The 71,875-nt window shown below is 50.9% G+C and overlaps 1 protein-coding gene across 1 annotated transcript; it reads left to right on the top strand.

Annotated features, from left to right (window-relative positions):
* Positions 1 to 24,739: 24,739 nt before the first annotated feature.
* ca7 (carbonic anhydrase VII) lies at positions 24,740 to 69,619 on the top strand. Its single transcript, XM_038806216.1, is given in 8 exon segments — positions 24,740 to 25,316; positions 31,954 to 32,096; positions 32,098 to 32,164; positions 43,841 to 43,959; positions 46,824 to 46,919; positions 48,916 to 48,978; positions 59,889 to 60,044; positions 66,480 to 69,619. Coding segments are annotated over 8 exon segments (810 nt in total). The 5' UTR covers positions 24,740 to 25,276; the 3' UTR covers positions 66,606 to 69,619.
* The last annotated feature ends 2,256 nt before the right edge of the window (positions 69,620 to 71,875 follow it).

Raw genomic sequence — 71,875 nt, 5'->3', positions numbered from 1 at the left:
ACCGGGGAAAAATTCCGCATCGTTGTCGACTATAGTCAGACCATAAATAGATTTACCCTCCTTGACGCGTATCCCCTCCCCAGGATTGCAGATATGGTAAACCAGATCGCCCAGTATCGGTTCTTTTCCACGGTGGATCTGAAGTCTGCATACCAGCAGCTCCCAATCCGCCCGGAGGACCGGCACTACACGGCATTCGAGGCCGATGGCCGCCTCTTCCATTTCCTCCGGGTCCCTTTCGGCGTCACTAATGGGGTCTCGGTGTTCCAACAAGCAATGGACCGAATGGTGGACCAGTACGGGCTGCGGGCCACGTTTCCGTATCTGGACAATGTCACCATCTGCGGCTATGACCAGCAGGACCACGATGCCAACCTCCACCGTTTTCTCCAGACGGCACAGAAATTAAACCTCACCTACAAAAGGAGAAATGCGTTTTCCACGCAAACAGACTGGCCATCCTCGGCTACGTCGTGGAAAAGGGAGTCCTGGGCCCAGACCCGGAACTCCCCCTCCTCCATTGCCCCAAAACCCTCAAACGGTGCCTGGGCTTCTTCTCCTACTACGCCCAGTGGGTCCCTCAATATGCGGACAAAGCCCGCCCACTCTTTAAGGCCACACAATTTCCCCTGTCAGCTGAGGCGCGCCAGGCCTTCAACTGCATCAAGGAGGACATCGCCAAAGCGGCCATGCGGGCGGTGGATGAATCCACTCCATTCCAGGTTGAGAGCGACGCCTCAGAGGTAGCTCTAGCAGCCACTTTAAATCAGGCAGGGAGACCAGTCGCATTTTTCTCCCGTACCCTCTCCGCTTCAGAACTCCGACACTCCTCAGTCGAGAGAGAAGCACAAGCCATTGTGGAGGCTATTCGTTACTGGAGGCACTACCTCGCAGGTAGGAGGTTCACCCTCATCACCGACCAAAGATCGGTCGCCTTTATGTTTGATAACTCGCAAAGGGGCAAAATAAAAAATGATAAAATTCTTCGGTGGAGGATCGAACTCTCCACCTATAGTTACGATATCAAATATCGACCGGGGAAGCTCAACGAGCCTCCGGATGCCCTATCCCGCGGGACATGCGCCAGCGCACAGATTGACCGACTGAAAGTCATCCACAAAGACCTCTGCCACCCGGGGGTCACCCGGCTCGCCCACCACATCAGAGCCCGAAACCTGCCTTTCTCCAATGAGGAGGTAAAAGCGGTCACCAGGGACTGCCCGATCTGTGCAGGGTGCAAACCGCACTTCTACAGACCAGACAGGGCCCACCTGGTCAAGGCTTCTAGGCCTTTTGAACGCCTCGCGATTGATTTCAAAGGGCCACTCCACTCAACTAACAAGAGTGTTTACTTTCTAAACGTAGTAGACGAGTTCTCCCGTTTCCCATTTGCTATCCCATGCCCCGACATGACCTCCCACACAGTCATTAGGGCCCTGCATAGCATCTTCACCCTGTTTGGTTTCCCCAGCTACGTACACAGCGACTGGGGTTCGTCCTTCATGAGCGACGAGCTGCATCAGTACCTGCTCGACAAGGGCATTGCCTCGAGCAGGACTACCAGCTACAACCCCAGGGGGAACGGGCAGGTGGAGAGGGAGAACGCGATGGTCTGGAAGACCGTCCTACTGACCCTCCGGTCTGGAAAGCTCCAAGTCTCCCAGTGGCAGGAAGTCCTCCCAGACTGCTCCACGCTATTAGGTCCCTCTTATGCACAGCGACAATCAGACCCCTCACGAGAGGCTTTTCATTTTTCCAGGGGCACTACCACAGGGGTCTCACTTCCGGCATGGCTGAGGACACCGGGCCCGGTACTCCTGAGGAAACACGTCAGGGCACACAAAACCGACCCCCTTGTTGAAAAGGTGCGCCTGCTCCACTCCAACCCCCAGTACGCCTTCGTCGAGTTCCCTGCGGCTGTCAGGACACAGTATCCCTCCGGGATCTGGCACCCGCCGGATCCAGCGCCCCCTCTACCCCCACAGAAGGACCCCTCACCCTACACCCCATGCTGCCGCCCCCTCGCGCTCCCGAGCCCACGAGCTCGCTCCCCCAGTTCCGTGCACCCGCGCCGGCCAGCCCCCAGTGCCCCCAGTCCCCGGTCAAACCAGAAGAGTATGAAGCTCGGACACAACCCTCCCTGGAGTCCGCCATCGTACCCCAGCACACAACACCCATCCAGCCACCGCAAGAGGCTGCAACCCCGGTGCTCCGCAGATCACAGCGGACAGTTCGACCACCGGACAGACTTACCTTGTAGACCACCACCCCCGCCGGACTTGATTGTTTTGCAGGGGGTGAATGTGGTGAATGTAACTCAGTAATTCACACTGTATTTACCAATACCATTGTAAGCACAGTAGCGTTATCCGACCACTAGGGGGAGTAGCTCTGGGAATGCTCAGGGGTTTGTACAGGGCGCCACACTTGGCTCCGCCCATGACTCCTCCCCCTGGACTGCTGTATAAATACCCTTGTCCAGAGCCAGCCTGCCAGTTCATCGAGAGTTCAACGGGTAACAGGCTGGCTCTGTAGTAAGTAGATTAAAAACACTGTTCATATCTTAAAGCACGTATCTAGTGAATTGATGGTTCCATCAGGCTGCAGAGAAAAAGGACAAAGGAAACACAGACAGAGGCTGCAGGTAAATTACTGAGTGAGTGAAAATGGCTGCAATACATTTTCCAATCCAATCACCAGTCCAACTAGAAAATGATGCGTGGCAAAACTGGCAGCTTTTCTGCTGAGGTGTGAGAGACCCCCTCGGTGAGAGCAAGTTTACTACAAGATGAGACACTGACGCTAAAGGAAGCAATAGGTGCGTGTCGAAATGAGAAAGTTATGAAACGTCAGGTAAAGCATATGGCAGAGCAAAAGAGCAGATACATTATGCTGCAAAGCTGAGAAACACAGAATCATAGAATCTACAGTGCAGAAGGAGGCCATTCGGCCCATCGAGTCTGCACCGGTCCTTGGAAAGAGCACCCCACTTAAGCCGGAGGAAACCGGAGCACCCGGAGGCAACCCACGCAGACACAGGGAGAACGTGCAGACTCCGCAGAGCCAGTGAGCCAAGCCAGGAATCAAACCTGGGGCCCTGGAGCTGTGAAGCAACAGTGCTAACCACTGTGCTACCGTGCTGCCCCACACCCAAGCTGAAAGAGTGGAGCAACTGCAGGGAAAGAATCGGATGGAAATACTGCAGAGCACAGCAATCACAGGAGGAGGAGAACTTCTCAACATGGGAAAAGCAGGGTTTTAACGACAAGAATAAATATCATTCCGCACACAATTGTTTGACCAGAAAAATGCAAAACAAACCTATTCAGGTGAGATATCTGCAAAGCAGTCTGATGAAGAACTAAACACATAAAGCAGTTTGGTTCAGTGAAGTCTATAGGCGACGAATGGTTTGTGATTGTTACCATGATGACCACAGAGAGAAAGTATCAAGCGAACAAGAAGTGCCAACTAGACATGGGTGCGTCATTTCACATAATGCCCTTCACAGATCTGTATGAAGTGGCTCAGCATTGCAATCTCAAAATCATTCTCTTGAAAACAAGCTTGAGGTTAGCTCGATGCCCATACTGAAAGGGCAAATGAGTCTGACAACCCCATGCAAAGGCTAGTAGGGCGGCACAGTAGCACAGTGGTTAGCACTGTTGCTTCACAGCTCCAGGGTCCCAGGTTCGATTCCCAGCTTGGGTCACTGTCTGTGGGGAGCCTGCACGTTCTCCCCGTGTCTGCGTGGGTTTCCTCCGGGCGCTCCGGTTTCCTCCCACAAGTCCCGAAAGATGTGCTGTTAGGTGAATTGGACATTCTGAATTCTCCCTCTGTGTACCCGAACAGGCACTGGAATATGGCAACTAGGGGATTTTCACAGTAACTTCATTGCAGTGTTAATGTAAGCCCATTTGTGGCACTAATAAAGATTATGATTATGAAGAAGAAAGAGTTCCAGGTTAGAGATGGGACGCGGGCAGCACTTTGGCGTAGTGGTTAGCACTGCTTCCTCACGGCGCCGAGTTCCCAGGTTCGATCCCGGCTCTGGGTCACTGTCTGTGTGGAGTTTGCACATTCTCCCCGTGTCTGCGTGGGTTTCGCCCCCCACAACCCAAAGATGTGCAGGGTAGGTGGATTGGCCATGCTAAATTGCTCCTTAATTGGCAAAAAAATGAATTGGGTACTCTAAATCTGTAAAAAGAAAGGAGACGGGATGCAACGGCCACTCACTTCAGCTGAAGCAAGTCTAACGCCTGGACGGAACGTGCCAACGGAGATTCACAATGCCTCACAACACACACAACGGCCAAACAGGCCCGAGAGCAGTACAAAGATGTGTTTACAGGGTTGGGATGTCTGCAAGGAGAATATCATCTAGAAGTAGGGCAGCACGGTAGCATGAAAAATGAAATGAAAATCGCTTATTGTCACGAGTAGGCTTCAATTAAGTTACTGTGAAAAGCCCCTAGTTGCCACATTCCAGCGCCTGTCCGGGGATCGAACCGTGCTGCTGGCCTGCTTGGTCTGCTTTAAAAGCCAGCGATTTAGCCCGGTGAGCTAAACCAGCCCCTATTGCACCATTGTGGAGAGCACAATTGCTTCACAGCTCCAGGGTCCCAGGTTCGATTCCGGCTTGGGTCACTGTCTGTGCGGAGTCTGCACATCCTCCCCGTGTGTGCGTGGGTTTCCTCCGGGTGCTCCGGTTTCCTCCTACAGTCCAAAGATGTGCAGGTTAGGTGGATTGGCCATGATAAATTGCCCTTAGTGTCCAAAATTGCCCTTATTGTTGGGTGGGGTTACTGGGTTATGGGGATAGGGTGGAGGTGTTAACCTTGGGTGGGGTGCTCTTTCCAAGAGCCGGTGCAGACTTGAAGGGCCGAATGGCCTCCTTCTGCACTGTAAATTCTATCTATGATAAAGTAGATGAGAGTTCAAGACCAATTCAGCATCTGGTGAGCAGAGTTCCAGCTGCCCTCAAGTAAAGCCGAAAGGAGCAGAATGAAAAGCTGGAAAAGAGGGAAGTTAATCAAAAACGTGACATTTTCTACATACTGGATTAGCAGCATGGTATCAGTGAAACGACCTGGAAAGCTGCGAGTACATTTAGACCTAGAGGATCTAAATAAAGCGCTGAAGAGATCTCACTACCCCATGCCAACCATCAAAGGAATGATGCTGGAACTTGCCAAGGCAATGATATTCACGACCCGAGATAAGAAAGATGGTTACTGGCAAGGGAAGCTGGATGAAAGCATTTGTTTTCTGACTACATTTTGGATGCAGCTTGGGAGATGCAGGTGGTCGCACTCACCAGATGAATCTTAAGCTGAACAAGAAACAAATTGCACCTGAAGATGCCGGAAGTCAGGTGCCCAGGCCACGTGTTGAAAGCAAAAGATACTCTCCCAGATCCTGACAAGGTGACATCTGCAGCAACGGTGCTGCAAAGGGCAGCACTGTAACCATTTGTTGGACCTGTGAACTATTTCGCTAAATGTTTACCGAACTTGGCGTCAGAGTGTGGAGCATTCTGCAAGCTCACTGTCAAGGAGGTTCTGCGACATTGGGGGACAGGACAAGAAGCAACTTTCACTGAAATCAAACAGCTAGTGATGACAACGCCTGTGCTGCAGTGCTGTGATGTCAATGGTGAAGTCACCTTGCAGTGTGACACCAGCGAGACAGCTCTTGGAGCAACTCTGATGCAGCGAGGACAACCTGTCGCATTTGAAACCAGAGCATTAACACAAACTGAACGATACTACACTCAGATTGAGAGAGAGTGTCTGGTTACTGTTTCTGCCAGAGAGCATTTTCATCAGTATCTGCTTGGGAGAAAGAGGGTGGATTCCAGCCACAAACCCATTCAAAACATTTCTCTCAAAGCGCTACTATCTGATTCAAAGTTGTGAAATTCTCTGTTGGGTCTATCAGGATGCTTTGGGAACATAGAACATAGAGAAATACAGCACAGAACAGGCCCTTCGGCCCACGATGTTGTGCCGAAATTTTGTCCTACTTTAACCATAGTGTCCAAAATTCTATGATAATCTACGGGCAATTTAGCATGGCCAATCCACCCAACCTGCACATCTTTGGACTGTGGGAGGAAACCGGAGCACCCGGAGGAAACCCACGCAGACACGGGGAGAACGTGCAGACTCCGCACAGACAGTGACCCAAGCCGGAATCGAACCTGGGACCCTGGAGCTGTGAAGCAATTGTGCTATCCACAATGCTACCGTGCTGCCCTTAAGAACAAATTAATCTACACTCCATTATTCTACAATAATCCATGTACCTATCCAATAGCTGCTTGAAGGTCCCTAACAGTTTCGACTCAACTACTTCCACAGGCAGTGCATTCCATGCCCCCACTACTCTCTGGGTAAAGAACCTACCTCTGACATCACCCCTTCATCTTCCACCATTCACCGTAAATTTATGTCCCCTTGTAATGCTTTGTTCCACCCAGGGGAAAAGTCTCCGACTGTCTATCTATTTCCCTGATCATCTTATAAACCTCTATCAAGTCGCCCCTCATCCTTCTCCGTTCTAATGAGAAAAGGCCTCGCACCCTCAACCATTCCTCGTAAGACCTACTCTCCATTCCAGGCAAAATCCTGGTAAATCTCCTTTGCACCTTTTCCAAAGCTTCCACATCCTTCCTAAAGCAGCACGGTAGCATGGTGGTTAGCATAAATGCTTCACAGCTCCAGGATCCCAGGTTCGGTTCCTGGCTGGGTCACTGTCTGTGCGGAGTCTGTACGTCCTCCCCCTGTGTGCGTGGGTTTCCTCCGGGTGCTCCGGTTTCCTCCCACAGTCCAAAGATGTGCGGGTTAGGTGGATTGGCCATGCTAAATTGTCCGTAGTGTCCTAAAAGTAAGGTTAAGGGGGTGGGGGTTGTTGGGTAACGGGTATAGGGTGGATACGTGGGCTTGAGTAGGGTGATCATTGCTCGGCACAACATCGAGGGCCGAAGGGCCTGTTCTGTGCTGTACTGTTCTATGTTCTATGTTCTAAAATGAGGTGACCAGAACTGCACACAGTACTCCAAATGTGAAATTTACGGTGAATGGTGGAAGATGACGGGGTGATGTCAGAGGTAGGTTCTTTACCCAGAGAGTAGTGGGGGCATGGAATGCACTGCCTGTGGAAGTAGTTGAGTCGGAAATGTTAGGGACCTTCAAGCGGCTATTGGATAGGTACATGGATTATTGTAGAATAATGGAGTGTAGATTAATTTGTTCTTAAGGGCAGCACGGTAGCATAACTGCACACAGTACTCCAAATGTGGCCTTACCAAGGTTTTGTACAGCTGCATCATCATCTCACGGCTCTTAAATTCAATCCCTCTGTTAATGAACGCTAGCACACCATAGGCCTTCTTCATAGCTCTATCCACTTGAGTGGCAACTTTCAAAGATCTATGAACATAGATTCCAAGATCTCTCGGCTCCTTCACATTGCCTAGAACCCTACCATTAACCCTGTATTCCGCATTCATATTTGTCCTTCCAAAATGGACAACCTCACACTTGTCAGGGTTAAACTCCATCTGCCACTTCTCAGCCCAGCTATGTATCCTATCTATGTCTCTTTGCAGCCGACAACAGCCCTCCTTACTATCCACAACTCCACCAATCTTCGTATCATCTGCAAATTTACTGACCCACCCTTCAACTCCCTCATCCAAGTCATTAATGAAAATCACAAACAGCAGAGGAACCAGAACTGATCCCTGCAGTACACCACTGGTAACTGGGCTCCAAGCTGAATATTTTCCATCCACCACCACTCTCTGACTTCTATTGGTTAGCCAGTTCGTTATCCAACTGGCCAAATTTCCCACTATCCCATGCCTCCTTACTTCCTGCATAAGCCTACCATGGGGAACCTTATCAAATGCTTTACTAAAATCCATGTCCACTACATCCACTGCTTTACCTTCATCCACATGCTTGGTCACCTCCTCAAAGAAGTCAATAAGACTTGTAAGACAAGACCTACCCCTCACAAATCCGTGCTGACTATCCCTAATCAAGCAGTGGCTTTCCAGATGCTCAGAAATCCTATCCCTCAGTATCCTTTCCATTACTTTGCCTACCACAGAAGTAAGACTAACTGGCCTGTAATTCCCAGGGTTATCCCTATTCCCTTTTTTGAACAGGGGCACGACATTCGCCACTCTCCAATCCTCTGGTACCACCCCTGTTGACAGCGAGGACAAAAAGATCATTGCCAACGGCTCTGCAATTTTCATTTCTTGCTTCCCATAGAATCCTTGGATATATCCCGTCAGGCCCGGGGGACTTGTCTATCCTCAAGTTTTTCAAAATGCCCAACACATCTTCCTTCCGAACAAGTATCTCGATTGAAGGATTGAATTTAAGAGCTTACCAGTCTGTTTCACACTGTCCTCTCCAACAATATGGCTCCACTCGTTTGTAAATACTGAAGAACCGTACTCGTTCAAGACCTCTCCTATCTCTTCAGATTCAATACACAATCTCCCGCTACTGTCCTTGATCGGCCTTACCCTCGCTCTAGTCATTCTCATATTTCTCACATATGTGTAAAAGGGTTTTCCTTGATCCTACCTGCCAAAGATTTTTCATGCCCTCTCTTAGCTCTCCTAATCCCTTTCTTCAGTTCCCTCCTGGCTATCTTGTATCCCTCCAGCGCCCTGTCTGAATCTTGTTTCCTCAGCCTTACATAAGTCTCCTTCTTCCTCTTAACAAGACATTCAACCTCTCTTGTCAACCATGGTTCTCTCACTTGACCATCTCTTCCCTGTCTGACAGGGACATACATATCAAAGACACGTAGTACCTGTTCCTTGAACAAGTTCCACATTTCACTTGTGTCCTTCCCTGACAGCCTATGTTCTTAATTTATGCAATTCAATTCCTGTCTGACAGCATTATATTTACCTGAAGTTAAAACTCACCACTATTCTTAGAATTCCCCCTATACCAAAAAAAGGTTGATATTCTAAATGGTGAACAGGGATTCTCACTCCCTGACTCCAGTGCAGGCTTCTGTGGGTGCTATTCAGGTCAAACTATCTTTTCAAGTTATCCCCCGGTATAACCCATACCTTCACCGAAGAATTTTACCTACTTACCCCTTAATAGCATTGATGTCCTGGGTCCTGCGTTATTAAGGAAGTGAAGTAAGCTAATAACCACTTTTTCAGGTTAAGTTATTTTTATTATTATATTTTTTCTTTTAAAAGCTGCAAACACTTTCTTTACAGAAAGGAAAAAAGATCTTGCTTCTGGCTGCTTCAGGCCCACCTTGGCAATCGATCTTCTTAAAATCTGGTCTTCTTGAGTTGTATTCGCTGGTGAACTCGGTTGCTGTGTCCTGTTCTTCCCATGCACCGAGCTGTGAGAGCTGGCTCTGCTAGCTATCTCTAAGCTGACTCTGACTCCTGTTTAAATTCTAGTCTTCCTTAGATGTATAACTGTTTAAACTCGGCTGCTTGCCTTGTCTTTCCCATGACCGAGCTCTCTCTCTCTCTCTCTCTCTGAGTTCTCCTCCCCTTCTCTCCTGTTGCTGGTGCCTCCTGTCCTCTGTCCTCTGTTCCCTGGGTTTATATTCTCTTTCTGAGAGTTATTAAGTTTTAACGACTTTATTGTAAATGGGCTTGTTTCACTTTGATAGTTTAAAAGTATCTTTGATGTAAACATCTTACTACAACTAATTATTCATTTTGGGCATATCGTCTCCTCTCAGATCTGATTAAAAAATGCTTTGGTTTCAATAGTTAACTTTTATTTCTGTGATTTCGAATCGTTTAATTTTCCAATTGTCCCCAGCTCATAACTTTGCCTTTGATTTTGACTTACATGATGTTTCTCGTAGACAGGTCGTCTCCAATTTTCTTTTAATTGTCTTGATGTTCATAGAATTTTACACTTTAAAATTGACACCAAATTCGACTGGGCATCTTCCACCCTTTCCAGCTGTTTACTAAGAGAGTTTATTTCAATTAAGGTGTGAAACTTTGCTTTTAGCGGTATGCTAAAATTTAACTTGGTTATGACTTGAAAGACTTGCCTGTTTTAAACATTCGTCACTTAATGCAATTGAAACTCTCATCCATGCTTTTTCAGATGCTTCCTGAGATAGTTACATTCCATGAAGGTGTGAGCCATTGTTTTAGCTTACCACATGAGACTGGTGTGTTTGATTAGCCTGCTTGTGAGCAAGAATCTGCATTTTACAACCCTGCTCTTTGAAGCTGCTATGAAACTTTTGTGGGATCTTTCCCTGTACCCTCTCAAACCAGATATTGCCAGACTTCCATGTTTCAAATGACACATTTTTCTGTATTTTCAAGAACACCCCGTCTTGACATTTGAAACATAACTATATAATTTGGTTAATTGTCCCCCCATCCAATTGTACTAACATATATCCCCGATCTTTGTCATTTGTATGCATGTGTTGGAATTTCAAATTGTGCACCAAAATCAACACGTAAATGCATCCATATCTCAGACCAGTGTCGATAAGAGTCTTTTCTTTTCCTCAAGTCCAATTACCGTGAACCATAGCAGTTGTTGCTCAGGAAGGTAACATAATCGCTTTCCGTGTGTTCCACTACCTCCAAAGCATTTTACTTCCTTGGGATAGCAGCACCGTAGAAGCTTCCTCATGTCCCTTAGAAACAGCACACAACTCAGTCCATCAGTAACCACAAAGGTCTTTTGTCCATCACTGGCTGTTACGTGTCTCATTTCTCCGTCATCCAAATTGCTTTTCCATTTCTGATTGGAATGGTAAATTATGATATCATGTACCACCCACTGATTCCCTTGTTTCATTAATTTAAAAGGTTCAATTGATCCTGCTTGTATTCCTAACTTCCCCATTAATGTCTAACATTGTCGTGAACCATGTATGTCTGCCAACCCCTGGTTTACATGAGAGAATATCTTTCTGACAAATTTCCTTCAAATCCCTTTCATCTGTCATTGTTTCCCTTACAACATGAAAGTGTATATTTTCCATTACAGCATTTGTAAACCCACATTGAACTGTCACTTTTCCAAATAAATTCTTCCTATTGTTAAATACACAGTAAAAAAAAAATTAAGTCTTATCTTAACATATTACTCATTACCTAACCACACAAATAGACTGTGTGCTACAACTTTACATATTTGCAACTGTTATCACAATTTAAATACTAGTAATAAATTACAATATCGAAACATCCCTTCTTGGCTTTGGGACCAATAGTCATTACATACTAAATATGGCATATAAACAACATCAATATTATTTGTAATGTTCTATGTAGTTAAATCAAGAAAACACACTAAACTACCCCTCTATTAAAACATTCACACAGTTTAGAAATGCGGATCAAGTTCTTTAATGGCACACCTACCCCCCTTATATATATATATATATATATATATATAGCAGTCCCTATCAATTTACATTTTTTTTTTTTTTTTTAATAACAATTACAGCTCTTCAATGCAATATTGTTTTGCCGCATTGATAACAATTTTCCCGCCGTGGTATCAAGCTACAAAAATTCTTAAATGATTGTCATTTATCATGTTGGGGTTCCTCGTCAGTCGCTGCTGTCTGCCGAGACCCTTAATAACTCCACCGTGTAGTACATACCCCGTGGAAACCACAGATCATCCATCAGCTAATGTCCAGTTAGAGATGTCTGACCGGAGGTTTCACTGTCCAGTTATAATTTGATATTTTGATTTGTTTCTAACCCGTAACGTTTTCCTCCGGGTTCTGTCATTTAATTCTCTCAAATATGTAGCCAATTCTATCATTAGTTTCCCCCAATCCTGTCTAAAAGATTCTTCTCTGGAGCGTAGTTCTCTTCCTTCTTGTGAACTGGTTTGTTATTTATTTTTTCCATCTGAAAAATCAAATGAACAGATCAAGGGTGGAGAGGGCCCTATTCTTTAATTTGTACTTTCTATTTTCATTTGGATTATCCCAGAAGTGCCCTCGCCAGGACTTCCGGATTTCATTTGCCACCATTTCTTTTTGAACTGGTTTATTTTCCTTATCATTGATGTACATCATACGATTAAAGCCTGTTAAGCCTCCTTCTGTCATTGTCAATTGGTTTTAATATTTTAATTTTTCTGCATCAATTTGTATTAAATCTTTTCCTGCAATCAGATTCTCATTTTCTGATACTGCAATTAATTCTCCAAACTAACTTCTGGTCCAATATTTTTATTCTCTAAAGCTCCTTCTTCAATGTATTTAACATTCTAAACATCATTATCTCTGCTGGTGACTGTATGTGATGCGCAGGCACTAGGACCCTGCGGAGTCATGCAGTGTCAATTTCAACGCAGCAATTTCAAAGTCTGGAGCAGCTGACTGCTGCCCAGCACAAACTCTTTATCTGTTTATTCTGAGACCAATTTAGTTCTGAACATACCGATTCACTATCCCATAATACTGATCACATTTCTTCCTGCCATTTATAACTTCCAATTTATGTGAAAATCGGCTTTGTAAAACACAACATTTTTTAAAAGTACAAACATTTAAAGAAATTCACAATTCCTTATTAGACATACACACACTCATTCATCCACTCAGATCTTGGATCTTTACTCTGCAGGATTTCACAAATCCTTATTAAACACACATTTATCCACTGAGATCTTGGACCTCTATTCTGCAGGGTTTTAGTTACTCTTAACCAAAATTGAGACCCCTCCATGCTGACAAGTTTAACTTATGCAGGAGTTTTTTTTGCCGCTGTTAAGCTTTTCTACTCTTGTTTCATTGTTTCAACTCTCTTGACCATGTTTCAGAGCAAGAGGATTATTCTCATTGCCATTTTTCGGAATTCAAGTTCTGTTCCTGGTTGTCCCTTTCAGGTGCACTCTGAAATTAAGGATAAGTACCCTTTCTGGGCCCTGTCCAAGGCTGACTAAGGCACTATCTTCCTGTTTTAGTTAAGGGTCGATTGGTTATTGGTTTCTGAAGATTCTAAGCGTCCCTATTTTCCAGAAAATGTCCGCACAATCTGCCTTACTCTGAGGATGATTTATTCTTTGGCCTCTTTTACCAGTAATGGATGCAAGATTTTAGTGCTATCACCAAAATGTCTTGCAGACTTTTTCTCAGGGTCAGTATCTTCTAGTCTACTGATTTTCACACCCAACCTGAGCTTCAGTCCCCTCGATCCACAGAATATCCTTACAAAAGCCAATCACACATGACTTTCCAGACTAAACTCGGCAGGTAAAGTCTGACTCACACATAGACTAGAAACTTCTAATATTCTAGCCTTTGTGCCGGTTAGAAACTTCTAATATTCCAACCGTTTCTTGGGAACTAGAAACTTCTAATATTCTAGCCCCTACTCTGCTTAACTAGAAACTTCTAATATTCTAGCCTCGCTTTACCTAGAAACTTCTAATATTCTAGGCTCACTTGACCTAGAAACGTCTAATATTCTAGGCCTCCACGCTGGGCGCCATGAAGTTAAAACTCACCACTATTCTTAGAATTCCCCCTATACCAAAAAAAGGTTGATATTCTAAATGGTGAACAGGGATTCTCACTCCCTGACTCCAGTGCAGGCTTCTGTGGGTGCTATTCAGGTCAAACTATCTTTTCAAGTTATCCCCCGGTATAACCCATACCTTCACCGAAGAATTTTACCTACTTACCCCTTAATAGCATTGATGTCCTGGGTCCTGCGTTATTAAGGAAGTGAAGTAAGCTAATAACCACTTTTTCAGGTTAAGTTATTTTTATTATTATATTTTTTCTTTTAAAAGCTGCAAACACTTTCTTTACAGAAAGGAAAAAAGATCTTGCTTCTGGCTGCTTCAGGCCCACCTTGGCAATCGATCTTCTTAAAATCTGGTCTTCTTGAGTTGTATTCGCTGGTGAACTCGGTTGCTGTGTCCTGTTCTTCCCATGCACCGAGCTGTGAGAGCTGGCTCTGCTAGCTATCTCTAAGCTGACTCTGACTCCTGTTTAAATTCTAGTCTTCCTTAGATGTATAACTGTTTAAACTCGGCTGCTTGCCTTGTCTTTCCCATGACCGAGCTCTCTCTCTCTCTCTCTCTCTCTCTCTCTCTCTCTCTGAGTTCTCCTCCCCTTCTCTCCTGTTGCTGGTGCCTCCTGTCCTCTGTCCTCTGTTCCCTGGGTTTATATTCTCTTTCTGAGAGTTATTAAGTTTTAACGACTTTATTGTAAATGGGCTTGTTTCACTTTGATAGTTTAAAAGTATCTTTGATGTAAACATCTTACTACAACTAATTATTCATTTTGGGCATATCGTCTCCTCTCAGATCTGATTAAAAATGCTTTGGTTTCAATAGTTAACTTTTATTTCTGTGATTTCGAATCGTTTAATTTTCCAATTGTCCCCAGCTCATAACTTTGCCTTTGATTTTGACTTACATGATGTTTCTCGTAGACAGGTCGTCTCCAATTTTCTTTTAATTGTCTTGATGTTCATAGAATTTTACACTTTAAAATTGACACCAAATTCGACTGGGCATCTTCCACCCTTTCCAGCTGTTTACTAAGAGAGTTTATTTCAATTAAGGTGTGAAACTTTGCTTTTAGCGGTATGCTAAAATTTAACTTGGTTATGACTTGAAAGACTTGCCTGTTTTAAACATTCGTCACTTAATGCAATTGAAACTCTCATCCATGCTTTTTCAGATGCTTCCTGAGATAGTTACATTCCATGAAGGTGTGAGCCATTGTTTTAGCTTACCACATGAGACTGGTGTGTTTGATTAGCCTGCTTGTGAGCAAGAATCTGCATTTTACAACCCTGCTCTTTGAAGCTGCTATGAAACTTTTGTGGGATCTTTCCCTGTACCCTCTCAAACCAGATATTGCCAGACTTCCATGTTTCAAATGACACATTTTTCTGTATTTTCAAGAACATACCCTTCCCCCAATTGTAAACCTTACCCTGTTGCACGCACCTATCCCTCTCCATTACTAAAGTGAAAGTCACAGAATTGTGGTCACTACCTCCAAAATGCTCCCAATCTAATGTTAACAAAGAACATCAAGCTGTGTTATTGATCAAAGCTGATTTATCTACACTACTAAATTAAAGATTCTAACCAGTCAACAAGGAATAAGTTATTAAATAAAACAATACAATATCGCTTGGAGCAGAACTCAATGCTATGCACTTAATCTCTCTGGCACCTTACAACCTTCTCCCATAATCTCAAAAGTCACATGATATTTATATCACTGCTCTTTATCTCCATCTGGTGGCGAGAAGTATTATTATTTGATGGCTAACCCCTTGTATCCCTTAGAGTACACATATTGTTACAAAAGTGACTGCAAAGAAACTTCACCTAGAAAGATATCATCTTGACCTGACATACGAGCAAGGGAAACAGATGTACATTGCAGACATGCTGTCGAGAGCAGAGCTCCTCGTGAAGAAAGTTGAGGATGCGTCAACAGAATATGAAATATTCCAGGTTCAATGTGAAGTAGCAGCTAAACATGATCAGGAAGTCATCAACCCAGCAGAGATATTGAATGTGGTAGGCAAGCGCCGTGCTCAAATCAAGGGAACTTCTCCGACAAGATGCAACTCTCCAAGTTCTGCAGGAATTATTGGGGTTTTTTTTCAAATTTAGAACATAGAACATAGAACATAGAACATAGAACAGTACAGCACAGAACAGGCCCTTCGGCCCTCAATGTTGTGCCGAGCCATGATCACCCTACTCAAACCCACATATCCACCCTATACCCGTAACCCAACAACCCCCCCCCCCCTTAACCTTACATTTATTAGGACACTACGGGCAATTTAGCATGGCCAATCCACCTAACCCGCACATTTTTGGACTGTGGGAGGAAACCGGAGCACCCGGAGGAAACCCACGCACACAGGGGGAGGACGTGCAGACTCCACACAGACAGTGACCCAGCCGGGAATCGAACCTGGGACCCTGGAGCTGTGAAGCATTTATGCTAACCACCATGCTACCCTGCTGCCCCATTTAGAGTACCCAATTCATTTTTTTTTCCAATTAAGGGGCAATTTAGTGTATTCAATCCACCTACCCTGCACATCTTTTGGGTTGTGGGGGCGAAACCCACGCAGACACGGGGAGAATGTGCAAACTCCACACGGACAGTGACCCAGAGCCAGGATCGAACCTGGGACCTCGGCGCCGTGAGGCAGAAGGGCTAACCCACTGTGCCACTGTGCTGCCCTGTTCTGCAGGAATTATTGATCCCCAATTAGAAAGGCTGAAGCAGCAGTAAAAATTGCCAAAGGACTCAGTAAGAAATCGAGCAAATCTAGAACAGACATCCACAAGGCGATCCATGAGTAGAGTGGAGAAACACATTGCTGAAGGCATGGAAAGTGGCTCTGTCCAAAGATTAATGTCATGCTACATCAAAACTACTTTGGCAATTGCAAAAAAGCTACTGAAACCAGACGTAGTAACAGGTGTGAGTGAAAAGATTGAGGTGATACCACAGAAAGCCAAATTTCAGTTTGACAAGACTGCAAATCTGAGCATCGGAGAGCCAGTCAGGGTGAAAACCTTCAACACTTTCAACAGCCCATGTGGAAACGTAACACATACATGGAGAAATTGGCATCTCGATCATACGCAGTGGAAGTGATCAACCAAATATACCGAAGCAACCGCAGGTATATCAAAACAACCAGCGAACTGTTCCTTCACAACAATCGGAGGTCAGAGGGACGAGATCTCCCCAGCTGCACCGAGTACAGAACCGCCATCAACCCCAGAGGCCCACGAGTCCCCAACAGCTGCAATGGAACAACAACAGTCACCAAGGCAACAAGGGCCATGGGAACAATACTCTCCAAACAAGGAACATCCCTCAGATGAACAGTCAATGTCAACTCGCATGCATTCCATTAAGAGATCTGCATGGTTTAAAGACTATGTGTGAAATGCACGTGCCATGACTGACTGGTAGAACAAACATCATGAGGCACCCTCAATTACGACGCAAGAGCGAGGTCGGTAATCAAAAGGCTGTAATCTACAGAGAACTGAACAGCATCCGAGAGAAGTGTGCTCAGCACATGGAGCCTTATCCTATATACCGTTTCCTGGGGGCGTAGCCAGAGGCGGAGTCCCCCAGGGTTCCAAGCATCTTAAAGGGGCAAGGTATTAAAGGTCAGGTACCGTTTACGGCAGTTATTAATACCGTTCATCACATTCACCCCCTGTTTAAAAAAAAACACATAGTCCGTCGGAGGTGAAGTGGAGCTACAAGTTCAGTCTTTGTGGTGGTCTGATCGTCCGTGCTGACTTTCGCTGCTCCGGTGGTGATGCCATGGATATGGTTGGTTTTGATGGTGGTATATCCGGGAGCACGGTTGACTGAGCCTTTGCCCGCCTTGGAGGGGGGGGGGGTATCAGGGGTGATTAGGGTGATCGGTGCCGGCGCCGGCTGGGGGGCAGGGGGCACTATGGGGGGGGGGTGCTGTCGGAGTCGGCGGTCGGTGCAGGGCGGGGAGCGTCGGTAGAGGGGGGGGGGGTGGGTCGGTGGGGAAAACGTCGGGGTCGGTGGGAGAGTCGGTGGGGTCGGTGGGAGAGCCAACGGGTGCCAGGTCTCGCAGGAGACGGTATCCTGCCTGCCGTCGGGGTGCTCGACGTAGGCGTATTGAGGGTTTGCGTGCAGCAGGTGGACCCTCTCGACTATTGGATCTGTTTATGGCTCCTCACGTGCCTCCGGAGTAGGACTGGACCCGGAGTCGTCAGCCAGGGTGGAAGCGAGACCCCAGAGGTGGACTTCCTGGGGAAGACAAGCAAACGATTGTGAGGGGTCTCGTTCGTGGCCGTACAGAGGAGCGACCTAATGGAGTGCAGGGCATCAGGTAGGACCTCCTGCCAGCGGGCGATAGGGAGACTCCTTGACCGTAGGGCTAGGAGGACAGCCTTCCAAACTGTTTCGTTCTCCCTCTCCACCTGCCCGTTTCCCCGTGGGTTATAGCTCGTCATTCTGCTCGAGGCAATGCCCTTGCTGAGCAGATATCGACGCAGCTCATCGCTCATGAACGATGTACCCCGGTCGCTGTGGATATAAGCGGGGAAACCAAACAGAGCAAAGATGCTGCGCAGTGCCTTGATCACGGAGGCCAAGGTCATATCGGGGCAGGGGACAGCAAAAGGGAAGCGGGAGAATTCGTCGATCACGGTGAGGAAATAGATGTTGCGGTTGGTGGACGGGAGGGGCCCTTTGAAGTCCACGCTTAGTCGCTCAAAGGGCCCAGAGGCTTTTATCAGGCGGGCCTTGTCTGATTGATAGAACTGCGGTTTGCATTCTGCACAGATCTGGCATGCCTTAGTCATGGCCTTGACCTCCCCTGTGGAGTAGGGCAGGTTGCGGGACTTGATGAAGTGGGCAAGCCGGGTGACCCCCGGGTGGCAGAGATCATCGTGGATGGATCTCAGACGGTCCACGTTGGCGCACGTGCCGCGAGACAGGGCATCTGGGGACTCGTTGAGCTTCCCCGGGCGATATTTAATATCGTACGTATAGGTGGAGAGCTCTATCCTCCACCTCAGAATCTTGTCGTTCTTTATTTTGCCCCGTTGTGTGTTATCGAACATAAAGGCGACCGACCGTTGGTCGGTGATGAGGGTGAACCTCCTACCGGCTAGGTAGTGCCTCCAGTGTCGCACGGCTTCCACAATGGCTTGTGCCTCCTTCTCGACTGCAGAGTGTCGAATTTCCGAGGCGTTGAGGGTTCGGGAGAAGAACGCTACTGGCCTGCCCGCCTGGTTGAGGCAGCCAGGGCGACGTCTGATGCGTCGCTTTCTATTTGGAAGGGAATGGCTTCGTCCACCGCGTGCATGGCGGCCTTGATGATGCCGGCCTTGATACGGTTGAAAGCCAACTGGGCCTCAGCCGTCAGAGGAAAAACCGTGGTCTTAATGAATGGCCGGGCTTTGTCCGCATATCTGGGGACCCACTGGGCGTAATAGGAGAAAAGCCCCAAGCACCGTTTGAGTTCCTTGAGGCTACGGGGGAGGGGGAGTTCCTTAAGGGGACGCATGCAGTCAGGGTCTGGGCCTAGGACCCCGTTCTCCACGACGTAGCCGAGGATGGCGAGCCGGGTTGTGTGGAACACGCATTTCTCTTTGTTGTACGTGAGGTTGAGGGATTGGGCAGTCTGGAGGAACTTCCTCAGGTTTGCGTCGTGGTCCTGCTGGTCATGGCCGCAGATGGTGACATTGTCCAAGTACGGGAAGGTCGCCCGTAAGCCATACTGGTCCACCATTTGATCCATCGCCCTCTGGAAAACGGAGACTCCGTTTATGACACCAAAAGGGACCTTGAGGAAGTGAAACAGCCGACCGGCTGCTTCAAAAGCCGTGTCGGGGTGGTCCTCTGAGCGAATAGGGAGTTGGTGGTAGGCCGATTTAAGGTCGACCATGGAGAATACCTGATACTGGGCGATTTGAGTCACCATTTCAGCTATGCGGGGAAGTGGGTACGCATCGAGTTGTGTGAAGCGGTTTATTGTCTGGCTATAATCCACGACCATTCGCTGCTTTTCCCCGGAGCGGACTACTAATACCTGGGCCCTCCAAGGGCTGTTGCTGGCCTCTATGACCCCCTCTTTTAGTAGCCGCTGAACCTCTGACTTGATGAAGGTCATGTCTTGGGTACTGTACCGGCGACTCTTGGTGGCGACGGGCTTACAGTCGGGAGTGAGGTAGGCGAAGAGGCGGGGTGGCGCAACTTTGAGTGTCACCAGGCTGCAGACCGTGAGTGGGGGTAGGGGCCCGCCGAACTTCAGTGTCAGGCTCCAGTGGCTGCACTGAAAGTCCAGACCGAGCAGCAGGGGGGGCGCAGGGGCGAGGGAGGATGGAGAGTTTAAATCGGGTGTATTCAGCGCCTTGAATTGCGAGGTCAGCGACACAATACCCCGTGATTTGTACCGAGTGGGACCTTGAAGCGAGGGCGATAGTTTGGGAGTCAGGATGGGTGCGCAGGGAGCAGCTCCTTACCGTGTCTGGATGGATAAAGCTCTCCGTGCTCCCAGAGTCGAATATGCAGGGAGTGTCGTGTCCGTTGACTTGAACCCGCATCATCGAGTTCCGCAGGTGCTTTGGCCGCGATTGAACGAATGTGATCGCTCCTAGGTGCGGGCCGTCAGAGTCGAACTCACAAAATGGCCGCCCGGAGTCACAAGATGGCCGCCGCCGCTGGTCGAACACGTCGGGTTTCGAAGATGGCCACCGCCAAGGTGGCCGCTCCCATGACTCGCACGAGGTCGATGACGCATCGGAAGTGGGCGTGTCCTGCCACAGTGCGGCCGCGTTGCGGGGTCTGTGAGACCGGGAACTTCATTTCTGGGCCTGGTGAGGGTTTCGTTTGTGGCCTTTGGGCCCAGCCAGGCAGACTTTCGCGAAGTGCCCTTTCTTCCTGCAGTCGCTGCAGGTCGCGGATCGGGCCGGGCAACGCTGACGTGGGTGCTGGCCTTGCCCACAGAAATAGCATGGGGAACCCCCGGAGTGAGCGGATCACCGCACGGCGCAGGCCTGTAGCGTGGCCGAGTCTGGAGGGGATCGAGAGTGGTTCGCAAGGTGCGCGGAGTACGTACGGAGGTTATGGTGGGCCGTTTCGAGAGAAGAGGCGAGCGTTACCGTGCCCTGGAGATCCTTTGCCCCGTCTTCTAGGAGCCGCTGCCGGATGTACGAGGACTTGACACCGGACACAAGGGCGTCGCGAATATGCAAGTTCCTGTGGTCTTCTGCCATCACTGCTTTGTGGTCACAGTTCCTCGCGAGCGCAGTGAGTCTTTCCACAAACTCGTCCAGCGTTTCCCCGGAACGCTGGCTGCAGGTTGAGGGCAAATGTCTGGTGTGTACCTCGTTAGTAGGTTTTATGAAGCATTTCTTCAGTATTTCGACCGCCGCATCATAGGTCGTAGCGTTCTTGATCACGGTGGAGAGTCGGTGGCCCACCCGGCCATGTAGTAAATGCAGCTTGCGAGTGCTGTCGACATCAGTTGTTGAGGAGTCCAGATAATCCTCGAAACACCGGAGCCAATATTAAAAAAGTTCCGGGGCTTCTGGCGACCTGGCGTCCAGGTTGAGTTTCTCCGGTTTTAGAGCGCTGTCCATCTTGATGTGTCTGTATATTAAATTGAGGCACCCTCAATTATGACGCGAGAGCGAGGTCGGTAATCAAAAGGCTGTAATCTACAGAGAACTGAACAGCATCCGAGAGAAGTGTGCTCAGCACATGGAGCCTTATCCTATATACCGTTTCCTGTGGGCGGAGCCAGAGGCAGAGTCCCCCAGGGTTCCAAGCATCTTAAAGGGGCAAGGTATTAAAGGTCAGGTACCGTTTACGGCAGTTATTAATACCGTTCATCACACATCATTAACACTGAAAACTGTAGGGATATAGTGGGAAACTTGGGTAACTCACAACCACACAGGATCAAGCATGCAAATGTATATTTTGTTTGTTAAGTAAAGGGGATGTTTGTATCTTTAGTTTGAGATGAAAAGGAAGATGTTGGGTTTTAAAATGTAACCAGCCTGATTGACACCTCTTCTTTTTCTGTAGTCATGTGTCTCTGCCATGAGGGTGCCTGTGGAGGCAGACATCTTGAGATCAGTTCAGTAAAGCCCCTGATAGAAACAGACACTGACCAAGATGATGGTCCTTATACCTGAAACAGTCAGTAATGCTGAGAATTGGGAACATTTTAGAAACTAGCAAAGAGCCACAAAAGGTTTATAAAAAGGGAAGAAATAGAATGTTGGAGTACATTAGCCAGGAATATAGAAACAGACCGTAAGAGCTTTCAGAAGTATATAAAAAGGAAAGTAGCTAAAATAAATTTTGGGGTGTTGGCGGCCGAGGCAGTTGAAATTCTCTTGAATTGAATGTTAAAAGTTTAATAAATATATTTCTGTCTGCCTTCTGAAACAGTCCAGCAGAATGGAAATTAGCCCCTCTCCCTTTTCCCCTTCTCTTCCCCTGCTCTCTTCTCCCTGTCTCTCCTGACTTTCTCTCTCTCTCCCCCCACCTTCTCTCTCTACCATTTCTCTCTCTCCCCACCCCTCTGTCTCTCCTCCTTCACATCTGAGGACATTTAGGCCAACATCAATCATTGGGAAAATTGCTGGAATCTATTATTAAGGAAGTCTTAGCAATAGGCTTAGAAAAGCATTGAGTGCTAAGACAGTCAACATGGATTTACAAAAGCGAAAAACCATATTTGCTAAAGTTATTTAAATGTTTTTTAATAATCTTGATTGTCACAAGTAGGCTTACATCGCAATGAAGTTACTGTGAAAAGCCCCTAGTTGCCACATTCCGGCGCCTGTTCAGGCACACTGAGGGAGAACTTAGAATGTCCAAATGACCTAACAGCACGTCTTTCGGAACTAGTGGGAGGAAACCGGAGCACCGGGAGGAAACCCACACAGACACGGGGAGAACGTGCAGACTCCGCACAGACAGTGACCCAGCGGGGAATCGTACCCGGGACCCTGGCGCTGTGCAACTACAGTGCTAACCATTGTGCTACCGTGCTGCCCATTTTGAGGGTGTAACTATTAAAAGGTAGGTCAAGGGGATCCTAAATTTAGTAACGTTGGATATCCAGACAGCATTCAATAAGGTGCTACATGAAAGGCTTGTACACAAAATATGGGCTCATAGATTTGTGGGCAATATATTAGCGTGAATGAAGGATTGGTTAATGGACAGGAAGCAGTGAGTGGGAATGAATGGCAAGTTGCAGACTATAATTAGTAGAGTGCTGTAAGGGTTAGTGCTGGAGCCTCAGCTTCTTACAGTCGATATTAATGATTCAGACGGAGACACTGAGGCTATTGTGACCAATCCTGCTGTTGATACAAAGCATGTTTTGAGGGTGACTCAAAGAAGTTGTAGTGGCAGATGGAGTAAGGAAGTGTGAGGTTATTCACTTTGGTCATTAAGAATTGAAAAGCAGAATATTGTTCACAATGTGTGAAACAGGTGTTGATCTTCAGCGGGAACTTTACAAAAGTCACAGTGAGTTTTTTTAATTCGATTAAGTTAGCATTCGGGTACAGAGAGCAATTAAGAAGACAAACAGCATGTTGGCCTTTATTGGCCTTTATTGCAAGGGATTGAAGTTCAAGAATAAAGAAATCTTGCTAAAATTGTCCAGGGTTTTAGTGAGACCATCTGGAATAGTGTACACAGTTTGGGTCTCCGTATCTAAGGAAGGATGTACTTGCATCAGATGCAGTACAAGTGAAGGGTCACTAAATTGCTCCCTGGGGTGAGAGGGTTGTTCTATAATGAGAAGCTGAGTAACTTGTGTCTATATTCTCTGGAGTTTAGAAGAATGAGAGATGGTCTCATTGGGCTGGACGGGGTAGAGACCGAGAGATTGTTTCCGTTGATAATCCAGAACACAGGTGCGCAGCGTCAGGGGGAGACGACCATTTAAGACCGGGGTTTTGGAGATATTTCTTCACTCAGAAGGCTGTGAATGTTTGGAATTCTCCATCCCAGAGAGTTGTGGGTGGTCAGTCATATTTTACATTTAAGGCTGGGGGAATTTTTGATCTCTCGGGGAGTGAAGGGAAGTGGGGAGTGAGCCCCAGATGAGCCACGGCAGTGCGGAATGGCAGAGCAGGCTCGCTGGGCCCATTTCTTATTCACTGCATCAAATTTCATCTGTCACTTGTACACCCATTCCACCGGCCTCGGGTGTCTGTCTGTGCGGAGTCTGCACGTTCTCTCAGTGCCTGCGTGGGTTTCCTCTGGGTGGCTACAGTTTCCTCCCACAGCCCAAAGAGGTTAGGTGGGTTGGCCATGATAAAAGTGTCCAAAAGGATAGGTGCCCAAAAGGTTACAGCAGGGGAGTGCGTATAGGTGCTCTTTCAGAGGGTCGGTGCAGACTCGATGGGCCGAATAGCCTCCTTCTGCACTGTAAGGACTCTATGATAATTTTTTTTAATTCATGAGACGTTGGTGTTGCAGACTGTGCCAGCATTTATTGCCCATCCCTAATTGCCCTAATTGAAGGGGCACATTGGTGTGAGTCTGGAGTCACATGTAGGACAGACCAGGTAAGGACCTTCCTTAAAGGACATTAGTGAACCAGGTGGGTTTTTACGACAATCTGCCAATGGTGCCAAGGTCATTATTAGACTTTTAATTCCAGATTTTTATTATATTCAAATTTCACTATCTACAGTGGGAGCCCGGATCTCTAGTCCAGTGACAATGCCACATTTGCAAAATTTGAAATAGCGCCCAGTACACCAACCAAGGCTTATTAGCATAGATGAAGAAAAAACACATCCTCCAGTCGGAGAAACAAGCCTTCACAAAACACTGCGGCAAGTTGCCCCTTTCCTTCCGCTCAACTAAAAAAGAAACTTCCTTCAGTGCCGGAGATGAAGGGGTTAAGGAGCGCTGCATTTCTCTCTCTCTCTCTCTGCAGTTCTTGCGTGTTCTGCTTGCTAAACACCAAAGCAGAGGCTGTGTTTCTATTCAATACCCCAGCTAAAAAAAAACCACATGTGGAATAAATTGTGTCTGATTTGCACAAAAAAAAATCTGCCCAGATTTCCAGATTGGTGTCAGGGAGGAGGGAGTCTCTCTGTTTGAACTCTATATATTTTAAAAATGTGTTTTTTTAATTCAACCTTTAGCATTTTCTGTCTGATAAAAGTAGCTATCGGGGTGGATGGGATGTGGAACAGTCTCACACACACGTGATTGTGTTCAGAGATATTGAAACATCTTTTGCTAATATTAGCTTTCTGGGTGGAAATGAAACTGACGAGCTGATTGCTAAAGGACACCTTCAAGGGAAAGGGGGCTTTTGGAGATTTGGGTCTGTTTCCCCAGCTCCTCCCAGCCCTGCTCTGGGAGGGGGTGCTGAGTTCCCCATGGCCTGCAGCAACTGTCCTGTGGACCAGGGGCATGTGTCCCCAATTCAGCTCCCTCCGTCCACTCGCTCCTCCCCGGGGGGCTGATTGACAGCGGCGGAAACCGGGGCAATTGGCACCGGGAAGGGGTGGGAGCGGCTCTGATCAGCTGTGGCTGCAAACTGGGCTGCACCTTACCTTTCCCCAGGCTGCTGTCCTCTCTCACCCAGCGTCCCTGCCAGTCCTGCCAGCCTCCTGGGGGCAGGTGAGCCAGAGACAGACACGCAGACAGACAGACACCTTGCAGTGGAGACTCCTCCAGCATTCCCACACGCCAGGCTGCCACCGTGGGTGAGATGAGCGGACAGAATTGCTGGGGTTACGGAGGTGACAACGGTAAGCAGTTGATTTAAAAAAAAATGTTTTAAAAATAAATTTAGAGTACCCTATTCATTTTCCCCCTTCAATTTATTGTGGGCAATCCACCTACTCTGCACATCTTTGGGTTGTGGGGGTGAGACCCACGCAGACACAGGGAGAATGTGCAAACTCCACACGGACAGTGACCCGGGGCCAGGATCGAACCTGGATCCTCTGCGCCGTGAGGCAGCAGTGCTAACTACCGTCCAGGAGGAGGGAGGCAAAACATACACTGAAGTAGTGTTTCGATTTTTGATTCCTTTTCATTCGAATCTCTTAAACTCTTGCGGAATAGTGCACACTGCCGCAGTGACACAGTGAATGTAACCTTTGTGTACAGCAAGTGATATGATTGCTAAAACACGTCCTGTTAGACTGACCCTCTCGGAAATGCAGGGAGGTGAGCATCCGAAATGTAACGACATCCCCCCCCTCTCATCCCCCCCCCTCTCATCCCCCCCCTCTCATCCCCCCCCTCTCATCCCCCCCCTCTCATCCCCCCCCTCTCATCCCCCCCTCTCATCCCCCCCTCTCATCCCCCCCCTCTAATCCCCCCCCCTCTCATCCCCCCCCCTCTAATCCCCCCCCTCTAATCCCCCCCCCTCTAATCCCCCCCCTCTCATCCCCCCCCCCCCTCTCATCCCCCCCCCCCCCCCTCTCATCCCCCCCCCCCCCCCTCTCATCCCCCCCCCTCCCCCCTCTCATCCCCCCCTCCCCCCTCTCATCCCCCCCCTCCCCCCTCTCATCCCCCCTCCCCCCTCCCCCCTCTCATCCCCCCTCCCCCTCTCATCCCCCCTCCCCCCTCATCCCCCCCTCCCCCTCTCATCCCCCCCTCCCCCCCTCTCATCCCCCCCTCCCCCCTCTCATCCCCCCCCTCCCCCCTCTCATCCCCCCCTCCCCCCTCTCATCCCCCCCTCCCCCCTCTCATCCCCCCCCTCCCCCTCTCATCCCCCCCCTCCCCCTCTCATCCCCCCCCCTCCCCCCTCTCATCCCCCCCTCCCCCCTCTCATCCCCCCCCTCCCCCCTCTCATCCCCCCCCTCCCCCCTCTCATCCCCCCCCTCCCCCCTCTCATCCCCCCCCCTCCCCCCTCTCATCCCCCCCTCCCCCCTCTCATCCCCCCCCTCCCCCCTCTCATCCCCCCCTCCCCCCTCTCATCCCCCCCTCCCCCCTCTCATCCCCCCCCTCCCCCCTCTCATCCCCCCCTCCCCCCTCTCATCCCCCCCCCCCCCCCTCTCTTCCCCCCCCCCCCCCCTCTCATCCCCCCCCTCCCCCCTCTCATCCCCCCCCCTCCCCCTCTCATCCCCCCCTCCCCCTCTCATCCCCCCCCTCCCCCTCCATCCCCCCTCCCCCCTCTCATCCCCCCCCTCCCCCCTCTCATCCCCCCCCTCCCCCCTCTCATCCCCCCCCTCCCCCTCTCATCCCCCCCCTCCCCCCTCTCATCCCCCCCTCCCCCCTCTCATCCCCCCCCTCCCCCTCCCATCCCCCCCTCCCCCCTCTCATCCCCCCCCTCCCCCCTCTCATCCCCCCCCTCCCCCCTCTCATCCCCCCCCTCCCTCCTCTCATCCCCCCCCTCCCTCCTCTCATCCCCCCCCTCCCCCTCTCATTCCCCCCTCCCCCCTCTCATTCCCCCCTCCCCCCTCTCATTCCCCCCTCCCCCCTCTCATTCCCCCCCTCCCTCCTCTCATCCCCCCCTCCCTCCTCTCATCCCCCCCCTCCCTCCTCTCATCCCCCCCTCCCTCCTCTCATTCCCCCCTCCCTCCTCTCATTCCCCCCTCCCTCCTCTCATTCCCCCCTCCCTCCTCTCATCCCCCCCTCCCCCTCTCATCCCCCCCTCCCCCCTCTCATCCCCCCCCTCCCCCCTCTCATCCCCCCCCTCCCCCCTCTCATCCCCCCCTCCCCCCTCTCATCCCCCCCCTCCCCCCCTCTCATCCCCCCCCTCCCCCCTCTCATCCCCCCCTCCCCCCTCTCATCCCCCCCTCCCCCTCTCATCCCCCCCCTCCCCCCTCTCATCCCCCCCCTCCCCCCTCTCCTCCCCCCCCTCCCCCCTCTCCTCCCCCCCCTCCCCCCTCTCATCCCCCCCTCCCTCCTCTCATCCCCCCCCTCCCCCTCTCATCCCCCCCTCCCTCCTCTCATCCCCCCCTCCCTCCTCTCATTCCCCCCTCCCTCCTCTCATCCCCCCCTCCCCCCTCTCATCCCCCCCTCCCTCCTCTCATCCCCCCTCCCTCCTCTCATTCCCCCCCTCCCCCCTCTCATCCCCCCTCCCCCCTCTCATCCCCCCTCCCCCCTCTCATCCCCCCTCCCCCTCTCATTCCCCCCTGCCCCCCTCTCATCCCCCCCTCCCCCCTCTCATCCCCCCCTCCCCCCTCTCATCCCCCCCTCCCCCCTCTCATCCCCCCCTCCCCCTCTCATCCCCCCCTCCCCCCTCTCATCCCCCCCTCCCTCCTCTCATCCCCCCCTCCCTCCTCTCATTCCCCCTCCCCCCTCTCATCCCCCCTCCCCCTCTCATCCCCCCTCCCCCTCTCATCCCCCCCCTCCCCCCCTCTCATCCCCCCCCCCCCCCTCTCATCCCCCCCTCCCCCCTCTCATCCCCCCCTCCCCCCTCTCATCCCCCCTCCCCCCTCTCATCCCCCCCTCCCTCCTCTCATTCCCCCCTCCCTCCTCTCATTCCCCCCTCCCTCCTCTCATCCCCCCTCCTCTCATTCCCCCCTCCCCCCTCTCATTCCCCCCTCCCCCCTCTCATTCCCCCCTCCCTCCTCTCATTCCCCCCTCCCACCTCTCATTCCCCCCTCCCCCCCTCTCATCCCCCCCTCCCCCCTCTCATCCCCCCCTCCCCCCCTCTCATCCCCCCCTCCCCCCTCTCATCCCCCCATCCCCCCCTCTCATCCCCCCCTCCCCCACCTCTCATCCCCCCCTCCCCCCCTCTCATCCCCCCCTCCCCCCCTCTCATCCCCCCCTCCCCCCTCTCATCCCCCCCCTCTCATCCCCCCTCCCCCCCTCTCATCCCCCCCTCCCCCCCTCTCACCCCCCCCTCCCCCCCTCCTCATCCCCCCCCCCCCCCTCTCATCCCCCCTCCCCCCCCTCTCATCCCCCCCTCCCCCCCCTCTCATCCCCCCTCCCCCCCTCTCATCCCCCCCTCCCCCCCTCTCATCCCCCCCTCCCCCCCTCTCATCCCCCCCTCCCCCCCTCTCATCCCCCCCTCCCCCCCTCTCATCCCCCCCTCCCCCCCTCATCATCCCCCCCTCCCCCCTCTCATCCCCCCCCTCCCCCCCCTCTCATCCCCCCCTCCCCCCCCTCAGTCCCCCCCTCCCCCCCTCTCATCCCCCCCCTCCCCCCCCTCTTCAATCCCCCCTCCCCCCCTCTCATCCCCCCTCCCCCCCTCTCATCCCCCCCTCCCCCCCTCTCATCCCCCCCTCCCACCCCGCTCATCCCCCCTCCCCCCCGCTCATCATCCCCCCCTCCCCCCCTCTCATCCCCCCTCCCCCCCTCTCATCCCCCCCTCCCCCCCTCCCATCCCCCCCTCCCCCCCCTCTCATCCCCCCTCCCCCCCCCCCCCCCCTCCCCCCCTCTCATCCCCCCCTCCCTCCCTCTCATTCCCCCCTCCCTCCCTCTCATTCCCCCCTCCCCCCCTCTCATTCCCCCCTCCCTCCCTCTCATCCCCCCCTCCCCCCCCTCTCATCCCCCCTCCCCCCCTCTCACCCCCCCTCCCCCTCATCCCCCCCCTCCCCCCCTCTCATCCCCCCCTCCCCCCCTCTCATCCCCCCCTCCCCCCCTCTCATCCCCCCCTCCCCCCCTCTCATCCCACCCTCCCCCCCTCTCATCCCCCCCTCCACCCCTCTCATCCCCCCCTCCCCCCCTCTCGTCCCCCCCTCCCCCCCGCTCATCCCCCCTCCCCCCCTCGCATCCCCCCTCCCCCCCTCTCATCCCCCCCCTCCCCCCCCTCTCATCCCCCCTCCCCCCCTCTCAATCCCCCCTCCCCCCCTCTCATCCCCCCCTCCTTCCCCCCTCTCATCCCCCCTCCCCCCCTCCTCATCCCCCCCGCCCCCCCTCTCATCCCCCCCTCCCCCCCTCTCATCCCCCCCTCCCCCCCTCTCATCCCCCCCTCCCCCCCTCTCATCCCCCCCTCCCCCCCGCTCATCCCCCCTCCCCCCCTCTCATCCCCCCCTCCCCCCCTCTCATCCCCCCCTCCCCCCCCTCTCTCCCCCCCTCCCCCCCTCTCTCCCCCCCTCCCCCCCTCTCATCCCCCCCTCCCCCCCTCGTCATCCCCCCCTCCCTCCCGCTCATTCCCCCCTCCCCCCCTCTCATCCCCCCCTCCCCCCCTCTCATCCCCCCCTCCCCCCCTCTCATTCCCCCCTCCCCCCCTCTCATTCCCCCCTCCCCCCTCTCATTCCCCCCTCCCTCCCTCTCTCCCCCCTCTCATCCCCCCTCCCCCCCTCTCATCACCCCCCTCCCCCCCTCTCATCCCCGCCCTCCACCCCTCCATCCCCCCCTCCCCCCTCCCATCCCCCCTCCCCCCCTCCCATCCCCCCCTCCCCCCCCCCCATCCCCCCCCCCTCCCCCCCTCCCATCCCCCCCTCCCCCCCTCTCAACCCCCCCTCTCATCCCCCCCTCCCCCCCTCTCATCCCCCCCCCCCCCCTCTCATCCCCCCTCCCCCCCTCTCATCCCCCCCTCCCCCCCTCTCATCCCCCCCCTCCCCCCCTCTCATCCCCCCTCCCCCCCTCCCATCCCCCCTCCCCCCCTCCCATCCCCCCATCCCCCCTCCCATCCCCCCCTCCCCCCCTCCCATCCCCCCCTCCCCCCCTCCCCCCACCCCTCCCCCCTCCCCCCCTCCCCCCCATCCCCCCCCTCCATCCCCCCCTCCCCCCCCTCCCATCCCCCCCTCACCCCCTCCCATCCCCCCTCCCCCCTCCCATCCCCCCTCCCCCCCATACCCCATCCCCCCCTCCCCCCCTCCATCCCCCCCTCCCCCCCTCTCATCCCCCCCTCCCCCCCTCTCATCCCCCCTCCCCCCCTCTCATCCCCCCTCCCCCCCTCTCATCCCCCCCTCCCCCCTCTCCTCCCCCCCTCCCCCCCTCCCCCCTCCCCCCCCCTCCCCCCCTCTCATTCCCCCTCTCATCCCCCCTCTCATTCCCCCTCTCATTCCCCCTCTCCATCCCCCTCTCCCCCCTCTCATCCCCCCTCCCCCCTCTCATTCCCCCCCTCCCCCCCTCTCATCCCCCCCCTCCCCCCTCTCATCCCCCCCTCCCCCCCTCATCCCCCCCTCCCCCCCTCTCATCCCCCCCTCCCCCCTCTCATCCCCCCCTCCCCCCCTCTCATCGCCCCCCTCCCTCCCTCTCATCCCCCCCTCCCTCCCTCTCATCCCCCCCTCCCCCCCTCTCATCCCCCCCTCCCCCCCTCTCATTCCCCCCCCCCTCTCATCCCCCCCTCTCATCCCCCCCCTCCCCCCCCCTCCCCCCCCCTCCCCCCCCCCTCCCCCCCCCTCCCCCCTCTCATCCCCCCTCCCCCCTCTCATCCCCCCCTCCCCCCCCTCTCATCCCCCCCTCCCCCCTCTCATCCCCCCCTCCCCCCCTCTCATCCCCCCCTCCCCCCTCTCATCCTCCCCCCTCCCCCCCTCTCATCCCCCCCTCCCCCCCTCTCATCCCCCCCGCCCCCCTCTCAGCCCCCCTCCCCCCCTCTCATCCCCCCTCCCCCCCTCTCATCCCCCCCTCCCCCCTCTCATCCCCCCCTCCCCACCTCTCACCCCCCCCCCCCCCCCTCTCATCCCCCCCTCCCCCCCCTCTCATTCCCCCCTCCCCCCCTCTCATTCCCCCCTCCCTCCCTCTCATTCCCCCCTCCCTCCCTCTCATTCCCCCCTCCCTCCCTCTCATTCCCCCCCTCCCCCCCTCTCATCCCCCCCTCCCCCCCCCTCATCCCCCCCTCCCTCCTCTCATTCCCCCCTCCCCCCCCTCTCCTCCCCCCCCCCCCCCCCCCTCCTCTCATCCCTTTCCCTCTGAATTCCCAGGATTGAAAGTTTTATTGGGTTGGTTTTGATTGTATTCGGTTCTGATGAACTCTCTCCTTAATGTGTTCTCCCCGGCTACATCCAAACCTTGTTTTGGGCTTTGCCGCAGTCAATCTGTGAGGGACCCGTGGTTAGAAAGATAAATAAGGAGAAGCTGTTTCCAGTGATCGGAGCCTCAGTAACCAGAGGGGCACACATTTCAGATAATTAGTGAAAGAACCGGAGAGGGGGAGGAGGGGGGGGGGAGATTTTTAATGCGAGTCATTGTGATCTGGAAGGCTCTGCCAGATTCAGTGGAACTACCAAAAAGGGGAATTGGAGCAATATTTGAAACGCACACTTGCAAAGCTATGGGGGAAAGATGCAAGGCACTGAGACTAATTGTACCTGTCTAGTCCATGCTCAGCTGCGATTGTGACACAGTTTACCCTGCCATGGTCAAGCTGCCCTCTGAACACACCAAGTCACAATTCCAAAATGAAACTTGCAAAAAAACATTTTCAGGGCTTAAGGGGAAAGAGAGCGAGACTGATTGATTGGATAGTGCTTTCCAAGATGCAGCTGAGTGGGCCGAATGGCCTGCCTCTCCTCTGAATTCTATTTTCTCTTGCAGGCCCCCAGAACTGGCACAAGCAATTCCCATTCGCCCAGGGAGATCGTCAGTCGCCCATTGACATGGTGTCTGCCCAGGCAGTCCACGATGCCGACCTTACACCCATCTCCATATCCTACAGCGCCTGCACCTCGCTGTCCATCTTGCAACAGTGGGCACTCGGTCATGGTGGAGTTCGAGGACTGTGATGATAAGGACAGGTGAGAGACGTGTTGGGGGGTGGGGGGGGGGGGGGGGGTTGGGGATGGGGGGCAGAGGTGAGGCATCAGGATGTTGCTGTCATTATAGAAAAACAACTTGCACTATTCTGTCGCACCATTTGCAATCTCAGGATATCCTAAAGGGCTTTTCAAGAAATGTCTTAATGTAGGAAATGCAACAGCCAGCTTTCACACAGCAAGATCCCTCAGCCAATGTGATAATGACCAGATAATCTATTCTTTCAATTCAGTATTGGCCGGGTCACAGCTGAAACTCTCCTACTCTTTTTGGAAAGGGTCTCATTGTACCTTTTACACCAAGCAGATTAATCTTGCTGCATTTAACTTCTTTGCAGTGAGTATTGTGTGTAGACTGTTATAAGGTTAATCAGATACAGCAGGGAACTGGGCTGACCTATATTTAACTAGCCTGGTTACTGCTTTGGTTGTGACAGTATCACAGACTAACACCCATTTCCAATATGGATGCAATTTATCATGGCCAATCCCCTAACATGCACATCTTTGGACTGAGAGGAAAACGGAGCACCCGGAGGAAACCCACACAGACACGGGAGAACGTGCAAACTCCACACAGACAGTTAGTCACCCAAGGTCGGAATTGAACCTGGGCACCTGGCTCTGTGAGGCAGAAGTGCTAACCACTGTGCCGCCCTGTTAATGGGTAAGTAATCCACACAAATAAGTAGAATGCTAAAGGCCCCATTTGACCTTCCGTTTGAAGGTTAAAAAAATTAAGGCTGTTATTCAGTATTTGGATGAATTTAGATCTGTTGGTAAAACCTTTCTGAGTCAGTAAGTTGTGGGTTCATATCCTGACCTAGTCAATGGAGCACAAAACTGCAGATTGATAATCCCAATGCCAGTACTGAGGGAATGCTGCACTGTCAGAGGTATAACGCTTTGGATTTGCGGAGTTAAATCAAGCCTCCAACTTCCCCCTATGGTTGATATTAAATATATCACACTGCCTTTGGAAGATGATCAGGAGATTTCTCCCAGTGCCCTAGCCAATATTTATCACTCAGTCCGCCTTAAAAATGTATTAATTAGCAATTCATCTCATTGCTGTTAAGAACATAAGAAATAGGAGCAGGAGTAGACCATTCAGCCCATCGAGCCTGCTCTGTTATTCAATATGATCGTAGCTGATCTTCCGCCTTAACTCCATTTTCCTACACGTTCTCCATCACCCAGAATTCCCGGAGTGAATCCCAGCCTTAAACGATGGAGCTTCCACAACTCTTTGGGATAGAGAATTCCAAAGATTCACAGTGAAAAATCTCTCTTCTTCTCAGTCCTAAATGATCAGGTCCTTCTCCTGACACTTGATGGAACCATCAATTCACGAGACACGTGCTTTAAGATATGAACAGTGGTTTTAATCTACTTACTACAGAGCCAGCCTGTTACCCGTTGAACTCTCGATGAACTGCAGGCTGGCTCTGGACACGGTTATTTATACAGCAGTCTAGGGGGAGGAGTCGTGGGCGGAGCCAAGGGTGGAGCCCTGTACAAACTCCTGAGCATTCCCAGAGCTACTCCCCCTTAGTGGTCGGATAACGCTACTGCACTTGCAATGGTATTGGTAAATACAGTGTGAATTACTAAGTTACATTCACCACAACACTGTCATTTTCCTGACCAAGATTGGTGGCACAGTGAATAGTGAAGAAGGTTATATAAGATTGCAACAGGATCTTGACCAATTGGGCCAGTGGGCCGATAAATGGCAGATGGAGCTTAATTTGGATAAATGTGAGGTAGATGCATTTTGGTCGATCAAATCAGGGCAGGACCTGCTCAGTTAATGGTAGGGGAGTTGGGGAGAGTTACAGAACAAAGAGATCTGTGGGTACAGGTTCATCAGCTCCTTGAAGGTGGAGTGGCAGGTGGACAGGGTGGTGAAGAAAGCATTCAGCAGGCTAGGGTTTTATTGGTCAGAATATTGACTGCAGGAGTTTGGACGTCTTTTGAAGTTGTACAAGACATTGGTAAGACCACACATGGAACACTGTGTTCAGTTCTGGTCACCATATTATAGGAAGGATAGTGTCAACTAGAAAAGAGTAGCAGAAGAGATTTACAGAGGATGCTACCAGGACTTGATGGTCTGAGTTATAAGGAGAGCTTGGGTAGGAACATAGAACATAGAACAGTACAGCACAGAACAGGCCCTTCGGCCTCAATGTTGTGCCGAGCCATGATCACCCTACTCAAACTCACGTATCCACCCTATACCCGCAACCCAACAACCCCCCTCCCCCTTAACCTTACTTTTATTAGGACACTACGGGCAATTTAGCATGGCCAATCCACCTAACCCGCACATCTTTGGACTGTGGGAGGAAACCGGAGCACCCGGAGGAAACCCACGCACACAGGGGGAGGACGTGCAGACTCCACAGACAGTGACCCAGCCGGGAACCGAACCTGGGACCCTGGAGCTGTGAAGCATTTATGCTAACCACCATGCTACCCTGCTGCCCAAAGGGCAGGGACTTTTTTCACTGGAGCGTAGGAGGCTTAAGGGTGATCTTACAGAAGTCTATAAAATAATGAGGGCATCGATAAGGTAGATAGTCAACATCTTTTCCCAAAGGTAGAGGAGTCTAGAACTAGAGGGCATAGGTTTAAGGTGAGAGGGGAGAGATACAAAAGAGACCAGAGGGGAAATTTCTTCACACAATGGGCTGTCAGAGGCAGTGGTAGAGGCGGGTACGATTTTGTCCTTTTAAAAAGCAGTTAGACAGTTACATGGGCAGGGTGGGTATAGAGGGATATGGGCCAAATGCGGGAAAGTGGGACTAGCTTAGTGATAGAAACTGGGCGGCATGGACAAGCTGGGCCGAAGGGCCTGTTTCCATGCTGTAAACATCTATGACTCTATGACATTTTCCTAAATTCCCCCGACCAGGGCAAACTACTTCTGTGTTTATCCTGTCAAGCCTCTTCAGAATCTTGTATGTTTCAATCAGATCACCTCTCATTCTTTTTAACTTCAGAGACAGTGGGCCCAATTTGTTCAGCCTCTCCTAATCGGCCAACTCTCACTCTGGAGACCTATCACTGGTGACCCTTCATTGTACCGCACCCAATGCATAGTATACTTTTCCTTAAAACACGGAGACCCAAATTGCACACAAAAGGCCTGTGAAAATGTAGCAAGGCCTCTTCATTCTTGTACCCCAGACTCCACCAATCAAAGGCTGACGTGTCATTTGCCTTCCTAATTGCTTGCTGCACCTGCACGCTAACTTTCTGTTCCTTGTACATGGTAGTTGGCTTTTAGTAGTTGGAGCTTTCTCTGCACAAACTGACTGCCGCAGTACAACAGTGACTGCACTTCAAAAAGTACTGCATGGAGTGTGGAAAAATGCAAGGTTTATTTGCTAGTGGTTAGATGCTGTCATAAAAGCAACAGCATTTCCATCAAGCTAAAAGCATACTACGAGTGCTGGAAGCCTGAACTAAAAGCAGAAAATGCTAGAAACACTCAGCTTTGCAGTGGAAGAGACAAAAATAGGGATGAACCATTTCAGGATGATAAGACATAGGAGCAGAATTAGGCCACTCGGCCCATCGAGTCTGCTCTGACATTCATCATCTGATCTGTTTCTCATCCCATTCTCCTGCCTTCTCCCCATAACCCCCGATCCCCTTATTGATCAAGAACCTATCTATCTCTGTCTTAAAGACCCTCAGTGATTGGCCTCCACTGCCTTCTGTGGCAAAGAGTTCCACAGATTCACCCACCCTCTGGCTGAAGAAATTCCTCCTCGTCTCTGTTTTAAAGGATCGGTCCCTTTAAGTCTGAGATGGTGTCCTCTGGCTTCTAGTTTTTCCTACAAGTGGAAACATCCTCTCCACGTCCACTCTATCCAGGCCTCGCAGTATCCTGTAAGTTTCAATAAGATCCCCCCCCTCATCCTTCTAAACTCCAACGAATACAGACTCCCGAGTCCTCACTGCTCCTCTGATGATGAGCTTCCTGTGTTTACCTGTCCCATTTCCTCCTTTCCCTGGGATGTTGGGAGTTGCAGAAGGCCAGAGAAATGTGCCAAAATTCTGAATATTCTGTGTGTTTTGAAAAAATTAATTCTTGGGAAGTGGGGTGCTAATGGAGAAGCCAGAGTGTGTTTCCCTCAGTGTAAACTTTGCTCCGTTCATTACCGGTCTGTTGCTTCTTGCTAGGAGAAGTCCAGATGAACTGCAATACTTGCGGGAGAAGTCGCGGATTAACGTTTCAGATAGTAATACGGCACTACCTTCTACAGTTGGCAAAAAATCTCGGTTGCCTCTGCGTTCCCCGAACGTGCGGTTTCCCCTCCCGAATCCTCCCACTTGCATATTTTCCTTAGGTGGAGGAGGCCATTCAGCCCCTCGAGAGTTTGATGTCATATGTCACAGCTGAAACTGTTCTAACTCTACTATACAGGTCGTGGGCAAACGTTTTCCGGAAGGGCCACAGTAAGAATAATTCACAATACCAAAGGGCAGCTAAGTATAGTAAGTTAAATAAATTACTCACCCGTTATTATCTGGGGCCTCAATAGAACATAGAAAAGCACGAACAGGCCACTTCGGCGCCCGACTTTGTGCAGAGCATGATCACCATAATCAGTCAACGTATACACCCTATACCAGGTAAGTAACCCAACAGCCCCCCAGCTTACCTTAAAAAAAAAATTAACAAAAAAATAATTTAAAAAAAAATTTTTTTTTTTTTTTTTTTTAATGATTGGGGCCGCCAGAAATACCTTTGGGGGCCGCAATGCGGCCGCGGCGTGGTTTGCAAACCCCTGATCTATCCACTCTAGCTCCGTAATCTTTTAATTACGTTTGCCCTGGCAAAGATCTCTCATCCCTGGTTTGAATAGTTTTCTCCGTTGAACAATTGCTCCCTCACCGTCCAGCCTCAGCAGTGAGTGGGGTTTTCTGGGAGAGAGTTGTGTAGTTCCACCTCCCTTTTGTCCAAAAAAATGCTTCCTGACATCACCGCAACTTTAATTTGAAGATTGTGTTCCTTTTATTGGTCTTCTCCAAATCATATCAAATAATTTCTCTCTCTCTTTCTACCCTTTAATCATCTTAAGTAGTTCAATTAGTTCATGCCTTAATCTTCTCTACTCTCCCAAGCCTGGTCTATGATACCTGTACTCATAATTTAACATTTCTTAGCCCTGACAACATCCTGGCTGCCTTCCTCGCTCAACTTCTTAAAACATTCATTCACGGGATGTGGGTGTCTCTGGCTAGTCCACCATTTATTGTCCATCCCTAACTGCCGTTGAGAAGGTGGTGATGATTCACCTTCTTGAACCGCAGCGGCCCATGTGGCGTAGGTACCCCCGCCATGCAGTTAGGAAGAGAGTTCCAGGATTTTGAGCCAGTGGCAGTGAAGGACCGGCCAATATATTTTCAGATCAGGATGTGACTTGCTGGGGAACCTCCAGGTGGTGGTGTTCCTGTGCATTTGCTGCCTTTGTCCTTCTAGATGGTAGAGGTCACGGGTTTGGAAGGTGCTGTCCATGGAGCCTTGGTGAGTTCTTGCAGTGCATCTCATTGATTGTACACATGGCTGCACTGGTGCGTCGGTGGTGGAGGTTTTGAATGTTTGTGGATGGAGTGCCAATCAAGCGGGCTGCTTTGCCCTGGGTGATGTTGAGATTCTTTTTGGAACTGCATTCATCCGGGCAAGTGGAGAGTATCCCATCACGCTCCTGACCCGTGCCTTGTAGACAGGCGGACAGGCTTTGGGGAGTCATGAAGTGAGTTAATCGCCGCACAAATCCTAGTTTCTGACCTGCTCTGGTAGCCACAGTATTTATACGGCTAGGTCCAGTTCAGTTTCAGCTCCCATTAAAGTTCCCCCATCTTGATGGAGGTGTTTTTTCTCTCTCTATTCCTGAGGCGATCAGAAATCAAAGTTATTGTCAGATGTGACTATTGCAGACAGAAAATTTAAATCCAAAGCCAAGTAAATGTGTACAATCCTCCCTAATGTTTACAAGGAAGGAAGCACGGTAGCACAGTGGTTAGCACTGATGCTTCACAGCTCTAGGGTCCCAGATTCGACTCCCGGCTTGGGTGACTGTGCGGAGTCTTCACATTCTCCCCGTGTCTGCGTGGGTTTCCTCCGGGTGCTCCGGTTTCCTCCCGCAAGCCTCGAAAGATGTGCTGTTAGATGAATTGGACATTCTGAATTCTCCCTCTGTGTACCTGAACAGGCGCCGGAATGTGGCGACTAGGGGCTTTTCACAGTAACTTCATTGCAGTGTTAATGTAAGCCTACTTGTGACAGCAAAGATTATTTATTTATTTTATTTATAAATGATGGGTCCAGGATGCAGCATGTGGTGTTGAAAGGGTTAAATCATTTCCTGCAATCTTTTGCCAGTTAATTATTTATTTCGAAATGGCAGCATCATATATTACACAGTCAAGGCCACAACTGACATGGAGTATCGTTCTCTTGATAAATGAGCTATAATCTTTTTCTGCAAATCTAAGATTTCAAAACTGCAATCACGTTACTGGGATGGAGTTCCCATGCTCCTGCTGGTCTTGTCCTTCCAGGTGGGTAGAGGTCATGGCGTTGGAAGGTGCTGTCTAAGGACCCTTGGCGAGTCGCTGCAGTGCCTCTTGTCGATGGTGCACACAGCAGTCACTGTGCGTCGGTGATGGAGGGAGTGGGTCTTAATGAGGCAGATCTACACGTATACACACACTATTCAAGCTGCCGCCATTGATTTGTGATACATCCCTTGCCTTAAAGCCCAGGAGACGTGGCTCCGATTGTATTAGTATATAATGCTCCTCGTCTGTGTGCTTTTGTCATCCTAAAACATGCCTTATTACTTTCAGTGACGAAGGGAGGTGGTGAAAATAGCAGTAGACACGCAGTCCCAGGTAATTGGAAGCCACTTTAAGGATAAACTCTCATCATGTGTGGTTGTTACATGTCTGAGTTTAATTAAAAACTTCAAGTGATATAAGAAGTGAAGTGGGAGGTCTGACATCCTTTCCATCTCTTGTCTTGGGTTTTAATCTGTTGCTCACTCAACTTGGTTGAGCCAAATGAGCACTGCTAAATGCAGTGGCAAATTACAGGACTGAGGTTGTGGGTTATCATTGTGGGGATGGAGCAACACAGCTGAGCAGAGAACAGGAAGCTACACGAAAGGACTTTGCATTGCTCTTTGTTTATGACTTGAGCGAGCACAATAAGCGGCTCGGGAAGCAGAGACAGACTCTACGCCAGTAGAAAATAAATTCTAATGTCCGGCAGCTGTAGCTCAGTGGGTAGTACTTTTTTCTCTGAGTCAGGAGGTCCTGGGTTCGAGTCCCGCTCCGGAGACTTTTTTTATAGCATCACTGAGGTTGTTAGTCCCAGGGGGGGCGTCACACTGTTTGGTGTAAGGAGGGCAGCACTGAGGGAGTGCGCTGGGCTGTTGGCCTGATCCAGATCAACTCATTCAGCCAAAAGGACAGGTTGAGATTTTAGGGTGGATCCGGAGTCATGTCCTGACAACAAATCATTTCTCAGATAGTTCATCACCCTGCGGCCGCCTGTTCCTCCTTGTTTGCTTTACATGACAATCCTTGCCTTTCCTGCAGCCAATCGAAAGTGAGCTTTCCTTGGCTGTTTCTTTGAGCGCCTGAAACTCTCCTTTTACCCTCTCTCCATTAAACTTATCAAATAACAAAAAAAACAACAAATGTTTTACGTTTTCTAATGTGAGTTTCCTCCTGGGGGGGTTTGCCCACGACTATCTTTGGTGACGAATCTATTATTCCCTAGGAACTTCAGGTCAGTTTGGGAGAGTTGGCAACTCCGGGATGACACTATTTAATGATGGCCTTCTTCCTCTCCCAGTCTCTGAATTGCTATCCCAGTAACCTCTATACTGGTGTGCAATTCTTTGGCTCGAGCCTGTCAAAACAGCACCGGGGTCCCAGGTTCGATTCCCGACTTGGGCCAGTGTCTGTGCGGAGTCTGTCCGTTCTCCCCGTGTCTGCGTGGGTTTCCTCCGGGTGCTCCGGTTTCCTCCCACAAGTCCCGAAAGACGTGCTGTTTGGTGAATTGGACATTCTGAATTCCCCCTCTGTGTACCCGAACAGGCGCCAGAGTGTGGCAACTAGGGGCTTTTCATTGCAGTGTTAACCTGAGCCTACTTGTGACAATAAAGATTATTATTATTATTGCATTAGTCCCTTCTGGAGAAATAGGGATTACAATAAGTAGTTCAGAAGGGCTGTGTGTTGGCATTTCCCATCTCCATTGCTTTCTGTAAAATAAATTTAGAGTACCCAATTTTATTTTCCAATTAAGGGGCAATTTAGCGTGGCCAATCCACCTACCCTGCACATCTTTGGGTTGTGAGGGTGAAACCCACGCAGATCCACGGGAGAATGTGCAAAGTCCACACGGACTGTGACCCAGGGCCGGAATTCGAACCCGGGTCCTCAGCGCCGTAGGCAGCAATGCTAACCACTGTGCCACGTGCCGCCCCCTATCTCCACTGCCCCTTTGGAAGGCTCAGTGACCCAGTTGGAAAACAAGCTGTTAGGTGTGGCTGTCAGAGGAAGACGAGAATTGTGATGCCGTCCATTGCCGAATTGCTGACCTTTGCTGTACAAATCTCACCTGTCCAATGACCGGGGGGGCAGGAGAGGTCTTTCCAGCAATAGGCTGAACCGTGGTGATGAAGAGGGGCGAAGGTAATTGGCGGGCGGATGGGGAATTGATTTTCATTTGATGACATAATTAGATCCTCAAGGGTTAGGAACATATGAATGAGGAGTAGGCCACTCAGCCCCTCAATAATATCACGGCTGCTCTGATTGTCACCTCACACCGGCATTCCTACCTCCCCCGATAACCTTTCACCCCCCTTGTTAATCAAGAATCTATCTAGCTCTGCCTTAAAACATTGAAAGACTCTGTTTCCATTGCTTTTGATGGAAGAGAGTTCCAGAAACTCTCGAGCCTCGGAAAGAGGACGCTTCTTCTTATCTGTCTTAAATGAGCGACCCTCTATTTTTAAACAGTGACTCCTAGTTCTAGATTCTCCCGCAAGAGGAAACACCCTCTCCACACCCACCCTGCCTATACCCCTCAGGGTCTTAAAGGTTGTAATCAAGTTGCCTCGTACTCTTCTAAATTCCAAATGGATACAAACCTAATCTCTCCAACCTTTCCTCGTAAATCAACCCGCCCAGCCCTGGTATTATTCTGGCAAACCTTCCCTGAACTGCTCCTAACACAATTTGATTCTTTCCTTAAATAAGGAGGCCAATACCATACTCCAGACGTGGTCTAACCAATGTCCTGTCCAACTGAAGCATAACCTCCCTACTCTTGTATTCAATCTTCCTCGCAATAAATGATAATCTATTAGCTGTCCTAGTTTGCTGCTGTACCTGGATGCCAGCCTTTTCTAAAGGGTTAAGATGCAGTGAATCTTGTTCGCTCAGTTTGAATTCCAAAGCGAGCATTTGAGTTTGATTGATCAAATGTGATAATGAATGGCAGAGTTTTATCTGCACGGGCTACTATTTCACAGGGGCGCCTGTGTTTAATTCACGCATCCCAGTTCAGCCCTAAAGAAAATAATCCCACTCGGTCCTCATTATCCAGCCTGGTGCTCACACTGCTGCTAACCTGTCCCAGATTTCGTCATCGTCCAACCTCGAGCTGAATGACCTACATTGGATCTGGTTCATCGACACCTCGGTTTTAAAATTATCAGCCTCGTTTTCAAATCCCTCCATGGCCTCGCCCCTCCCTATCTCTGTAATATCCTCCAGCCCCACAACGTTGCGGTACCTGCGACCCCCCCCCCCCCCCCTCGTTTGGCTCGGTGTTCGCCACTATTTACATTGTTTCGTTAGCGCCGATGCTTTCAGCTTCCTGGACCATAGGGTCTGAAATCCCCTCTCTAAATCTTTCCACCTTGTTACCTCCCTTTCGTCCCCTATACTGGCCTTTAAGCCTTCCTCCATGACCAAGCTTTAGCCACCGGCTCGAACAGGGCAATCGTTTAAGGCGTTCTATAAATACAAGTTGTTGAATCCAAAGTCTACCTGATTAGCATGTTCATGGCAGCAATGGAATATTTCTTTAAAAAGTGCAGCACTTTGTTTCTGAGGACCCAGTAAAATTAGCAATGAGATCGTGGGCCACTGGGCGAATCAAATTACCGAAATGAGACTTCTGTCAACTTGGCTTTTGATGTGTGTAAATTATTCAGTGGAACTCTCTTGTACCAGTTTCATTAAGGGTGTGGGGGGGGACCTATTCTGGCTGATTTCCTTCAGCATTCTAGCAAGGGAGGAAAAGGATGAGGCCATTCGACCCCGCAAATTCTAGCAGATCTGATTCCCCTTAATTTAACCCTGTATCATTCTAGTGAATCTAAGCTGCTCTAGCCCCAGAGCCCCTCTATCCGGCCCTGTTATTCTTGCTCCTGAATTTAAACAGGCCTGACAACTGCAGCGGGAGAGAATTCATCGCCTCTTTCCCCGTTCTGTCTAACTCCTGCCCAGACAAACCGCTGGAGAAAGTGTTTGAATCAATGGGGAGCTTTATTTTTTTAAAAAGAGCTGACTCCGGATATCTGGTGTGCAAGGTTAAGGATTATGGAGTGATTAACAACACTGCTCGTTTATTTGATTCTTGGTATATGAATGGACCTGGTTTTAAATAATCAGCAAGTGAGGTGGCGGATGGGAGCAGAGGGTGGGTAAGAAAGGAACCACTGATGTGTAATAAACCCACGATGGACTCTGGATGGAGTGGGCACGATGGACATCCTTGCTCTGTGCTGTGACCTGAATTCCCCACTTTATGGGTATCCTGATTTTTAATTGCTCCTCGCTGTCTTTTAGCCGCCAAGGCCAACAGTTCTTGAATTCTTTTCCCCCTCGTTCCCTTGCTCCTTGAAACCTAACTCTCTCTCTCTGAGCAAGCTTCTGGCCGCTTCATAGCGCACATGCTCCGTCCAGAGGCAGCTCCTTGGCCTCATTATCTGTTGATGCTTCCCGGGCCGATGTTGGCAGTGGTGGTTTTGCCATCGCCTTCCTCTCCCGGGCAGAGGGAAGCGGCAGGTACCAAGGCTATCTCAGCCGGAGCAGGAATAAAAGTCACGCTGCTGCTGGCCCTGTTCTGAACCACACGCTGACCATCCATCCATCTGAGCTAATCAGCCCCTCAATGCATAGACAGGGTCAAATAATATAGCACAGAAGTGGGCCACTCACTCGGCCCATCGTGCCTGTGCTAGCTCTTTGAATACAAATTATCTGTCCTAATCAGGGGCTGGCACAGCTCAGTGGGCTAAACAGCTGGCTTGTAATGGCCAGCAACGCAGGTTCAATTCCCGTACCAGCCTCCCCAAACAGGCGTCGGAATGTGGTGACTAGGGGCTTTTCACAGTAACTTCATTGAAGCCTACATGTGACAATAAGTGATTATTATTATTATTGTTAATTTCACCTCGTGCAGCTTGGTGACGGTTCTTATTGATTAAAGCGTCGGTGAAGCATCTCGGGGAAACTTGACTATGGTAAAGGTGCTGTACAATGACAAGTTGTTGTTGTATGATAATTAATGGCTTTCCTGATCTGGTTCTAACATTGAAACCCTATTCACCATCCTGCAGTGGTCAGTGGTGGCCCCCTGGAGAATCCCTATAAACTGAAACAGTTCCATTTTCACTGGGGACAGAGAGGCAGTCAAGGATCCGAGCATACTGTCGATGGCAAGTCCTACCCCGGCGAGGTAAGCAAAAACGTTTCTTCAATCGGGTAATGATCGTCGGCGATGAGATCATTGTGCCTGAAGGGGCTGACTCCTTTTTAGGGTTCAGTCTTCTTGCTCACTCTTTCCCCCTCCAATTTCATTTCTTGTTTGTTTATGGGATGTGGGTGTTGTTGGCATTGCCAATTGCCCCTGAGAATTTGAACTGTTGCGTTCCCTGAGGTGCAGGCACACCCACAGGGCCATTAGGGGCGGGCATTCCAGGGTTTCACACCGTTAAAGAACGACGTTGTATTTCCAAGTCAGGGCGGCGTGCGTCTTGGGGAGGAAGCTTCCCAGGTGGTGATGTTTCCATCTGTGTCTGCTGCCCTTGTCCTTCTAGATGGGAGTGGTGGTGGGTTTGGAAGGTGCTGCCTAAGGATCCTTGGTGAGTTTCTGCAGTGCATCTTGTAGATGGTGCACGTGGCTGCCACTGTGTGTCGGTGGTGCAGGGAGTGGGGACTAGGGACCAATCTTCATGCATTAGCCAGGATGATCAGTAATGGCAGATATTGAGCCTGCAACCCCCTCTCTGCTAGCAACCCTTGCTTTTACCTGATGTCCCGAACAGCTTGTCTAATTCGGGTCACAGGGCATCGAGCTGGAATGGATGGCCCAGGTTTGATCTCTATTTAATTTAAGGGGCACTGAGGTCAATGGTAACTTGACACTTTCTGCCTCGAGGTGAGAGAGGAAAACACCATCCGGTTACTCTTTAACCCAGGGTAACATTTCCAACCCGATGGTGGGCGGGATTTTCCGTCCCCCAGTCGCGTGTTTCGGGATGATGCGCCATTCGCTGGAGGCGGGATTCTCCCTTCCTGGCGGGGCTTAATCTGTCTTCCCGCCGCTTGTCAATGGGATTCCCCATTGAAGCCGCCCCACACCGCCGGGCAATCCACGAGCGGGGGTGCGCTGCCAACGGGAAAAGATAACGCCAACGACCGGAGAACTCTGGCCGCTCAAGGTAATTGAGTCGTGCGCTAAGCCATGAGAGCTAATGTGAAAGGACTGTTATGGGGCTGGTTTAGCTCACTTGGCTAAATCGCTGGCTTTTCAAGCAGGCCAGCAGCACGGTTCGATTCCCGTACCAGCCTCCCCGACAGGCGGCGGAATGTGGCGACTAGGGGCTTTTCACAGTAACTTCATTGAAGCCTACTCGTGACAATAAGCGATTTTCATTTTCATTTCAACTTGCACAATGTAGTGTAAGAGGTTTGGAGCCTAGAATACCAGTTTCAAATCCTCGTTGGTTTTAATTTCAATGAATATTAGCGAGATGCCCTGGGAAATCTGTGGTTCAGTCATCAATTCACAAGTGAATTTCTACATTGGCCTGTTTTATGGGCCTATCTTCAACTGAATGTATGGCATTTTTGGATATACTCGTGTATTTTTGGATTCCTTCCAAATAAATTCAGACACGCCGCGACAGAGAAGAAATGTTCCACAACATTTGTGCTCCCAAATTGTGCATTGCAATATACACTACCCCATCCCATCTGGAATCACATGATTTCCCGGGAGAGGCAATGTAAAGAGAAAAATCTTTCGTCCCAATTTTGACGTGAAGAAAATTCAGAGAAATTCCGATTTGACTCCCTCCCACTTCCCCCTGTTTTTCGATGATCAAAACTCGTGATCCTTCCCTGTTGTAACCGGCGTCTTGTGTAAAAAGGAACTGGTCCAGCTCACGGGCTTGTCGGGATTTAGTGAATTGACGTCCACGAAATGAGCTAACAGCCTGTTCCAGGGCTTTGACAAAGAGTCATGCAGACTCGAAATGTGAGCTCCCTTCTCTCTCCACAGATGCTGTCAGAGCTGCTGAGACTGTCCAGCATTCTCGGTTTTAGTTTTAGATTCCAGCATCTGCTGTAATTGGCTTTTATCAACCAGTTCCAGAGATTCACTATTCTCCAGGAAATGGAACCTCAATCTTTTTCATAGAATTTGAAAAATGAAAAAAAAAATTCATTTTTTACAGAATTTACAGTGCAGAAGGAGGCCATTCAGCCCATCGAGTCTGCACCGGCTCTTGTAAAGAACACCCTACCCAAGGTCAACACCTCCACCCTATCCCCATAACCCAGTAACCCCACCCAACACTAAGGGCAATTTTGGACACTAAGGGCAATTTATCATGGCCAATCCACCTAACCTGCACATCTTTGGACTGTGGGAGGAAACCGGAGCACCCGGAGGAAACCCACACAGACACGGGGAGGACGTGCAGACTCCGCACAGACAGCGACCCAAGCCGGAATCGAACCTGGGACCCTGGAGCTGTGAAGCCATTGTGCTATCCACAATGCTACAAGGTCACCTTGTTGCCCCTGGTCCTCACTAACCTATTTAATTAGAACAAACTATCGACTCCAACACAAACCATTTCTTCATCGTCACGTAATCCGCTGTCAAATTTCTCCCACGCTTACGGTTTTTCCTGAAGGACAAAGTCCCACTCTTTTAGCCTATCCTGGTATCTGAAATGCTTCAAACTGGGATTAATTTAGTCGGTGCATGTAGTGAAATCAGAGTTGAAATGATTAGTTAATTCCCCTGTCGATCACGCGGCCGGTAGTAACTGGGATTAATTTCACATCTGTAATAAGCAACGATCCCCCCCCCCCCCCCCCCCCCCCCCCCCAAACTCAGTGCAGTTTGCTGGAGAAATAATCCTGCATTTATCGGAAGGTACTGCTGTAGTATTGCTCATGTGTTCTATTTGCTGTAGTTCGTTGGTATTTGCGGAGAAATAGTTTAAATAGACTCTGTTTGCTGATAGCTGATGTCCTTGGTCCTCCCAAACTTGCGATGATCATTCTTTCTTCTTCCTGCTGTTCCAGCTTCACCTGGTTCACTGGAACTCCACTAAGTACAATACCTTTGGCGAGGCAGCGGGGTCACATGATGGACTGGCTGTGGTGGCTGTTTTCCTGGAGGTAAGTTTGTTTCTTCAAAGTTAATGGTGAGAAAGGAGAAATTTGTTGTGACCTGATTTGAATTTCGTCACGAGGAAGGCAAAAAGGATTGAGTGGTCCGGCACTCTCTCCAGCTACGGCTGACAAATAAAAGCTCAGATCTGTCACAAACATTGTCGTAAAATTAAACGAGAAGTCATTGGCGTTTAGGCCGGGTACGACCCCAGATTGTCCCCAAGCACTTCCAGCCAGTTGTGATTTTGTTACAATGCAGTAAACACAGCAAGAGCCCGCAAACAGCAACAACAAAATCATCTGGTTTGGCGATGTTGGTTGTTTCGGTAATGTTGGTCGAGGGATAAATATTGGCCAGGATTCTGGCAGAACTGCCCTGCTCTTTGAAATAATGCCATAAAACCTTTTTAATATCCCCACGAGGGAACGGTAGTCCCTGATCAGATCTACGCCAGTGGGTGGAGTTAAAACTTTCTTTTCTGGAGAGATGATGTGGAGATTCACCTGAGGAAGGAGCTGCGCTCCGAAAGCTAGTGTTTGAAACAAACCTGTTGGACTTTAACCTGGTGTTGTCAGACTTCTTAGTGTTTCTGGAGAGAGTTCACTGACTTGGTTACGGTCGACAATACTCTGGCTCCCAGTGTCCCAGCTATCCCCGCTTCTAGGTGTACAAATATCCATTATCATAGAATTTACAGTGCAGAAGGAGGCCATTCGGCCCATCGAGTCTGCACCGACTCTTGGAAAGAGCACCCTCCCCAAGGTCAACACCACCACCCTATCCCCATAACCCAGTAACCCCACCCAACACTAAGGGCAATTTTGGACACTAGCGGCAATTTATCATGGCCAATCCACCTAATCTGCACATCTTTGGACTGTGGGAGGAAACCGGAGCACCCGGAGGAAACCCACGCACACACGGGGAGGATGTGCAGACTCCACACAGACAGTGACCCAAGCCGGAATCGAACCTGGGACCCTGGAGCTGTGAAGCAATTGTGCTAACCACTATGCTACCGTGCTGCCCACAAATTAGCTATTTAACATTGTGACTGCCAATAAACATTAAAAATATAATTATTAAGACATTGACCACCGATGATTTAGCATCTCATCTGTAAGGTTCAGTACTGGCATCATCAGCCTGGACTTCGTGCTTGGGATCAATGCCTTTATTGTTCTACAGTATATACCAGTGTTTCCAGGTTACAAGTTTATTTATTCTATCCCTGTCGTCCAACTCATAGATTAATCTGAAATGAGAAGGATATGGAGACACGGGAGGGTGCAAAAAATGATTGACAACAATGATAGCAGAGCTATGCTGGAGAGAGACTTGTTGCCAAAGTATTTTCACTCATTGGGACAAATGCAGGAATGCCAAATTTTACAACAATTTACACTGTAAGGGAAGAGTGCTGATTTGTTGGCAAATGGACTTTGGTTGGCCAAGGCGTTGCCATGGTGAAAGCAGCAGGGGAACCATATGTGATTTATAATAACTGGAAAAGATGTATCGAGCCACGGTTATTTTCACCAGAAAAGTGAAAGCGAGGGGTGAACTGGTAGAGATCTTTAAAATTCCGATGTGGTTTGATAGTGTGGATGCAGAGGTGTTTACATTTGTAGAGACGACCAAAAATTCTGGGCTGTAAATATAAGATCATCACCAACAAATTCAGGAGGGAATTCAGGAGAAACATCTTTACCCGGAGAGTGACGGGAATGTGAAACGTTCTTCGCCGGGAGTGGTTGAAACCAGTAAGATAAGAGAGGCATTTAAGGGGTAATTGGATAGACAGAAGAGGGAGAAAGGAACAGAGGGATTTGCTGATAGGATCAATGAAGAGGGTGGGAGGAGTCTCTCTTGGAGCATTAACACCAGCATGGACCCGTAGGGCCGAATGGGCAGCTTCTGAGCTCTGAATGACGTGTAATTCTATCACGATACTCTTAACCAATCTAATCTAGTCATATTTTGAAATGTCCTCACTTTCAGACTGGAGATAAGCATGCCAACCTGCACAGATTAACAGATGCCTTGTACATGGTTAAATTCAAGGTAAGAAAGGACGTTTAGAGAGTTACGGATATGTAAAGAGAGCCGGTCCATCTACCCGAAGAGCAGCTTTCAGTCTGTTTCACCCGTGTTGACACTAATTGATGCTTTCTCTGCCCATTTGTTTATTCCCTGACTCGAATTGCCGCAAAAAAAAAGTGCTGGTGCTGTTATTAGTACCAATAACTTTAAAAGAATGGATTGTTGGGCCACTTCATTGAGTCAGCCACAGAATATGAAACTCAGCAGAGAAACTGACCAACTGGCCGGAGGTTTCCTTCCCCAAAGGACGTTCCTGAACGGGTTGGGATTTGAGAACAATCTTAACAGATTTTCTGGATGTTTATTGCGTGCACCAAATAACGGGCTGTGTTGGAGCCCAAAAGTTAAATACATTTGTGGTGAATCCATGCCTTTGGGATGTTTAGTTTCTCAACAACAACAGCTTGCATTTATATAGCCTCCTTAATGTAGTAAAATGCCCCAAGCTTCACAGGTGCACTGATATACAAATTAAGAAGTCTTACAACACCAGGTTAAAGTCCAAAATATTTGTTTCAAACACTAGCTTTCGGAGCTCTGCTCCTTCCGCTTACCTCTTCATTCACCTGAGGAAGGAGCAGTGCTCCGAAAGCTAGTGTTTGAAACAAACCTGTTGGACTTTAACCTGGTGCTGTAAGACTTCTTACTGTGTTCACCCCAGACCAACGCCGGCATCTCCACATCATATACAAATTGGCATTGGTACAGCTGAATAAAACTTTAGCAACTTTGGTAAGTTTTAAGAAACATCTCATCACAGAGAAGGGTAGAGGGGATTAGAGAGGGAATTTCAGAGCTTGGAGCTCAGGCAGCTGAAGGACCGGTCCCAATGGTGACTGACGCAAATCAAGAGGCCAGAATTGGAGGGACGCAGAGATCTCGGAGGGATGTAGGGATAGAGAAGGGGAGGGGAGAAGCTATGTAGCGATGTGAAAATGAAGATGAGAATATTTAATGAGGACAATGAGCACAAGGATTAGTTACGATGCAGGCAGCAAAGTTTATGATAGAATCGAGTTTACAGAACATAGAACATAGAATAGTACAGCACAGAAGATATAATCTTTATTGTCACTAGTAGGTTTACATTAACACTGCAATGAAGTTGCCCGGAGGAAACCCACACAGACACGGGGAGAACGTGCAGACTCCGCACAGACAGTGACCCAATCCGGGAATCGAACCTGGGAGCCTGGCGCGGTGAAGCCATAGTGCTAACCACTGTGATGCCCAAGGAGAGAGTTCCACTGAGAGCGTTGGAATGATTGAGCCAGCGGACAGGAGTTTTCCATGCAGGGAGCACGACAAGCAAACCGCAAATCCTGACCGGTTTGTTCGTGGACCCCGGGGGTTGGGGAGGGATGTCCCTCATTCCAAGACCCTCAGTGCCTGATCGAGGGGTTCAACATTAGGAAGGGGGAGCCGCTGAGAGCCACCACCTTGCCTTTACTGCCGCCCACTTTCCCTGCAACCCTCTTCCACAAATTCCCTTCTTGCCATCACTGACTCCTGCCTGGGTCCCTCTTCAAACTGAGGGCCCGGATGGGTGTAGTACCGGCAGCGGCCACCTTCTCCCCAGTTGCACTGGTGAATGTAGAAGTGCCGCCAACCTGTGACTGACCGTGGAGGCTCTTGGCAGGTGGGACCTCCGCTCCTGGGACCCTGCCGTGGGAGAAGGCTCGCCGATGGCCTGTTAACTATCTGGTTGGCACTTTGGCTTCCGCGAAAAGAGACTACAGGGGGCAGTTGCTGGTTCTCTAGCTGGTGGCCAAGACGTCCATCACCACCCCAAGGTTTTATCTATTGTTTTTTTCAATCTGATTTTTCATTATGGGTTTGCAAATAATCAGGGGATAAGTAATTTGCTCTCCACATTCGTTGAACATAGAACATAGAACATTATGCCGCCGGCGGTGGGAGGGGGAATGGAGAGTTTTTTGGACAGGCTGCGATTTCCAAGGGTGCAGGAGGAGCAGGTGGAGGGACTGGGGGCGCCGATCGAGTTGGAGGAGTGGGTCAGTGGGATTGGCCACATGCAGTCCGGGAAGGCGCCGGGACCGGATGGGTTCCCGGTTGAATTTTATAAGAAATATGCGGACCTGCTGGGCCCCCTGTTGGTCAGGACCTTTAACTTGGTATGGGAGGGGGGTGTTCTGATCCTGAAGCGTGATAAGGACCCCTTGCAGTGCGGTTCATACAGGCCGATTTCGCTGCTGAATGTAGACGCCAAGTTGCCGGCGAAGATATTGGCCACTAGAATAGAGGACTGTGTGCCGGGGGTGATACGTGAAGATCAGAGGGGTTTTGTGAAGGGTAGGCAGCTGAACACTAACGTGTGAAGGCTGCTAAATGTGATAATGGTGCCGGCAGCAGAAGGAGAGGTGGAGATTGTGGTGGCATTGGATGCGGAGAAGGCCTTTGACAGGGTTGAGTGGGGTACTTGTGGGAGGTGTTGGAGAGGTTCGGGTTTGGGGTGGGGTTTATTAAATGGGTGAGGTTGCTGTACGAGACCCCGATGGCGAGTGTAGCGACAAATGGGAGGAGGTCCGAGTACTTCAGGCTCCACCGTGAGACGAGGCAGGGGTGCCCCCTGTCCCCCTTGCTTTTTGCGCTGGCAATTGAGCCTCTTGCCATGGCACTCAGGGAGTCGGGGAGGTGGAGGGGTTTGGTGCGAGGTGGGGAGGAGCACCGGGTGTCGCTGCATGCGGACGACTTGCTGTTGTATGTAGCAGACCCGGTGGGGGGAATTCTTGCTGAGTTTGGGAGTTTCTCGGGATATAAATTGAACCTGGGCAAGAGTAAGCTGTTTGTTGTACACCCGGGAGATCAGGAGGAAGGGATTGGTCGGCTCCCGCTAAAGAGGGCGGTGAGGAGTTTTAGGTACCTGGGGGTTCAGGTGGCTAGGAGCTGGGGGACTCTGCACAAGCTCAATTTTACTAGGTTGGTGGAGCAGATGGAGGAGGAATTTAAAAGGTGGGACATGCTGCCGTTGTCGTTGGCGAGCAGAGTACAGTACGTTAAAATGACGGTGCCCCCGAGGATTTTGTTTTTGTTTCAGTGCCTCCCCATTTTCATTCCGAGGGCCTTTTTTAGGAGGGTGAACAGCAGCATTCTGGGATTTGTTTGGGCGAGGGTAAGGAGGGTCTTTTTGGAGCGGGGCAGGGATAGAGGGGGGCTGGCGCTGCCCAGCCTCTCTGGGTACTATTGGGCGGCTAATGTCTCGATGGTACGCAAGTGGGTAATGGAGGGGGAGGGGGCAGCATGGAAGCGGTTGGAGATGGCGTCCTGCGGAGGTACGAGCCTGAAGGCACTGGTAACGGTGCCGCTGCCGCTCCCTCCAACGAGGTACACCACTGGCCCAGTGGTGGCGGCCACCCTCAAAATTTGGGGGCAGTGGAGGCGACACGGGGGAAGTGGGGGGCTCGGTGGAGGCCCCGCTGCGGGGAACCACCGGTTTGTCCCAGGGAACATGGATGGCGGGTTCCTGGGGTCGCACAGGGCGGACATCAGGAAGTTGGGAGACCTGTTTATTGACGGGAGGTTCGCGAGCCTTGGTGAACTGGAGGAGAAGTTTGAGCTCCCCCCCCCCCCGGGGAATATGTTCAGGTACCTTCAGGTCAAGGCGTTTGCTAGGCGACAGGTGGAGGGGTTCCCTTTGCTGCCCCCGCGGGGGGTAAGGGATTGGGTGCTTTCGGGGGGGTGGGTTGGGGATGGGAAGGTGTCTGACATCTACCAGGTGATGCAGGAGGTGGGGAGGCGTCGGGGGAAGGGGGGGAAAGGAGGGGGAAGGGGGGGAAAGGAGGGGGAGGGGGGAGAGAGAGGAGGGAAAGGGGGGAAAAGGGGGGGAAAGGATGGGGGGTTTAGGGGGATAGTGTTTAAGTTAATTTGCTTATTAATTTATTCTGTTGATTGTTGGGGGGGTGGGGCGGGGGGGGGGGGGGGTTGTTATATGCGTTGTTACGGGTGCCGGGGGGGGTGTTTATTATTATTATTGTTATTGTTATTATTGTTTTGTTGATATATATTTTTCAAAAAATTCCAATAAAATTATTTTTAAAAAAAGAACATAGAACATTACAGCGCAGTACAGGCCCTTCGGCCCTCAATGTTGCGCCGACCTGTGAAACCCCTCTAAAGTCCCTCTACACTATTCCCTTATCGTCCATATGTCTATCCAATGACCATTGGAATGCGTTTAGTGTTGGTGAATCCACTACTGTTGCAGGCAGGGCATTCCACGCCCTTACTACTCTCTGAGTAAAGAACCTACCTCTGACATCTGTCCTATATCTATCTCCCCTCAATTTAAAGCTATGTCCTCTCGTGCTAGACATCACCATCCGAGGAAAAAGGCTCTCACTGTCCACCCTATCTAATCCTCTGATCATCTTGTATGCCTCAATTAAGTCACCTCTTAACCTTCTTCTCTCTAACGAAAACAGCCTCAAGTCCCTCAGCCTTCCCTCATAAGATCTTCCCTCCATACCAGGCAACATCCTGGTAAATCTCCTCTGTACCCTTTCCAATGCTTCCACATCCTTCCTATAATGCGGCGACCAGAATTGCACGCAATACTCCAAATGCGGCTGCACCAGAGTATTGTACAACTAAAGGATTGTTGAGGATCTGTTCCCTTGACATATTTTCATGGTTCTATATATATATATATTAAAGGGTCTTTGGTTTTGGATGTTTACAGTGTAATTTATCCAAAAATAAAAGGTAGTAATTATGTTACTATATTGGCCACCCAGAGAGTGTGGGTTCAATTTCTAACTTGGGACATAGAGCAGGCACTCTAATTGGCAGAATGGGAGTTGTTTTGTCTTGGAATAGCTATTACAGCACAGAAGGAGGTTATTTGGCCCATCGGATGTGTACTAACTCTTTCAGAGCAATATTGTTAGTCTCACTCCTCGGCATCTTCATATCCTTTGAGTATTTATCCCTTTTATCCCCATTCAATCTGTATCCATCACCCATCAGAAACCTCCTGCCAGTACCTGTGTCAGGCTCTTGGCTATCTGCTGTATTTATTCACGACGTGGATGATGGGATAGAAAGCCACATTCGAATTTGCCTCTGACACAAAGATGGGTGACATTGTAAGCAATATGGATGGAAGCAGAAAGGTATTGATGGATTAAGTGAATGGGCAAATAGTGGCAAATGGATTTCAATATAGGCAAATATAAGGTAATCTACTTTGCACTTACAAAGGCAATCCTGAGAAAAAGAAGGATGTCACTCCTGGACTTCAAAGTCCAGGGATTTGGGTTCAGAAGGAATCAGGATCAGCACGGTAGCACAGTGGTTAGCATAGTTGCTTTGCAGTTCCAGGTTCGATTCCCAGCTTGGGTCACTGTCTGTGTGGAGTCTACACGTTCTCCCAGTGTCTGGGTGGGTTGCCTCCGGGTGCTCCGGTTCCCTCCCACAGTCCAAAGATGTGCAGGCTAGGTGGATTGGCCATGATAAATTGCCCTTGGTGTCCAAAAAGGTTAGGTGGGGTTACAGGGATGGTTTGAAGGTGTGGGCTTAATTGGTGTGATCTTTCCAAGGGCCAGTGCAGACTCGATGGGCTGAATGGCCTCCTTCTGCACTGTGAATTCCATGATTCTATGACTCGAGAAAGAGAAGTGGAGTTGTGGGGGAAGGTGGGTTTAAGAGGATATGGTGTGACTGCACTCTGGGCTAGTGCACACAGCACAGTGGTTAGCACATCTGCTCCAGAGCACCAGGGTCCCAGGTTCGATTCCTGGCTTGGGTCACTGTCTGTGCGGAGTCTGCACGTTCTCCCCGTGTCTGCGTGGGTTTCCTCCGGGTGCTCCGGTTTCCTCCCACAAGTCCCGAAAGACGTGCTATTAGATAATTTGGACATTCTGAATTCACCCTCTGGGTACCCGAACAGACGCCGGAGTGTGGCAACTAGGGGATTCTCACAGTAACTTCATTGCAGTGTTAATGTCAGCCTACTTGTGACAATAATAAAGACTGTAAAAGTACAGAATCCAACAGCACCAAAGGAAGCCTTTAGTTCAGCAGGTGTCATGGTTACCCTGCCAACGACACTCGGGTTCGACCAATGAATGTTCAAAGAAACACTGTGATTATTATTGCAGGAGAAATTGACAGGAAAGATCTGCAAACATTGAGATAAATGACCAGTTAATCTGTCTCGGCTAGACGTCTTTGCTGCTATTCGAAGTGTTGTGTTGGCCCCAAGTAGATGACCTCTTCCTCAATTATACTGAGCTGGAGCATTGGTCTAAAGTGTGGCTTTCAAACCCGTGACTTTGATGTCAGTAGTGAGAGGTCGTGAGCAAGAACGGAACTAAAAAGGAGAAAGATAGAAGCTGACATTTTTTTCTCTTTTTGATGCAAGTACAGCACACTGTTAGATGACCCTGTATTGCAAGATGCTCGGAGTACAAGTGTAAGGAAGTCATGCTGACATTTACACAGGGCGACGGTGAGAATACAGCTGGAGTACGAGGCACAGATTGTTAATAGGATAAAAGCAAGACACAGAGCTTTTTTATATTGAGAGAATTTATTGACTTGTTCAGTCTCCACAATCGGCAATGGTTTCATCGTCATCATTGACTTTTCATTCCAGATTGTTATCAAATTCGTTTTTCACCAGCTGTTCTGGTGGAATTCGAACCCGGGTTCCCAGGTTGCAACACACAGATTGTGGGGGGAGAGCGTCGCACTGACTGTGGGGGGAGAGCGGCGCACTGACTGTGGGGGGAGAGCGTCGCACTGACTGTGGGGGGAGAGCGTCGCACTGACTGTGGGGGGAGAGCGGCGCACTGACTGTGGGGGGAGAGCGTCGCACTGATTGTGGGGGGAGAGCGTCGCACTGACTGTGGGGGGAGAGCGTCGCACTGACTGGGGGGGGAGAGCGTCGCACTGATTGTGGGGGGAGAGCGGCGCACTGACTGTGGGGGGAGAGCGTCGCACTGACTGTGGGGGGAGAGAGTCGCACTGACTGTGGGGGGAGAGCGTCGCACTGACTGTGGGGGAGAGCGGCGCACTGACTGTGGGGGGAGAGCGTCGCACTGATTGTGGGGGGAGAGCGGCGCACTGACTGTGGGGGGAGAGCGTCGCACTGACTGTGGGGGGAGAGCGTCGCACTGACTGTGGGGGGAGAGCGTCGCACTGACTGTGGGGGGAGAGCGTCGCACTGACTGTGGGGGGAGAGCGTCGCACTGACTGTGGGGGGAGAGCGTCGCACTGACTGTGGGGGGAGAGCGTCGCACTGACTGTGGGGGGAGAGCGTCGCACTGACTGTGGGGGAGAGCGTCGCACTGACTGTGGGGGGAGAGCGTCGCACTGACTGTGGGGGGGAGAGCGTCGCACTGACTGTGGGGGAGAGCGTCGCACTGACTGTGGGGGGAGAGCGGCGCACTGACTGTGGGGGGAGAGCGGCGCACTGACTGTGGGGGGAGAGCGGCGCACTGACTGTGGGGGGAGAGCGTCGCACTGACTGTGGGGGGAGAGCGTCGCACTGACTGTGGGGTGAGAGCGTCGCACTGACTGTGGGGGGAGAGCGTCGCACTGACTGTGGGGGAGAGCGTCGCACTGACTGTGAGGGGAGAGCAGCGCACTGACTGTGGGGGAGAGCGGCGCACTGACTGTGGGGGGAGAGCGGCGCACTGACTGTGGGGGGAGAGTGTCGCACTGACTGTGGGGGGAGAGCGGCGCACTGACTGTGGGGGGAGAGCGGCGCACTGACTGTGGGGGGAGAGCGGCGCACTGACTGTGGGGGGAGAGCGTCGCACTGACTGTGGGGGGAGAGCGTCGCACTGACTGTGGGGGGAGAGCGTCGCACTGACTGTGGGGGGAGAACGTCGCACTGACTGTGGGGGGAGAGCGTCGCACTGACTGTGGGGGGAGAGCGTCGCACTGACTGTGGGGGGAGAGCGTCGCACTGACTGTGGGGGGAGAGCGTCGCACTGACTGTGGGGGGAGAGCGGCGCACTGACTGTGGGGGGGAGAGCGTCGCACTGACTGTGGGGGGAGAGCGTCGCACTGACTGTGGGGGGAGAGCGGCGCACTGACTGTGGGGGGGAGAGCGTCGCACTGACTGTGGGGGGAGAGCGGCGCACTGACTGTGGGGGGAGAGCGGCGCACTGACTGTGGGGGGAGAGCGGCGCACTGACTGTGGGGGGAGAGCGGCGCACTGACTGTGGGGGAGAGCGTCGCACTGACTGTGGGGGGAGAGCGGCGCACTGACTGTGGGGGGGAGAGCGGCGCACTGACTGTGGGGGGAGAGCGTCGCACTGACTGTGGGGGGAGAGCGTCGCACTGACTGTGGGGGGAGAGCGGCGCACTGATTGTGGGGGGAGAGCGTCGCACTGACTGTGGGGGGGAGAGCGTCGCACTGACTGTGGGGGGAGAGCGGCGCACTGACTGTGGGGGGAGAGCGTCGCACTGACTGTGGGGGGAGAGCGTCGCACTGACTGTGGGGGGAGAGCGTCGCACTGATTGTGGGGGAGAGCGTCGCACTGACTGTGGGGGGAGAGCGTCGCACTGACTGTGGGGGGAGAGCGTCGCACTGACTGTGGGGGGAGAGCGGCGCACTGACTGTGGGGGAGAGCGGCGCACTGACTGTGGGGGGAGAGCGGCGCACTGACTGTGGGGGGAGAGCGTCGCACTGACTGTGGGGGGAGAGCGTCGCACTGACCGTGGGGGGAGAGCGTCGCACTGACTGTGGGGGGGAGAGCGTCGCACTGACTGTGGGGGGAGAGCGGCGCACTGACTGTGGGGGGAGAGCGTCGCACTGATTGTGGGGGGAGAGCGTCGCACTGATTGTGGGGGGAGAGCGTCGCACTGACTGCGGGGGGAGAGCGTCGCACTGACTGTGGGGTGAGAGCGTCGCACTGACTGTGGGGGGAGAGCGTCGCACTGATTGTGGGGGGAGAGCGTCGCACTGACTGTGGGGGGAGAGCGTCGCACTGATTGTGGGGGGAGAGCGTCGCACTGACTGTGGGGGGAGAGCGTCGCACTGACTGTGGGGGAGAGCGTCGCACTGACTGTGGGGGGAGAGCGGCGCACTGACTGTGGGGGAGAGCGGCGCACTGACTGTGGGGGGAGAGCGTCGCACTGATTGTGGGGGGAGCGTCGCACTGACTGTGGGGGGAGAGCGGCGCACTGACTGTGGGGGGAGAGCGGCGCACTGACTGTGGGGGGAGAGCGTCGCACTGACTGGGGGGGGGAGAGCGTCGCACTGACTGTGGGGGGAGAGCGGCGCACTGACTGTGGGGGGAGAGCGGCGCACTGACTGGGGGGGAGAGCGGCGCACTGACTGTGGGGGGAGAGCGTCGCACTGATTGTGGGGGGAGAGCGTCGCACTGACTGGGGGGGAGAGCGGCGCACTGACTGTGGGGGGAGAGCGGCGCACTGACTGTGGGGGGAGAGCGTCGCACTGACTGTGGGGGGAGAGCGTCGCACTGACTGTGGGGGGAGAGCGTCGCACTGACTGTGGGGGGAGAGCGTCGCACTGATTGTGGGGTGAGAGCGGCGCACTGATTGTGGGGGGAGAGCGTCGCACTGACTGTGGGGGGAGAGCGTCGCACTGACTGTGGGGGGAGAGCGGCGCACTGATTGTGGGGGGAGAGCGTCGCACTATGAGGGGAGCGAGCAATTTGGATCTCTGTGTGTTCTCTGAAGTTTAGAGAGTGGGAGGTGACATCATTGAGACATAGAAGATTCTGGAGGGGCTTCCTGGGGGAGACGCTGAGAGATTGTTTCCCCTGGCTGGGAAATCGGGAACACCGGGTCAGTCTCGGGTTGAGGATTTGACCATTTAGAATCCAGGTGAGGAAAAGTTTCTTCAACTCAGGAGAATTATGAATCTTTGGAAGCTTCTAACCCAGATTGCTGCAGATGTTGGTTTACAAGTGCAACAGGTAATTAAGAAGGCAAATGGAATTTTGTCCTTCATTGCTAGAGGGATGGAGTTTAAGACTAGGGAGGTTATGTTGCAATTGTATAAGATGTTAGTGCGGCCACACCTGGAGTATTGTGTTCAGTTTTGGTCTCCTTACTTGAGAAAGGACGTACTGGCACTGGAGGGTGTGCAGAGGAGATTCACTAGGTTAATCCCAGAGCTGAAGGGGTTGGATTATGAGGAGAGGTTGAGTAGACTGGGACTGAACTCGTTGGAATCTAGAAGGATGAGGGGAGATCTTATAGAAACATTTAAAATTATGAAGGGAATAGATAGGATAGATGCGGGCAGGTTGTTTCCACTGGCGGGTGACAGCAGAACTAGGGGGCATAACCTCAAAATAAGGGGAAGTAGATTTAGGACTGAGTTTAGGAGGAACTTCTTCACCCAAAGGGTTGTGAATTATGGAATTCCTTGCCCAGTGAAGCAGTTGAGGCTCCTTCATTACATGTTTTTAAGGTAAAGATAGATAGTTTTTTGAAGAATAAAGGGATTAAGGGTTATGGTGTTCGGGCCGGAAAGTGGAGCTGAGTCCACAAAAGATCAGCCATGATCTAATTGAATGGCGGAGCAGGCTCGAGGGGCCAGATGGCCTACTCCTGCTCCTAGTTCTTATGTTCTTATGTTAAATTTGCTGAGTATCTATGACTACAATTGATAGCATTCTGGACACTAAGGGGGGGGGGGGGGGGGGGGGCGGGGCGGTGTATGGGTATAAGACAGGAAAGTGGAACTGAGCTAGAAGGTGCTGAATGGTAGGACATGCTTGAGGGACTGAATGGCCTCTGCCTGTTCCTATTCCTTATGCATAGTTGCTGTTAATCTGATAAGTAGTGAGCTGCATTAATGAGGCTGGACCTCTCTCCAACCTGAGGTGGTCATTATTGACATGGAAACTGTGTTAATCTCCTGTTAGGAAACAAAGGCCCAGTTCAAGGACTTTGACCCACAGTGTTTGCTGCCAAAATGCAGGGACTACTGGACGTACCCAGGCTCTCTGACCACCCCTCCACTCCATGAGAGCGTGACGTGGATTGTCTTCAAGGAACCCATTTTCGTGTCTGAGAAGCAGGTGAGTGACCACCTGTATCCTAGGGGTTTGAAACCCACCAGAATGATCTCTGAGGCTCCAGGTAGTCACGGTTCCAAGTTTTGACGCCCAGCTTGACCTTCCTCTCCGCTCTCTCCAGCACAGCCCCCTCCCCCTGTGTTTTATGAATTGTCCTTGTCCAACACCCGGTAATAGTTGAGATAAAAATTGCTCCAAATACATCTTGGGAAGACTGAAACCATTATCATACGTCCCTCATTACGGACAGGGGAGAGATGATGGGATGGCTCCTGATTTTTCCGACTCTTGATTGACTGCAGCAAGATGAAGAAATGTTTTCAACCCCTGAGTTTAAATTGAAAGAAAGAATTAAAACAAAATTCTCAACACTCGGAATATAAAATGCACGCACACGCACACCCTCACCCTCACACCACATCACCACACCCCAAACACACAACAGGATTAGTATCCAACGAGCAAACAGCTGGCACGCATAAATGGTCGACGACCTTCCCCTGTGCAATAAAACATTCGAGCAGAGTTTGGCTTTTTCAGTAACCCTAACCCACCCCGTTTTTATTTACCGTTGTCATGCGATGTGAGTATCACTGGCAAGACCAGCATTTATTACCCATCCCTAATTGCCCTTGAACTGAACGTCTTGCTTGGTCATTTCAGAGGGCAGTTAAGAATCCTCCCACGTTGCGTTTGGGCTGGAGGGAGGTTGGGGATTTTATTTGTGGGCCTTGGAGACTAGGACGCCATTTAAAAATCTGATCTCTCGCTACAACGGGCAGTTCTGGCGAGCAGAGCTCCCTGTTGCGAAAAACGGGGCTATGTGCAACCTCGGCTGTGTGTTCCCCATTCAGGCCCCTTATTCAACACGAGTAGCGTTGAATAGCGAGTGCCGGGGAAACAGGCGGCTAAACGCACTCACTCGGGGACTTTGTTCCCTTCTCCGAAGTTCACGCCCTATCCCCCAATATTGATACCCAATTAATACCAGTTGTAATATTTGCTGTTTATTGTGTATGTTAAAGATTAATTAGTCTAATCATTAGGTAAAGATAATTGCTTCAAGAGGTTATCATGATATGGTTAATTCCAGAGAACCTGGAGGCCACAAAGTCTAAACATGCCATTAAAGTTCAGGAAAGTTGGACACGTTCCTCCTCTCCTTCCTGCACCTTTCCTCTCCTACTATCTGGCTTCCCTTTCCTGCTCACTCACTCTCGTTACCCACGTTCTCTCTCTGTCACTCTCACACCCCCACAGGTGTTATTTTTCCTTTCACTCTCCATGTGCACTGCAGCTTGTGTGTGTGTGTGTGTCTGACTCTCTCTCTCTCTGCTTATTGGGGGAGGGAGTGGTGAGTTGTTGAGAGGGATGAAGTCTGTTTCCAGCTCCTCTCTATCGAGCACCGACACCCGAGTTCGGAGTGTGAGCTGGAAATATTGCTGCCGGCCAGCACCCAAAGGGTTAAACTCATTTAGGTAGCAGTGATAAAAGTGACGGATGCTGCTTTCGTGTGCAGGAGGTGATCTGTTTTGCCCTTGCCTCCCTCCAGGCTGCAGAGCTGAGCAGCTGTTATGGGAAAGCTGTGGGCCAGTGTCATTGGGCCTGCCCTTGTTCTGTCTCAGCCTGGTGACTCACAGCTATTACGTTTCCCGTATGATTGCAGTCTGGCACGATTCTTCCACTCTGCTCCGATCTGTCTTTTAATCTCTCCTCCCTCACTGCTGGTGTGCAGGTCCTCTGATTGTCATTTACTCGGCACAAATTACACACGCAAGCAGGCCTTGGCCCGACTGATTTATTTACTCCACATGAACCGCCTCCCACTCTAATTACCTCCTTCCATCCTGCCCCCGTATCTCTCAGAATCTCTGAATTGTTACAGGACAGGCGGAGGCTGCTCGGCCCATTCTGTCTGCTCTCCAAAGGAACAATGCCGCTCCCTCCCCACCTCGCAGTAACTCTGCACGTTCTTCCTTTGCAGATAATAATGCAATTCACGTTTGAAAGCCTCGATTAAACCTGCCTCCACCACATGCTCAAGCAGCGCATTCTAGACCCTAACCACTCGCAGCATAGAAGAAAAAGTTTCCCCTTAGATCTGTGTCCGCTCAGTCTCGCTCTCTCTAGTCCCTTCTCTCCCCTGCAAACATCAAATCTCCTGCAGCCATCAGTCCCCACATTTTAACAGTGACTGAATTTCCAATAATAATTAATTGGCTGTAATGTGCTTTGCCATGTTTTTGTGTCAGTGAAACGTGCTGTAGAATTGAAGCCTGTGGCCTTAATTTTCCTGGCCCTGTGAGGACTGGGGATGGGGGGGTGGGGGGGGGGGAGCCAGGTTGGTGAAACTCCCATCAGAATCCGGCCTCTGGAGATCAGAGAGGAATGTCAGCAGCCATTTCCCAACAAGGCAGCAACCAATTATGACACTTACGGACAAAATTAGGGGTATTTTCTGATGGAGAAAGAATCTTCCTTCCGTGGCACCCCCTGGTCACCTCCACTCGGCTGTGCGCAGAGCCCACGAGCTCTTGTACAGTGCCTCCTGCTGGCAGGCCAGAGGCCCATCAATAGGTCCTTTGAATCCTCCTCCTCACAGTGACATGAGGGTCACCATCGTGGCCGCAGGTTCCCTTCTCCACAATCATGTCCTGGCAGCTGTGGCCACAGGATTTTATCATTCTTCAGCGGAGTCTCCATGTTGAGGTCTACCACCTACATCAGCAGTGGCTACTCTGGTGGGGCTGTCACCCTCCCACAGCCTGGGGCGCTCTGGATTGCCCCCCCTCCCCCCTCCCCCCACGCCTTTGTGCAGCCTGCCTGCCATGTTTCAGGCTCCCAGAGGTGCTTATTGTTTCGACCCCTTGGGCCTGCCCCACTTCACCTGTGGTCGATCTACCCGGCTCGCAACGCCTGGCGAGACGTACCGCAATCACGTGAGACATCGCGATGTGAATCCTGCCCATTGTGGGCGGCATCCCCTTTTTTCAAATCTGCATGTTCGAGCGAGACAGCTAGTCTCACTTTAATGTGCAGTTTGCCGGGGTACCCGAGGCATTGGGATCTAAATCCTTCACCTTGGAGACCTGGAGCGAACGCCGTTCAGTGCTGGTCTCCACAAACAGCGACCAGGTGGAACGGCATTCCTGGGAGTCTCCCAGTGAATCGGAGATCCCAAAGTGCATGCCCCGGGTCCCTGGTGCTATGAGGTAGCAATTCTAACCACTGTGCTGCCTGTGATTAGAGATTCCAGAACAATCCTGGAGGTGTTAGCAACAATGTCTGTCTAATATTGTCCCGATATGGTTAGATTGTTTTGCGCCCTGCACAACTTAAACAGGATGTGGGGATGCCGGCGTTGGACTGGGGTGGGCACAGTAAGAAGTCTTACAACACCAGGCTAAAGTCCAACAGGTTTGTTTCAAACACTAGCTTTCGGAGCACTGCTCCTTCCTCCAACTTAAACAGAGAAGCTTGAGAGTGGCCTGTGCAATGCATTCTGGGTGGCTGTCCATCCACACAAGTTCCCATCTTAGCTCTTAGCGGGCGCCTGGTTGCCAACTCTACCTCCTCGATTGCAGGCAAGCCGGAATTGTATCCATCAGGATAGGGCTGGGGCTCTACCTGAAGCTTGGATTTTTCACAAGCTGCACGGTGATTTCCGGAAGCTGGTGATGGATTGAAGGATCTGTTTAGACTTGTTGGGCGGGATTCTCTCAGCCCACGGCGAGCTGGAGAACTGCCGGGCCGGAAGCCAATTGCCGCGACTCCGGTCCGGCGGTTCTCCGGTGAGTGGGGAATCGGCGCCGGGGGGGGGGTGGTTTGCCGCAGTGCCGGTCGGGAGCCGCTCTACGCGCCACCACCCCCCACGGCCGTTCTCCGCCTGGGGTGGGCCAAGTGGTCGCAAAAAAAATCCAAGAACCACCATCGCCGTCCACGTGTGACCTTACCCGGCGGGACCTCGGTGTGCATCCTTCTGGGGCGGCCTGTTTGGGGGGAGGGGGGGGGGGTGTGATGATATGATCTGCATACTCGTCTGCCATTGGGCCAGAACGTCGGCTTACCATTGGCCCTGGTCGGTCATGTGCCTCTCGACCGATTGGCCGAGAGGCTGAGTTAACCACGCCTCTATTAACGAGGTATAAATGCTCAAACGCCTGACGATCGTCCCTTTCCACTGTAGACGATCGCAGAGCTGTGTTCTAGTTAATTAAAGCCAGACTTTGGTAAATCACTCGCCTCGCGTGTAATCGATGGTACATCAGGGGGGTCCGACCCTGGGGTGGGTCATTGGGTCTAGAGATCAGGACGCCATTTTAAAAATGGAATCGAACCTGGGTCCCTGTTGCGATGAGGTAGCAATTCTAACCAATTCTAACCGATTGGCGGGTCGACCTCTCGGGCTGGGGGCCCCTTTTGCTCCGTGCCAGCCACTGTCGCCCTACGCCATGTTGCATCGGGGCTGGCGCAGAGAAGGAAGCCACCGCGCATACGCGCTGGTCGCAGACCCGTGGCGCCCATTTGAGGCCGGTATCGGCAGCTGGAGCGGCGTGGGTCGCGCTGGCCTGTCGGGCTCGGAATAGCTGCTCCTGGGGGCCTGTTCACTTAGCTTTAGGAGCAGAGAATCCCGCCCGTTGTGTTGGAGAGGTTAATGCAGGCAGCCCCTGGATTTAACTTGATAGCAAGTATAGAATGTGAATGATGAAAGTACACGGTCCATCAGTCTGAATTTGCACGCCCCCAGACACCAGTGTGGGAGTGTTAGAAGTGGGGAGCAGGTCAAAATGAGTCATCACTTGAATCCACAGTGAGTGGCATAAGTACCGAATGTGGTAGTGTAGCTGGACTAATCATCCAGAGACACTCAATTTAAAACCCAGCAGGGCAGTGTGAGAATCTCAGTCTGGAAATTAAAAAGCTGGTGCAGTATCAGTGAAAGTAAGTGAGATTGACAGCTCTTTGTTTAGTGAGGGTGTTGGTAAATGCGCAGTGCAGGTAGGTAAATGGGCTTGTGACGCACAGTAACAGGTGGGTGTGTGAGCAGGGTGCTGGGTGGGTGAGATGTGACATGCCTGTGTGTCTGAGATGTGCATTCCTTCCTGCTGCTCGGTGCTGTACAACAGCTCAGTAAATTAGTCCCACTTCAACCTGACCCTGGCATTTGGCCAAAGCAGTGCAGTCAACTTCACCCTTGAATTAAGTTGTCCAAATGCCAGACATGGAGAAGTCGGAATAACACAAAACACCTGGCCTTGCTTCTTTGGTACATCGATCAGCAAATTTGTATTTTACTAGCTCCCTGACCACCAAATGCCCTCATTCTGGAAGTTATGCCTGGCTAATTAAAGGATTGCTTTAATTGGGTCTTGTCAGCTGAGGCTCTGAAGGCAACAAGATTCATACGGTTTGTTTGAAAGCTCACGGTTCAAGTCCCACTCCAGAAAGTCATGTAAAAGCTTGTTTGGTGACGTTAGGAAGACGGAGGCCCAAGTTTGATGGCTGATCTGAGTGATGGTATCACTAACAGTGTAGCACTGAGCAAAGAACAATACAGCACAGGAACAGGCCCATCGCCCCTCCAAACCTGTGCCGACCATGGTACCTGCCTAAACTAAAACCGTGCGAAGGTTTAGAGGAGATGTACAAGACAAGTTTTTTTTTTTTACGCAGAGGGTAGTGGGTGCCTGGAACTCGCTGCCAGAGGAGGTGGTGGAAGCAGGGACGATAGTGACGTTTAAGGGGCATCTTGACAAATACATGAATAGGATGGGAATAGAGGTATACGGACCCCGGAAGTGCAGAAGATTTTAGTTTAGACGGGCAGCATGGTCGGCGCAGGCTTGGAGGGCCGAAGGGCCTGTTCCTATGCTGTATTGTTCTTTGATTGCACTTCCAGAGTCCGTATCATTGCATTCCCACCTTATTCATATATTTGTCTGGATGCCTCTTAAATGCCGCTATCGTACCTGCTCCCACCACCTCCCCAGGCAGTGTGTTCCATATATTTACCACCCTCTGTGTTTAAAAAAACTTGCTTCGCACATCAGTTCTAAACTTTCCCCACACACTTTAATCCTATGTCCCTGAGTACTTGACTCTCCTACCCTAGGAAAGTGCATCTGACTATCCACACTGTCTATGCCACTCAATCTTGCAGACCTCTATCAGGTCGCCCCTCAACCTCCATCGATCCAGTGAGAACAGACCGGGTTTATCAAAACTCCCTTCATAGCTAATGCCCTCCATACCAGGCAACGCATGGCTGATCTGTATCTTTATTCACCAGCCTTGGCTCCATATCCCCGTCTGGCTGGCAAAAGTCTATTGATCATGGGTTTAAAATGATTAATCAAACTAACATGTGTCACCCTCTGTGTAAAAGAGTTTGATAATTCTGTCACTGAGTGTGTGAAAATGTGCGTTTCTTCAATGCAGATGGATAAGTTCCGAATGCTTCTGTTCTCGGGAGAGGAAGACTCTGAGAAGCAGCCAATGGTGGATAATTTTCGGCCTCCTCAACCTCTCAAAGGGAGAACAGTCCTTGCTTCCTTCAAATTGTAGCTTCAACCAACCTTGCACCAGCTCCTGATCAAAACTGAAGACAACATGCCCGCAGGGGACAGAACAGAGCCAGGTGGGAATGAGAGAGACCGAATGGAAGACTGGCCATGTCATCGCTGCACCTCATTACATTGGCACCCAACCAAATCCCGCCTCGCCCACCCTCGAGTATAAAATCTCCACCGTCTCTGGCTGTGGCATCAGACTGGAATCCTATTCTGTGTTGTCCATCTCCCCACTGCCCTCTGCTGTAAATGTATTTGTGGATATTCCATCTCTAGTGTGAATTCGCAGTTGTAGCTGCTTCAGGATTAACATTGAAACCTGGGATTAGTTTTGGGTGCCCCCCCCCCCCCCCCCCCCCCCCCAACCTATACAGACACGCACTCCAACACTGATTATCTTCTAATTGTATGAACCATTTTTCCCCTTTCTGTCAAGGGCAATCGAGTCCCGGATGAGATTTTCAATGTGGTGGCGATTCTCTGGCTAAAGCTATGCAGTCAGCACGCCATTGCCAATGGGGCCAGGTGCCCTCTGTCAATGGATTGGTAATACCATGAAAACAAGGGTGGTCATTTACTCTTGGGACGGTACATGTTGGTTGGTATTCATTGAAATTGATATCTAATCAAGGGCAGGGACACCTCGAGGTAAAGTGTCTTAATGTGTGAGAGTTGCAAGTTGAATCAAGTCTTGTCTTCACACTGTTGGAACCCAGATTGGGATTATTTACATTGCGCTTCAGCTTCTATCCACTCTTAAAATGCTTCCTGCAGAAACATAGAACAAAAATGGAAAAGTGGACTCCTTAGAGCACATACCACCCGCTATGTTAATTCAACGTTATCACAATTACACAGCTGTTCCTTGAAGCTTTCCCCCTGCCTGGTTGCTGCTCTGTAACTACAAAACCTAAAAAATATATATTTTTATTACGAGCTTCTATCTCACTGAGGTGGTCTCAGGCCAATCCACAACCAACAGCCTGCTCCGAAAACTCTGCTCACGTTTTGACACACATGACAAATTTCACCACAGCATCTGAGACAATCCACAGCATTCTACAAAAGGTTTAAAAAAAAAAGAAATATTTTTATTATGAGTTTCTACCTCACCAAGATGGTTTCGGGCCAATCCACAGCCAGCCTGCTCTGAAAACTCTGCTCATGTTTTGACACCTGTGACAAATTTCACCATGCATCTGAGACAAATTACATTCTTCTTAAAAAGTCAATTTGCCAAATCTCCCAATGTTAACAGACCCTTTAAAATATTTCAGGGTCCAGATCTAGCTCCACATCTTTGCCAAAAATGAATCAGTTGACGTGGGCTTCGACCCCACAACCCAAAGATGTGCAGGCTAGGTGGATTGGCCATGCTAAATTGCCCCTTAATTGGAAAAAATGAATTGGGTACTCTAAATTTTAAAAAAAAATCCATCCATTATTTTCTGGGATATATTATTTACAGAAAGACGACCAAACTAATAAATAAGAGGGAAAACATTATCCCTACCCACCAAAGAATGTGAGTACAAATTCTACCGGGGGAGCTTCAGAGTTCAAATCAGATGAAAGGATTTGTGAAATACAAACTCTGTTCTCTATTACAGTAGATGGGTCGTTAATGTCCTTTAGAGAAGGAAATCTGACTTCCTCAGGCAACCAGGGCCTATTCTCTGTGATTCCAGGGCCTATTCTGTGATTCCAGGGCCTATTCTCTGTGATTCCAGGGCCTATTCTCTGTGATTCCAGGGCCTATTCTCTGTGATTCCAGGGCCTATTCTCTGTGATTCCAGGGCCTATTCTCTGTGATTCCAGGGCCTATTCTCTGTGATTCCAGGGCCTATTCTCTGTGATTCCAGGGCCTATTCTCTGTGATTCCAGATCCACACCAATGTCGCAGACTCTTAACTTGTCTCTTGAATGTTGTCAAACTTGTTAGATAGGCGACAGCAATGGTTCAAAGTGAAGGTGCTGCAAACTGGGCTGGGCAACACAAGCCCACGATGCGTGAACGGGGACAACATAGACTGTAGATATCCATCTCCAGCTTACTCTGCACTGCCAGATTGTGCACCTGGGTGAAACTCTTGCTCCTTCACTTCCAAGAGCAAATACCATCCCTCCCTCTTCCTCTATCCCCAAACAAACAATGACACTGGATGAATGTTAGTTCACACCAGAATGTAATCGGGGCACAAACTATGTGTGACTATCCTCTGGGCTTGCCTATGCACCTCACGGCCTAACATTGGCCTGTAGCTGTATCACTGGTCAGGCATCATTGGCTGCCCAAATCATTGCTCGTCAGGCTCAATGCATTGTTTCCCTGCCCAGACGAGTGCTGCTCAAGATGTTTGACTGCATGCAGATCAAACCAACCTGGCTGCTCAACCCGTTAAACACTCACTCCCTCCACCGCTAATGCACAGTAGCTGCCGTGTGTACCATCAATAAGACACATCAGCAATTCATCAAGGTTCCTTCGACAGCACCTTCCAATCCCACAACCTCTACCACTCCGAAGGACAAGGGCAGCAGATACATGGGAATTCCCCCACCTGGAGGTTCCCCTCCAAGCCACGCACCATCCTGAATTGGAAATATATCAGCCGTTCCTTCGCTGTCGCTGGGTCAAAATCCTGGAGCTCCCTCCCTAACAGCACAGTAGGTGTACCTACACTTAAGGGACTGCAGCAGTTCAAGAAGGCAGCTCACCACCACCTTCTGAAGGGCAATTAGGAATGGACAATAAATGATGGCCGGGCCAGCGAAGCCCACAATTAAAAAAATTGATGTCTTATATACGGACCAGAGTATACAGTGGTTAGAATGAATTAGTTTAATGTTTATTCCACAGCCTGTCGATTCTCCCGGGACTCAGGACCTGTTCTCAGTATTGAGTCATTTTGAAATGGCCAATTGTGCTGATTCTCTTTTTAATCAACCCGTTTCCATGTCTGTAATTTATTAGATTTACCAGTTCAATAATAAAGTTATTCAGATGAATTGTTGTTGTATTTTGTCTTGTTAAAACAATGCGAGAAAGAAAGAAATACAAAGATTATTAGAAATAAATACAAGTATTATTTTCAATCTGACCTTCCATTTACACATTTACCTGGGAAAGATAAAGCTGCTGTTCAAATGACGATCAGTTTGTCCTTCGATGGGTTTCTTATTTTGTTACCTCTCCGTATACCTGCTCAGCACTACCTCCTCATTCTTTTGTAATCCAGGAACTGGCAACAGGACTTGACCTCGGCACAATGTGACACAATCAGAGTCTCGCCTCGGAGCCAGGTCCCACTCCAGAGTCTCGCCTCGGAGCCAGGTCCCACTCCAGAGTCTCGCCTCGGAGCCAGGTCCCACTCCAGAGTCTCGCCTCGGAGCCAGGTCCCAGTCAGAGACTTGAACAAAAAGGCCAAGCTGACATTCCAGTACAGTACTGAGGGAGTGCTGCTCTGTCAGAGACCTGAGGCTGGATTCTCCGCACCCTGACGCTGAAATCACGTCCAGCACCGGGGCGGAGAATCCACTTTCACACATGGAATTGGGACCGGCGCGGTTCCCCGATTCTCCGGCTCCCGCGTATCGCCTACCTGCGGCCATTGCTGCCGGTCCGCCCCGCCATTCTCCTCTCCCCCCACCCCGACCGGCCGAAGTCCCGACGGCATGGGTCTAATGTGGTTCTGCCGTACGGGATACTCGCGTGGCGGCTGCAGACTCTGTCCGCAGCCGTCAAGGTCAGGGGGCGGCCGATTGTCGGGCAGGGGGGTCCTCATATGGGACTGGGCTATTTTTGGGAAGGTGGTCAGAGTCGGGCGTGCGGCCGATCAGGAGCACTATTCCAGCTCCATGGTCTGAGTCGTGCGGCCTTTGACCCGGAAGTGCGGGGCCCGTATCGGCAGCTGAAGCTGCGAGATCCACGACAGCTGCCTGCTAGCCCCCTGCAAGACGGTGAATCTGTGGCCTTTTGACACCTGTTTTACTAGCGTAAAGAAACACAATCTCGACGGCGTAGGGACATAGTCTCCCTGTTGAGTTAGTGATTAAACCGCAGTCCCATATGTGTAAAATAAGGTGTTCGAAGAAGAGGGTATCCTGACCAACATCGCTGGACCAGATTATCTGGTGATTTATCTCCTTGCGGTTTGTCGAATCTTGCTGTGCATAAATGTGATATGTCGTCGAGTGCAATGTGCCCAGTTTCCTGCCTTACCACAGTGATTAGGTATCAGAAGCACTGTGGGATGGCCTCAGATCATGCAAAGTGGTAAACAAATGCAGATCAAAAATACTTGCAATATAAAGAACTCCTGGAACTTCCAGGGGATTGGCAATTGAGCTGGATCCCCATTCCCCTCGTACTTAGTACCCAGGAAATCCAGCTGCTCCTACCTCTCCTGAGTTTCGTATTCTGATCTGTGGGTCCTGCGGCCTGCACAATGCCCCGCCTTTCACATCACGGCCTGTTGTAAAGCGGCTAAGTTCAAAGGTCAAGCCACTTTGCCGGGGAGAAGGTTAGTGTACGGTGTAAGTGGGTTGGATTTGTGGAGATTGAGGGGGGTGATGGGGAGGTTGGGAAAGATCTGTGGGAGTTGGGGACGGGGGGGGGGGGGGGGGGTTCGGTGAGCCTGGTTTGGGAGGGGTGGTAATCGTATTGGGTTGGGGTGGGCCTGGCCTGAGTCGAGAGCGGGGAGGTGAATGGAGGAATGGTCAGGTTGGATTGGGGTGGAGGGGGGGGGGGGGTAGTAGGGGTACTGGGGAGAATCCCATGGGGATCATGGGAGGGTAACAGATGGTGCAATTTGAGTTCAATGAAAATCTGGAATAAAAAGTCGAATCATAACCATGAAACCATTGTCGATTGTTGTAAAAACCCATCTGGGAATGGGAAGGAAATCTGCCGCCCTTACCTGGTCTGGCCTACATGTGGCTTCAGACCCACAGCAATGTGGTTTAACTCTTAATGGCCCTCGGGGATGGCAATAAACGCTGGTCCAGCCAGCGGCGCCCTCATCCCATGGACGAATAAAAGAAAAGTAGGGAGTTAGGGGGTGACAGGCCCCTCTGGGCAGTCAGTGGTGTGTTCCATGGATGGGGGAGCCAGGGTGGATCAGTGCTTTGGTAACCCAGAAGCTAAAAGTGATTTTAATTCTTCTAACATTTTCCGGGTCACTATTGATGTGTGACAGTCAAACTGTCTGAAATTTGCGATTTGAGTTGCTTTATCGGATGGCCCCCAGTGCAGAGCCATTGCCC

This window comes from Scyliorhinus canicula, chromosome 9 (genome assembly GCF_902713615.1).
Source record: "Scyliorhinus canicula chromosome 9, sScyCan1.1, whole genome shotgun sequence".
Classification (NCBI taxonomy): domain Eukaryota; kingdom Metazoa; phylum Chordata; class Chondrichthyes; order Carcharhiniformes; family Scyliorhinidae; genus Scyliorhinus; species Scyliorhinus canicula.
The sequence above is the reverse complement of the archived record's forward strand: the minus strand, read 5'-3'. Positions and strand labels throughout refer to the sequence as shown.